Source organism: Meriones unguiculatus, chromosome 6, assembly GCF_030254825.1.
Source record: "Meriones unguiculatus strain TT.TT164.6M chromosome 6, Bangor_MerUng_6.1, whole genome shotgun sequence".
NCBI classification, from domain to species: domain Eukaryota; kingdom Metazoa; phylum Chordata; class Mammalia; order Rodentia; family Muridae; genus Meriones; species Meriones unguiculatus.
This window is the reverse complement of record NC_083354.1, coordinates 29,202,922-29,275,010: the sequence shown is the minus strand read 5'-3', so window position 1 is coordinate 29,275,010 and position 72,089 is coordinate 29,202,922. Positions and strand designations below refer to the sequence as shown.

Here is a 72,089-nt window from a genome sequence, read left to right as displayed (position 1 = left end):
AACAAATCAAATCTGAAGATGTAGTGATTGAACAATGTCATTTTGAAGCAGTAAGAGCATGGGATATGGTAGAGGAGCCTGGCAAAAGAACCTCCTCATTTACTAAGGTAATTGAAGACCCTGAAGAAGCCTTCACCAACTTCTTACAGAGATTGGGTTCAGCTTGAAATTGAGCCAAACCAGACCCTGTGACCAGACAGGTGTTGACACAGATCATTGCTTATGAGAATGCAAATACTAAATGTAACAGAGATGTTAGACCATTAAAAGAATGAGGGGCCCAAAAGAGACAGATGTTAAGAGAGACCACTGGCATTGCCTCTCAGGAGCATCATGCCAGTATCATAGGACAAGCCATAGCTAAAAGTCTCAAAAATCAAAATGACTGGTGCTTTAATTGTGGTGAATTTGGTGACTTTGCAAAGAAATCATGAGGCTAGAAGCTTCACTCATAAGGGGAAGAAGCTGCTTCTGGCTACAATGTTCAATTGCCCGATTCACTGGAATTTGTAGGTATTGTAAGAAGGGAAAGCATTGGAGTAATGAGTGTATATCTAAATGGCATTCAGAAGGTCACCTCTTGCCACCATTAAACAGTCAGAGGGGCCTGTCAGCTCGAGGTCCCACAGCAAAATATAGGAGCTCTCCTGCTATGGTCAGCCAGGAGATGACAAGCAGGAGGAAGATCAAAATGGAAAATTGCTGATCTCACCCATGCTGAATCCAGCAGAGCTTTGGTTCTGGGCACAAATACCCTTCTTACCCTTTCAGCAAGATTTGCATGTTACAAAATAACCATTGGTGTTCATGGTCCTTTTCTTTCAGGGACAGAAATGATGATCTTGGGAAGAAGTGGATTAACGTCTCAAGGATTTATTGTGCATCCAGTTCTTGTAGATGGGGTGTGTAAGAAAGAATATACAATCATGACATGTAAAACAGGAGGTGCCATTTTCAGAAATGTTTGCATGGACTGATTCTGGAAAATAACCCTTCTTCTCAGGAGACTCCTCAGATATCTTTTGTTCCCAAATTCTGTGCAAAATGAAGATGGTGACCTTGAAGGATCCCAGTAAAATGAACTAAGGGTGACAAAGATGACTTTTTCAGCTGTTAACTGTTTTGCTACTGATAACTTCTTTCCTTTAACTTAACACAATGTGACTGCTGGGGATTGAACTCAGGTCCTCATGCTTGTGCAGCAAGCACTCTTATTTAGTGAGCCGTCTTCCCAACTGAGCTTTTAACATATTTTGTTGTAAACGAATAAATGCATAAATGGTTACAAAGCAAAAAAAAAAAAAAAAAAAAAAAACAAACAAACAAACAAACAAAAAACAGGAGGTGCCAATTAATGCAGGGGGTAGAATTGCTCACCTGTTATTATATCTTTATGTCAAGGGCAAAGTCGATCCCATAGAAAGAACAGGTGCCTTTGAGAATACTAAAAAAACATGTGCTCTGGCATCAGTGGTTAATAGTACAAATGAATGATGTTGAGATGTAAGGTTTGATAGATACAAGAGCTGACATCAAAAGTCTTGGAAACAAGAATGGCCACTTCAGAAGATTTCTACACCATTTATAGGAATTGGTAAATTGTCTCAAGTAAGACAAAGTGTTGTACAGTAGATTAAATGTGTGGGACCACAATGGCAACCTGGGAATTGAGACCTAATGTGGCTGACATACCCATACATTTGTGGGGAAGAGATCTTTTACAAGAATGGGGTACTCAAATTAATATGCCTGTAATCCCAGAGACAGCCAATGCTCAAATAAGGGGTGAAATGGTAGAGGCTTCTGTGGAAGGTATTGATATGTGTAATCAAGAACAATCACAAGCTGTGCCCACTGTCCAAGTACAGGATATCACAGGGATTGAGTTTCCAATTTTAAGAGGGGCCACTGCTGAAATACCAACAGCCTTGCCCCCAAAGTAGTTATCAAACAGACCAGTGTGGCTAGAGCAGTGGCCCATAATGAAAGAAAAGTTACAGGTTTTGCCCCCATCTTTGTTTAGGGCTACCAGCTATGTTTAGTTCCCTGATTAGTGCTAACTGCAACTTTTGTCCTTCAGCCTTTCTTATGTTCAATTTAATGCAATATGGTAGGATCAACAAGATTTGATAGCCCTTTTATGAACTGTGTTTGATTTTGATTTGATTTTAGTTCAGAAAAAAGAGATTTAAAGTTATGCTAAGGACTGCAGTTGAGTATAAGATTGAGCTTTACCTATTCTCATTGGTTATGGTTTTTTAAGATTAAGCCTAGGGTGGGTAAGTATGAAGTTTGCCTATGTATATCTACTTGAAATATAGTCCTAAAACATGCATCTAAGGAATATGCCAGAATTAGAGATTATAGCATTCTGTTTTATAGGATACAATTTAGAGCAGATGATAAAGATAGACAAAGAGTAACTCAAATATGCTGGCCCTTAAACTTGTCAGAGATCTGATGAATATGACACTTTAATATGTTTAAATTTATTGTGAGAAAAGATCCCAAAATCCAGGCAGAAGCTACTCCATGGTCTCTGAGAAGATTTGAGCACAACGACAGATGACTGGGACTCTGGATTGTGGTATGCTAACCACTGGACAAGACTTCCCCAACTAGCCCACAGCTAGGGCCCAGCCTAAACTGTAGACAAAGCTGTGGACAGCTGGAGAGTCATTGTTTCACTTAGCTGAGGACAAGGTGAGGTCAATCTCTTACTCCACAGAAATAGTCTCTCATCCTATGTTTCTGATGGCTGGACTGCCTCTGCTCATGGTGCCATGATAACACAGGAGCCAGGGACATCACCTAGGTGATGGACTAACTAGTCATCTCTGTCATTTCGGTTGGTACATGGATTGGTACATTTATTTAGCTCATAATTTATCCTTCTCAAGTCTCTGATCACACTGACGGCTAAGCTAGCTAACGGTAGCTTTGCAGCTAAAGAACAATTAGATCCACTGTTAGTTCATTGGTCAGTTCATTAGCTAGTTAGAACGAGTAGGGACTAGATCATTTATTTAGAAAGGCAAACAGGTTTGCCTTGCTCACAGGCTTCATGTTAGTTGTCTATGTATTGTGGTGAATAGCTGGATAGAAAGATATGGAATTTATGTAGGGTCTGAGGATATAGGAGGTTCAGATGTGAGAATCTAGATTGTGTTGACTGATGGTCTGGAAAAATGTTTCCAAGTTGGTAAATGCAAGAAAGATTGGTAGGCCTACGTAGGTGTCTTAAAGGTAAGGTATGTGAATGTGAGTTATAAATGTATAGAAAAGTGATTTAAGACACATTAAAAATAGAAATGGGAGATATTTAAGATTTCTCCCTCCTTCTGCTATTTTCGTGATGGTCTTGCTGTAAGACTTCAAAAGTTCAGAGTTTTCACACTGATCAACAGCGTTCTGAGAAGTTGTTGAAATTTATTATCCAGTCATAAGCTTGTGATTTTAATTTCCTTTGGTTGTCCTCCGAGATAGACTTAAAGGTGCATCTCATCGTGCTAAAAACATCTGTGTAATGTGTATTTCTGATCCAAAAGCATAGTGTTTACTATGGTATTTCTCATATCTGACATTTCTGAGGTAGACTTTGACATAGTATTTAGGAATATCTTAAGCCTATTCTTTCTAGTTGCTTTGTTAAGGAAAGTCCAAGCATCCACTTTTAGCATCAAAACCATTAACGTATTTCTGCCTAACTTTCCAGTGTGACATGGAAGTGGGTGGCTAAAAGTAGATGCTGAGTGTACAAAAAGTGGCTGAGCCTCATTGGTGGCTGATTACCAACATCTGTGCCCACAGAGAAATTGTTAGTTTCAGACCATGGACACACTTTGTTTATAATGGTTACAAAACAAATAGCTAAGAAGAACTGATACTCATTCTGTTGGATCCAGTTTTTCCTGCTACTCTCAGAATGTTCTTATATTAGATTTGCTGATATTTTACTTTTCTGAGGTTTTTAAAAAAATATATTTCTTTTGCAAACTAAAAATTCATATGAGTTTCAGGAAATCAAAAAGTCATGAGACCTTGATCTGCCATAGTTCAAATGGACCACAGATGAGTCTTCCCCTTAGTCGTGGGATTCCTCACTTTTCCCATTTAATAGAAAAAAAAATAACTTCTGACTCTAATCTGAATTTGTCCCAGCTGATTTTTACCTGATTGACTCTATTCTGTAAAAAGCAACTGACTGCCAGCTGAAAACTGAACTTGCTGGAAGCTGAAGTAATTCAGTCAAGCCAAAGTGATGGCTCTATGTCTCTTCATATGGATCAGCTAACTAGATTCTTCCCAGTACTGCTCCATTGCCCAGCCTTTGACTGATATTTCAGCTTTCCTAGCCCCTGATGGCAATCCTATTGTCAGCACTGAAGCAACTTCAGAAGGAAAGTCTTCAGTCCAAAATCCCACCTAACAGACTGAAATGCAAAGTCAAAAGGGGTTCCCTGGCATTAGCTATTATCTTGGAAACGTGCTTAGCTGGAGCAGGAACTAGTATTGCAGCTTTTAGAGACACTAGAGAGAAAAGATTCCAGAGGATGGTTTAAATCCTGGCATAATAGTTCTCCTTGGCTTCCTTCCTCTATATCCACACTGAAGGGGCACCCTACTCACTTTGATTTTTATCTTTGGGCCTTGTATTTTAAATCACTTGAAGGCTTTAATAAAGTAATGTTTGGGAGCAAGGCAGTAATGGTACTGAGATCCCATTGTGGAAAGGTAAATCTGAAGGACTCCAGGGGTCATATCTGGAAGACTGAAGATTGGGTCTTCAAATGATAATGGTGAGGGGAGAATGAGAGACCAGAGAATTAAGAGTCAGTGGGTATTGTTTTAAAGTTTAAAGCTCCAGCCACCTGGGTAAAACAAAACAAAACAAACAAACAAACAAAAAAAAACAAGTAGATTTAATGCATTTCCCCCCTCCCACTAATACAGTTGCTAGGAAACCAGCCCAAATGACTAGGCCACAACTGTTTGTGGTCTTGGAGCCTAAAGTGGACCCATCATTTCAAAAGTCAATTTCCCTTACCCAATCATGTAATGCCAAAGCATGTAAGTACCTGCATGTAGTTTTGCCCTATAAAAATCTTGTTCCCTTAGATCGTGGTGCCGCATTTCTAACCTGTTTCCACAGGGGGTTTGTGTCCAGTGTTCAAACACATATACAATTAAAAATCCTCATGTATTTTCAGTGGAGTCTATTCCTGGTCTTTAGGGGTTTGAGAACTGGGCACAACATGCTTACCTCCTGGGATTTACCACCATCCAAACAACTATGACTTTCTGCTCCCAACCTCACACAGTGGCTTACATGTAGTGCTCAGTGAAGGGTTGTCATCCAATCATCCATAATGTCTTCCCCAGGCCAGAGCTCAGGCTGAGCCAGGCCTGAAACCCCTGTGAAGCTCACAAACAAAAACTGAACTGGGTTAACAGGCTGGGCTACAGCTGCTGCTTCTGCCATGGTAGCTGTGGAAACAGAGGAATAGGAGGAGGGGCCCTGCTGTCACCTTCAGGTTAGGCAATGTGACAAGAACACACCAACCCTGCCTAGTGTACTCCTCACCCCTCACCCTAGTGCCAAGCACCAAAGACAATAGCCCAGAGTGACTTCCAACTCCTTGGCTAATGACAGGTAGGTTGGGTCCATACCCAACACACTAGTGAGGCTCGATGGGGCTTTGGTATGTCTGTAGGTGTTACCACCTGACATCAAGGTGCTGTCAAGCACTTGCACTAGAGATATGGCCCGTGACAGGCTTCACCCTAGGGCAAGGATGTAGGTGCAGCTGTGCTCTGAATTTGAATCAATTATGTATGACTTGTTCATTCTCACCGCATCTCTGTGAGGACAGAGAGCAGGATCTGTGAGGGTTAAAGTCAAAAGTGTTGTGACTGGCCCAGTTTTCCATTGGAGATGGCCTACCTTGGAGGCTAATCCCCTGAATCAAATCTACTTGGTGGCCCAGTGTTGTGGCTATAAACAAGTTTTTGATTTGATCCCAGGACTGGTTCAGACTGTCCACTGAATCAAACTATTTATCTGGTGCAGGCTGAGAGGGCTGTTTCTCAGCTGCATACAATTTAAATCTGAAGACTCTGGAGATGGAATGAATGCCAGGGCCCATAGAGAGAAGAGTGCTCAGAGAAAGAAGAGTGCTGGTCATCCCCTTGCTACTCCTGGTTGCTGTGGATGCAGTTGGATGAGATAAGTTGAAGAAATCCTGAAACAAAGAGATTGGAATGCCCTAAGGAACCCAATGACCCTAACTGGCAGGAAATAGCTAAAGAGAAATCCACCCCCTCCCCATTATTGTTCCTTCTCTTCTACCTGGTGTTGGGGTGTTGGAAGAGATTAGGGTGAAGGGAGAAAGAGTCATAAGAAACCAAAATAAAATAGCATAAAAAGTTATGCTAACATACCACCTCTTGGATGCAAGTGAGAAACACCTCAAAGCTTCTGAGCAGGTGTTGTCCAGTTTGGGCAGAAGCTGGGATCTGTTTGCTAGACCCAAACAGCAATGACTATCTAGACAAACAGGCCTGAGCTAACTCTGCTGTAGTTTGTGATCTACTTCCTGTAGTCTTTGGCTACTATTCCACTTTAAAAACAAGTGCATGCAGGTTCCAGTCTTGCCTTTATAAAATGTATTAACTGAGCAATGTCTTAGCAAATTCTTTCTAAATGTTGAACTTTTACATCTTGACCCAAACTTTTTTTAATCAAAAGAAATATTTAAAACTCAAGTCAATGCTTACTTTTCTCATTAAATCTTATGATAAATGTTTGATTCATTTATATATGGCTGCTAAGCTATTTTTTAAAATGGTCCATGATATATATATATGTATATATATATAATTTATATAATGTAAACTTATTAATTCAATCAATCCTGAGGGATTGTGGTATTCTAATACTTCACGGTTCTTTTAGTTGCTAAGATGGATTATCTTGGTTGTCAACTTTACATCTGAAATCAAAACATAATTTTTTGGGAAGTCCTTTACAGAGCCTTCCTGACCAGATTGTCTAAAGCCAGATATCTCAAATGTGAGAAACTCTTTGTGGTGAGGTCTAGAAAAAAAAAAAAGGTATGGAAGAAGAAATCTTCTTTTTGGCTACTTGTCCCAGTTCTTATCTGAAAATTCATATATGTTGGTGATATCACATTCCATTGATGATATTAGGACCAATCTATTCAGTCATCTACTGTAGATTGAATACAGCTCTCCAGGAATCATGTATGCCTTCAATACCAGATTGGGAGTAGTGTTACATCCAGAGAAGTGGATTGGTTAACTATAGAACATTTATCTCCTCCAGAGTAAGACCACCATTGTTAGACTACTTGGACCATAATGTCAAATTAATTCCTGTTTAATATATATTTTTGTTGGATAAAATTTGTTGTGGACTTGGAGAAGGGCATGCATGCAGAAAGTGGGGGGGGACTGGGAAGAGGAGGTAGGGGCTTATGGGGGGATATAAAATGAATAAAGTGTAATTAACAAAAGTTAAATAAAAAAAATAAAAAAAAAACAAGTGCATGTAGCAGCGCAGGGCCTTTAATCCCAGCATAGGTTCGCAGGTAGATCTATGTGAGTTTGAGGCCAGCCTGCTCTACAAAGAAAGTCCAGAGCAGCCAGACTGTTACACAGAGAAATTGTGTCTTTAAAACAAAACAAAACAAAACAAACAAACCCAAAAAGAACAAAGTAATGAAAACCAAGTTCATGTGAGCTTGAATAAAATACTCCCCAGAAGTGATGGAGGCTAATATACAGGCTGAGATATAAGACTCCCACAGCCTTGTCCACTAAGGGCTGCTCCAAATAACAACTTTTGAAGAAAACATGTATTTGAGTCACATTTTTTTATGTCAGGGGTCCCCAGGAACATCCAACCTGGAAGTCCAGTCATGTGCACTCCTGTGTAGCTATGATGTGTGTATTGTGTCTGGTAGGGTGTCAATCCTGCTCCTACCAACTCCAATATGCAAGGACCAGAAGGCTTGAGCATCCAGTATGGATCCAAGGACTCAGCCCACAACCTAACTCAACCTTTCTCATGCATGTGTACACAATCTCCTACCACCCCCCCACCCCTGACAATCTACAGCATTTGTTTCATCAGCCTGTTGACAACTGTCTTCTTGAGAGCTGGGATCCCAGCCCAGTGCTGGACTCAATAGGGGGTGAAGAAGAAAGGACAGCCCCTTCCCTCAGGGAGCTCACAGTCTAGTTGGGGACTCAAGGTGCATATGAATACACACAGCACAGATACACACACATACAGAAGAGAGAATCACAGGACTAAACAGCACATTACACACTAGGGAGACACCATGTGTTAACTTGAGTACTCCTACAAAGGAGCCTGGGCTGGGAGCCTATCCCTGGTGAATGAGGAAGGGTTGAGGGTGGGGAAGAACATTTCAGAGCAGTACAGGGGAAGGCATGGTCCACTTACAATAGGGAAGAGACAAGCTGGGCAATTACCTGAGGGCCATGGTAAGGGCTCCTCTAAGTTAGCCAAGGAAAGCAGAAACATAGAAGCTCCTGGGGATGGGGAGCACCTCCCTTTTCTCAGATCTTTTTGAGTACTCAGTGACCCCAGAATAAGGCATAGGGGTTCAGTAAGAATCAATAACCCCAACTGCATGGGGGCTACAGACAGTAAGACTCCAGGTCAGTAATCCACAGGTTCCTACCAAGCCCAGGTAGGGAAGATCGATCTCTTTTCCTAACCAGTGTTTCACAGTAAGGTAAGAGGGAAACATTTGTGGGGTCCAATGACCTGCTCACATGTGAAGATATGAATCCTTGATCAGCAGTGGCCAAGATCCACACCCTTACCAGTACCCCTGCTCATTCAGGGACACACACAACTCCTCCACAGTTGTCTCCCACTGCCTAGACCTACAGGCACCATGTGCTGGGTTCTGTTGCCTCTCTACTCTCACTGTCCCAGATGACACCTGCCTGGAGCTGATCACCTGGCCAGCAGGTGGTTAATGGAAGCAGGATTCTTTCACTCTGGGATAGACAGAGAAAAAGATTTACCATCCATTCGGCAATTCAACCTCCCCTTGAAACTCCACAGTGTAGTAGAGCCATGACTAAGCTCCATTGTAAAATGTCACAGCCTGGCAGACACAAAAAGGAAAAAGAACCAAGCTCAGGAGCCTTGGAAATGTCTGGGGAGTGAAGCCAGGTTCCACAAATCAGGTGTACCTTTAAGACTGCGAAGAAGGGATGTATGGACTAAAAGGGGCTCAGCCTCAGCATTCTTTATCACAAACAAGAGGAGACCAGGAGGAGAGAGACACACTTGTATGGAGTAAGGACAGGATGGCACATGAAATCCCAGGGCTGAGGTCTTTAATCTGGACTCCGGAGACTCCTGAAACTGCTTGGGATTGTGAGAGCTACATGGGTATGTGTGTTCTCCAAGAAGAAGGTCCATAGCCTCCATCAGGTTGTAAAGGGACACTTGCCCCTCAAGTGTTAACTTTTCTAGTTCAGAAAGAGCATGGTGCCCTGGCTCAGGGGACAGTGTGGGAGAATCAGGCTTAGGTTTTTCTCACCTGGGTAGACCTTGTCTCCACAGAACCCATGGAGCTAGCTAGCCAAACAATGGGAAGACTTAGGCAAAGCCACAGCACTTAGTGGAACTTGGGTGCCCTCTGCTTCTGCATGCTGCCCTGCTGGGCTCTGGACTTGGAGGCGTGAGCCAGGTCTCCTCACTGAAGAGCCCTTCAGGTGCCCTTTGTACTCCTGTGCTTGACTTCAGGTAATTCTTTTTATTCATTTGTTTTTATTTTCTCTGTGTGAGTGTTTTGCCTCCATATGTGGATGTGCCATTTGCCAAGATGAAAAACTCAAGTCACAACACATGCTGGAGAGGTTGTGGAGAAAGGGGAACCCTCCTCCACTGCTGGTGGGAATGTAAACTGGTACAACCTCTTTGGAAATCTATCTGGCGCTTTCTCAGCCAATTAGGAATAGTGCTTCCTCAAGACCCAGCTATACCACTGCTAGGTATATACCCAAACTTTGCTCAAGTACACAAAAGGGATACTTGCTCAACCATGTTTATAGCAGCTTTATTTGTAATAGCCAGAATCTGGAAACAACCCATATGTCCATCAACGGAGGAATGAATACAGAAATTGTGAAATTTTTACACAATGGAATAGTACTCAGCAATCAAAAAGGAGGAAATCATGAAATTTGCAGGCAAATGGTGGGATCTAGAAAAGTTCATTCTGAGTGAAATATCCAAGAAGGAGAAAGACAAACACGGTATATACTTGCTTATATAGACCTATACGATATGATAAACATAATGAAATCTATACACATAAAAAAGATAATTAAGAGAGCGGACATGGGGTAAGATGATCAATCCTCATTTAGAAAGACAGATAGGATGTGGATTGAACGTATGACAGGAGTCTACTGAAGGCATCCGGAAGACTCTAACTAGCAGTGTTTTCAAAGCAGATACAAAGACTCATAACCAAACCTTTGGCAGAGTACAGGGAATCATATCAAAGAAGGGGAGTTAATATGATGGGAAAGGATAGGAGCTCCATAAGAACCAAATATATATGGGCACAGGGTCTTTTCTGAGACTGTCATTCAACCAAGGACCATATATGGATATAACCTAGAACCTCTGCTTGGATGTAGCCCATGGTAGCTCAGTAACCAATTGGATTCCCATAGTAAAGGGCACAAGGACTATTTCTAACAGGAACTCAATGGCTGGCTCTTTGACCTCCCCATCCCCCAAGGGAGGAGCAGTCCTGTTAGGCCACAGAGGAGGACTTTGCAGCCAGTCCTGAAGATACCTGATAAAAGAGGATCAGATGAATGGGGAGGAGGTCCCCCCCATCAGTGGACTTGGAAAGGGGCAGGGTAGAGATGAGGGAGGGAGGGTGGGAGTGGGAGGGAATGAGGGAGCAGGATACAGCTGGAATACAGAGTTAATAAAATGTAACTGATAAGAAAAAATAAAATTAAAAGAAATCAAAATATGAAATCCACTATGTAAGCAAACTGAAAGAAGGAAAACATGATCATCTTATCACATTAGATGCAGAAAAGGCCTTTTGACCAAATGCAGCACCTATTCAGGGAATAAGAATTGGGAATTTTAGGGATAAGAGGGATATACCTCAGCACAATAAACCTTCCCACATGTGTGCACATACACCCCTGTAACACTTCCTACGCGTGTGCACATACACCCCTGTAAAACTCCCCACACGTGTGCACATTCACAGTAAACCCCCCACACTTGTACACAATACCACATGCACATCACAAACCAAACTCAACTTTTAAATTAGAAAATGTATAACCTGAAGATGTAGTCAGTTGTGTTACCTGCCATGCAGGAGGCTTCAGTTTAATCCTCAACAGTGTCAACCTGTGCATAAAACAGAAATATTACAAATGTTGCCTTCTGGGATGACTTGATGACTGGATGAAATGGAGCAGTTTTCCTTTTGACATGAAGATGTTTTAAATCTTAGTCCTTTCAGTTTCAAAACTGTAACCTAAACCCAAAGATCAATCAATGATTTTAATAAGATCCTCACACTTAGATTTTCAAAATTTCCTTAGCCTGCAATGCTTTTTCTTCTTACATCTTCAAAAATCACGATTTTATTGTGCTTCTCCGAAGAAGCATGATGTCTTTCCTCACCCTCCTGGTCATATCTCATGCCTCCTCTCCCAGTGACCTTAATGAAGTGGATCACAGGCTCTCAACTCAGAGACTACCCTCATGTCAGTGAACACATATGCCTACCTGTGCACTGACAGTCAAGAGACACACATGATTTCAGTGGATGACTTTCCATTACTCACTAATATGCCATTTTAAAACACACGACTAAGGACTACATTTATCATCACACAAAATTGTTGTGATTTCAGACGAACAAGAGACCAACCAATGTGGGGAAAGTTACATTTTGGGCTAGCCTGAGCTAAATCAAATTAAACCAGCTTTTCTCCTGTGGAACTTTTGAGCACCTTCCCTTTCTGATGCTCAGTCTCAAATCAGCATTCATTATTTCACGTTTAACCAAGTGTTTCTGTGCTGTGCATTTCAAAGCACAAGTGTTCATCAAAAAACACTTCAGAATTGTTGGACTAATTCTTTAAGTAATGAGGACACATTAAATGTCATATTCTTGTTCCATTAAGTATACAACCTTGCTTTAAGCCTATCTTCAGTACCCTTTGTAAGAAATCCACTAAACTTACCTTCTACGTAAAAACAGCCAAATGGATAAATGGCTTGAGTATGTGCCTATATATCTTTTAAGTATTTTACTTGATACCTAAAATGTTTACATATTTATAGATGTGCTATTTTGAAATAAAAACACATTGTATACCCTCCATTGCATTGATTGCTGGTATCCAATATGTATAAAGAACTCAATAAACTAAACATCGACACACCAAGTAACCCAATTAAAAATGAGGTACAGATCTAAACATAGAATTAAACAGAGGAATCTCTAATGGCTGAGAAGCAGTTAATTAAATGTTCAATATCCTTAGTCATAAGGAAAATGCAAATTATAATAACTGAGATTGCATGTTAAACCCTTCAGAATAGCTAAGATCAAGAACTCAAGCCACAGCTCATACTGTTGGGGATGTAGAACACTGGGAACACGCTCCCATTGTTGGTGGGAGTGTAAACTTGTACAACCCCTTTGAAAAATCAATGTGGTAGTTTTTCAGAATTGGTAACAGTTCTATCTCACAACCCAGTTCTACCACTCCTGGACATATACCCAAAGGATGCTCCACCAAACCATAAGGACACGTGCTCAACTATGTTCAAAGCAGCTTTACCTGTAATAGCCCCAAACTGGAAACAACCTAGAAATTACTCAACCGAAGACTGAATAAAGAAAAGGTGATGCCTTTACGCAATGAATATTATTCACCTATTAAAAACAAAGTCCTCATGGAATTTGCAGATAATGAATAGAACTAGAAAAGATGATCCCAAGTGAGGTAACCCAGAAAGACAATGGGGCATATGCTCATAAGTAGATATTAGACGTCAAATATAGGATAACCATGCTACAATTGACAGACCAACAAAGCTAACTAAGTAAGAGGACCCAAGGGGGAAGCTTGAATCTCACTCAGAAGAGGAAATAGAATCAACATCAGGAGTAGATAAAGCGGGGGGGGGACTGGGTAGGGGAGGGTTGGGGAGGAGAGCAGGAGGAATTAGGTTCGGGGAGAACAGAGGAAAAGAGTACTTGGTAAGAGAACTGGAACCAGTTGGGCGGCATGCATGGGACAAGTTAGAAAACTGGAACAATGGAAGCATGCCGGAATCTGTGAGGGTGACCCTACCTAAGACTCCTGGCAATATGGATATGGAACCTGAAATGGCCATCTTCTGTAACTGCACAAGACTTCTAGTAGAGGGAAACCTATCCATGATTTGTCCTGCCTGTTAAATGTGCGGGGTAAATATGGAGTAGAAATTGAGGGAATGGCCAATTTTGAGATCCATGCTATGAGAAAGAGCCCACCTCTTGTACTATTGGTGATATTGCACTGTATTTACAGGCAAGCACCTAGCATATCTGCTTTACAAGAGTCTTGACTCAGCAACTGATGGAAACAGATGTAATGACCCACAGCCAAACATTAGGCTGAGCTTGGGGAATCCTTAAGAAGAGGAGGAGGAAGGATTAAAGAAGCCAAAGAGCTCAAAAACACTACAAGAAAACCTAGAGAATCAACTAATCTGGGCTCATAGAGTCTCACAGAGACTGAACTACCAAACAGAGAGCATGCATGGGACAGACCTAGGCCCTCTGCACATATGTAACAATCAGGCAGCTGGGACTTCATGTGAGACTCCTAACAGCACAAGGAGGGTCTGTCTCTGACTGTTGCCTGCCTTTGGATCCCTTTCCCCTAACAGGGTTGCTTTGTTTATCCACAATTGGAGAGGATGTCCTAGTCCTACTGCAACTTGATATGCCAAGGCTGGTTGATATCCATGTGAAGCCTCCCATTTTCCTTGGATAAAGGGAGGTTGGAGGGATGGGTGAGAGGTTTGGTGAGAAGGAGATACTTGGAAGAATGGAGGGAAGGAAATCTTTGAGTATGATGTAAAAATAATAAAATAATAAATGATTCTGTTGCTGTCCTCTTGGAGCTCCTGTCCTTTTCCCACTTCTTTCATAAGATTCCCTGCACTCTGCCCAAAGTTTAGCTATAGGTCTCAGCATCTCCTTTGATACCCTTCAGGGTAGAGACCTTCAGAGGCCCTCTGCAGTAGGCTCCTCTCCTGTTCCCTGTTTTCTTCTCTTCTGATGTCCATTCTCTTTGCCTTTCTTAATGAGGATTGACATCTTACCCAGATGCTCCTTCTTGATTAGATACCTCCTTCTTGATTACTTTCTGTTGTTTTGCTGATTTTAGTATGTTTATCCTATATTATATGTCTAATATCCCCTTATGTGTGAGTATAGACCCTGTTTGTCTTTCTGTTTCTGGGATACCTCATGCAAGATGATCTTTTCCAGTTCCCACCATTTGCTTGTAGATTTCATCATTTCCTTGTTTTTAATTGCTCCATAAGAAGATCAACAGAACCAAAAAATCTGGGCACAGGTTTTTTGTTTTTTTTTTTTTTTTTCTGAGACTGATACCCCAACCAAGGACCATTCAGGGCGGTAATCTTGATCCCCTGCACTAATGTACCCCATGGCAGTTTGGTGTACAAGTGGGTTCCATAGATATGGGGACAGTGAATGTCTCTGACATGAACTGATTGTCCTGCTCTTTGATCACCTCCCACTCAGGGAGTGCATCCTTATCAGGCCACAGAGCAAGACAATGCAGCCACTCCTGATGATATCTGATAGACTGGGATCAGAAGAAAGGGGAGTAAGACCTTTCCTTTTAGTGGACTGGAAAAGAGTATGGGTGGTATAGAGGGAGGGAGGGAGCAACTGGTGGGATACAAAGTGAATAAAATATAATTAATAAAAAAAGAAAATAAAATAAAACTAAGCTTACATATTTAAAAAATAAATAAATGCAGGCAGAAGAAATAAAATACTTAATTTATGCTCTAAAAAGGAACATATTGTATAATGTTCATATGTAAGTGTATCCCATCAAATATTTATCATTTTTTTTTCAGTCAATAGTTCCCAATGCACTTTAAGCAAGTTCTGCATAGTTTTTATTAATAAAACCTGGAGGCATCTGGGAAGAAACATCCTAAATTGAGAATCTTTGGGCTTTGTATTTTCAATTGCTTAATGGCTTTCATAAAGAAATGCTTGAGAGCAATACACTAATGGTGCCCAGATCCCATTGTAAAAAGTCACATCTATAGGATACAAGGGGTCATATCTGGAAGACCCAAGATTGGGTCTTCAAATGATCATGGGAAAGGGGGAAATGAGAGACCAAAAAGATTAAAAATTAGCAGGTACTATTAATTAAGGCCTGAACTATGTGGGTGGAATAGTCTAGTAATGCCCTGAGAGGAAGGACTGCCTTACTGCATTCTTTCCCCATCCACTAGAGATAACAGTTTCTAGGAAACTGGCCTATCCCCCTAGGGAGGGACACCAGGTGATTATGGTCTGGGGACCTTCCTATAGCCAATCAATTCAAAATGTAGCATTTTGACCAATAGGTGCTTGCCAGGCAGGGATTGCCCCTGCCTTCGGCATGCTGGGAGGGACCAGAATCTATATATCACCCAATTAACCTGGGCACAGCACTCTCTTCTGCAACCGCTTTGGCGGTGGGGGTGTGTGGACCCAAGCTGCAGCTTGTAATTTACAATAAAAAGAACCTCATGTATTTGCAGCAGGGTCTAGTTATTCTTGGTCTTTTGGGGCTCGTGAACTGGGCAGAACAGCTACTAGCCCACTTTAAAAGACAAGTACAAGGAGCTGAGCAGGGCCTTTAATCCTAGTACTAGGGAGGCAAGCAGATCTATGTGGGTTTAAGGCCAGCCTGCTCTACAAAGAAAGTCCAGAGCAGCAGGGCTCTTACACAGAGAAAAACCTATCTTGAAAAAACAAAACAAAAAGAAAGAAAAGAAAGAAAGAAAGAAGGAAAGAAAGAAAGAAAGGAAAGAAAGAAAGAAAGAAAGAAAGAAAGAAAGAAAGAAAGAAAGAAAGAAAGAAAGAAAGAAAGAAAGAAAGAGAACCAAGTTCATGTGACCTGGAATAAAACACTCCCCAGAAGTGATGGAGGCTAAGATATAGACTGAGGTATAAGCCAGTATCCTCCCACAGCCTTGTACTTCAAGGACTGCTCCAAATAGCAACTGTTGAAGAGAACATTTATTTGAGTCACAATTTTTTTTTTTATGTCAGGGGCTCCAGGACCAGCCAACCTGGATGTCCACTTCTCTGCACTCCTGTGTAGCCATGATGTATGTTTTGTGCGGAATGGTGTTCCTCCTGCTCCTACCAACTCCAATACGCAAGGACCAGAGGCCTTAAGCATCCATTATGGATCCAAGGAGTCAGCCCACAGCCCAACTCAACCTAGCTAACCCATGTGTACTTTCCCCTTGCACACAATCTCCACCCCCCCCCCCCCAACAACCTCCAGCATTTGTTTCATCAGCCTGTTGACAACTGTCTTCTTGAGAGCTGGATCACAGCCCTGTGCTGGACTCAATAGGGGGTGAAGAAGAAATGACAGCCCCTTGCCCTCAGGGAGCTCACAGTCTAGTTGGGGACTCAAGGTGCACATGAGTACACAAAGCACATACACACACACATACAGAAGAGACAAGCACAGGACTAAACAACACATAACATTCTAGGGAGACACTGTGTGTCAACTTGTATATTCCTACAAAAAAGCCTGGGTGGGGAGCCTAGCGCTGGTGAATAAGGGAGGGCTGAGGGTGGGGAAGAACATTTCAGAGCAGTACAGGGAAAGGAATGGTCCAGTTACAGCAGGGAAGAGACAAGCTGGGCAATTAGCTGAGGGCCTTGGTAAGGGCTCCTCTAAGTTAGCCAAGGAAAGGAGGAGCATGGAAGCTCCCAGGGATGGGCAGTGACTTCCCTTTCTCAGCTCTCTTTGAGTATGCCGTGACGCCAGAATAAGGTATAGGGGTTCAGTAAGAATCAATAACCCCAACTGAATGGGAGATACAAACAGTAAGACCACAGGTCAGGAATCCACAGGTTTCTACCAAGCCTTGATAGGGAAGAGCACTCTCTTTTCCTAACCAGCAGTTCGTTCTAGCAAAGGAGGGAAACATTTGTGGATTCCCAAGTGACCTGCTTACATGTGAAGATATGAGTGTGTTACCTTAAGCCACCACAAGATTGGATTCTAATGAGTAAAACTGTAGACCTCGTGTTTTTGTTTTGAAAGCTCTCTGTTATACAGACACAGTGCTCTCCCAGGCTAGTCTCCAAGCTCTGGTTTGCATATTTCCTCCCTCAGTAGTTGGGATCCAGTTTACTGGTGCTGCTTTCTGTTAGGAAGGACTGTCCTCAGCACATGGAGGAGATGGGTGCTGTGTCTCCTGCAGCATGGGTACAAGCTTCTTGGCATGTCATTTCTCATGGACATCTCTTTGTCATTGTTTCACTCTTGGGTTTTTATTTTTTTGTCCTAATGGAGGTTTTTGGCTTGTTTTCTTTGTTTGGTTTGGTTTTGAGATGGGCTTTCTTTGTGTAAAAGCTCTGGCTGTACTGGAACTAGCTGTGAATTCAGAGATCCACCTGCCTCTAGCTCCCTAGTGCTGGGATTAAAGGCCTGTGCCGCCACCACCTGGCGTTAGTGGGATTTTAACAGTAGGTTTTTTCTTGTTGTTTTTAAGATATTAACAGTAGTTAAAATAATATTTTTTGGGCAGACTGTATTTGGGTGGAAGTCAGGCAGATGTCCTGCCTCAAATTTTTTCTTTCAGTGGCCTTGAAAATGGTGTGTGTGTGTGTGTGTGTGTGTGTGTTGTGAGAAAACTGAATCTTTTTTTGTCTCATGCATAGCTTCATAATGGAACAAAGATACGCTTGGTAACTTTTTTTGATCTTTGTTAAATTTGTTGGTCTTTTATTATGGTTTCCTTTCTTCCAGTGCTAGATTTTCAGAAAATTAAGTAGAAGGCATCCCCTGGGGTGTGGGAAAGATTCAATTAATATCCACTATTTTCTGTGTAGAGTCAATCCCTGGATTTCATTGTTTTCTAACTGGATTTTTCCATTTCCAGATAATTCCTCCACCCCCTCCCATATCTCCAGATTGTCTGGATGACACTGATGCTCTGGGCAGTATGCTAATCTCTTGTTACATGAGCGGCTATCATACTGGCTACTATATGGTAAGGATTCCCTGGGAATGTCCTGACATGTTCTGTGAAGGTGTACACTGCTGAGCTTTGCACCTAAAGCCAGCTCTTGAATGACTACAAATGTGGCTTGTTCTATAGAGCCTAAATATTTAAGGCAGCTTTTAAGACTATCTTAAAGTTTAAAAATTGACATGTTTCATCAGCCCTCCTGAATATGATTGTAGTTAATTTCAAAGGTCTGGTTTTGTTGTTTGTTTGTTTGTGTTTTTCCAAGACGTGGTTTATCTGTGGGTATTGGGATCACATCCTTGGCCTTTCGCATGCTTCCCAAGCTCTACCACTGAGCTGTACCTCAGCCTGGCCATTTTTTGCAGTTCAGTGTTTAAATCTTGTTTAAATCTTACCTTCCATTGTATATAAATACATAAGTGTTATGTTATCCATTCTACAACAACAGTTGTTGTTTTGTCTTGGTTTTTGTTTTGTTTTTGAGACAGTTTCTCTTTCTAGCCTTGGCTGTCCTGGTCTTTGAAGACCTCAAACTCACAGTGATCCACCAGCCTCTGCCTCCCTGAGTAAAGGCATGTGCCACCACACCTGGCTACTCTAGTCTACTATTAATGACTACCTTGTCAATTTGGGACTGTAAAAATGTTTCTGGGATAGAGAGATGTCATTGCAATCAAGAGCATTGGCTGCTTTTCTAGAAGACCCAATTTCGATTCCTGGTACCCACATAGCTGCTCCTAATGTGTATAACTCAAGTTTTGCTAGATCTCATGTCCTCTTCTAGCCTGCACAGGTACTCTTTGTATGCAAGCAAAATACCCATACATATAAAATAAAAATTTTTTAAATTTAAAAAATATGTTGCTATGAATATGCTATTTTTCTAGCACCAAACTTTTCCCAGTCTCCTGGGTTTTTGTTGTTGTTTGTTTGTCTTTGCATAGCGTCTTTCTGTATAGCGCAGCTTTGTACTAGCCCAGACTAGCTTTCATATCACAGTCCTCTTGCTTTGTCTACTAAGCACTTGCTCTTTAGGCATACATCACTAAGTTGAGCTTAAGGGTTATTTTTTTGCTTCATTCTGTTCTGTTTTTTTTTTTTTTTTAAAGAGAGACCAGGCTAGCCTTGGACTCACAGAGATCTGCCTGCTTCTATCTCCTGGTGCTGGAATTAAAGGCCTGGGCTACCACTCCCTACGTGAGGCAGAGTTTACTGTAGCCCAGGCTGGCTTTGGACTCACTGTGTAGCTGAAGATGACTTTGAACTCCCAGTCCTACTTCCTCAGCCTCCTGATGCTGGCTCGCAAAGCTGTATCACCAGGCTGGGCATCAAACTTGGCCTGAAATGTTTATGCACACTTTTATCTAGTGTGTTCCCTGTTCTTTTAACTTTTTATTTGCATTCTTTACAGGGTTTCAGACAAAATAAAAAGGAAGGATAGAGCTCACCCACAAATTAAGCAGTAAGTCTGTTATTTTCTTGTATAACTCTTAAAGTTTGTGGGAAATGAGTGTTTTGAACATTTATAAATTAATGTTTATGTAAACTATAGGAAAAGTTTTTGTTTTGGGTTTTTTGGATTTGCACATGTGCGTGTGTCCCTGTGTGTTGGGGGTGAGGTTGGTTCATGCTGACAGAAGTGGGTGTTGAATCCCCTGGAACTTAAGTTACATGTGGTTGTCAGCTGCTTGTCATGGTGTTGGAATGGAACTCAGTCTAGAGAAACAGCGAGTGCTCTTAACTTTTGTGTCCTCTCCAGCCCCACTAACGTCTGCCAAAAATTAGATTAAATATTGAATTATCCCCACATGATCAAATTCTCATGGTGTCAAAGTGTCATCTTCCAAATACTTGCTGGATGGTTTGGTTATGTTGACAAAACAAAGAGTCTTAGGCTGGCCTTGAACTCCAAGCTGCCTGCCTCAGTATCCATAGTGCAAGGATTATACTTTGCACCACTGTACTTGGCTTACCATCTGGTGTAGAGTGTGAAGATAATTGCAGTATCATTGCCCAGTCAGGCTTGGGTGCTTGTGTGTGCGTGATGGGTGAGGGGTGTGATAGGGATTAAAGCGAGGTCCTCACACAAAAGTAGTAAGCAAATATTCTGCCACCAGATCCATATGTACTTTTAAGGTTAAACTTTTTGTGTGTGTGGAGGTTTTGTGTACATGTATGTTTATGTTCCATGTGCATGGCTGGTGCCCTTGAGGCTAGAAGAGGGCTTGGATCCCATGAAACTTGTTCTAAATGGGTGGTTCTAACTTGCCTGGGTCTTCCAAGAATAAGAGTAAATGCTGTTAACCACTGAGCCATCTCTCCAGACCCACCTGCTCTTTTGATAAGTAATACAGTGTGCAGTAGACTGTATTATCTTACCATTTTAGAGGATTAGTCCATGATCATCATGGCAGAAAGAAGACAGGTAGGTTTTGTTTTGTTTTTTGTTTTTTGTTTCTGTTTGTTTGTCCTTCTTTGTTTTTGTTTTTTGTTCGTTGAGACAGTGTTTCTCTGTGTGTAGCTCTGGTTGTCCTGGAACTTGATTTGTAGACCTTGAACTCCCAGAGATTCGCCTGCCTCTACCTCCCAACAGGTGTTTTTAACAAAATCTCCATCATTTGGTTTTACCAATGAAGGCTTGGGAGCCAGATGTTGTGGTGAAAGCCTGCTAGATCAGAAAGAGAAAACGGCCAGCTGATTTTCCTTCTCAGCAGACATCTCTCAAGGGTCTCAAACAACCTCCTTTAAACTAAATGTCCTTCCCTTCTACTTCCTGTGCATCTCTATCCATCCACCTGACTACTTCTTAATCTCTGGGTTTTTTTCTTAATAATCCTATGATCACTTCCTATCAACTGGTTGCTTGCTCCACCTCTTTACTGTGGTTGACCTTATTTAATTCTGTTCACAGTGTTCAAGCAGAAAGCTCTTGGATTAAAGTTGTGTGGCAAGGCTAAGCCACACCACACCACTAGAAACAGGTTTTTCTAGTAAATAACAGAATTTCGGGGTTCACAGTGTAAGCAATTATCCTGCAAAAAACAGGCATGGCCCTGGAATGGTACCTGTTTATATATATATATAATTCTTGTAACTTTCTGGAGGCCCTAAACATTTTAATTCATTTTTAACTTTAGAGACACTTAACATTATAATCCAAGTAACTAATTTCTAGCTTTACTACATGGAAATACATATTCATAAAAAAGTATTCACCTAAAAATCTGAGCACAGGAGTCTTTCCTGAGACTGATACTCCAACCAAGGACCATGCATGGAGATAACCTAGAACCCCTGCACAGATGTAGCCCATGGCAGTTCAGTATCCAAGTGGGTTCCATAGTAATAGGAACAGGGACTGTCTCTGACATGAACTGATTGGCCTGCTCTTTAATTACCTCTCCCTGCAGGGGGAGTAGCCTTACCACGCCACAGAAGAAGACAGTGCAGCCACTCCTGATGAGAACTAATTGACTCGGATCAGAAGGAAGGAGAGGAAGACCTCCCCTATCAGTGGATTTGGGAAAGGGTATGCGTGCAGAGGGGGGAAGAAAGGAGGGATTGGGATGAGAGGGAACCACAAGGGGGATACAAAGTAAATAAAGTATAATTAATGAAGAATAAAATAAAATATATATATATCAAATTAAAAGTAACTTAAATTACAAAATTCATCATTTTCATGTACTTTCATTTCCTCTGACAGAAACATGGTTTGGAAAATTAGAAAACAAAACAAACAAACAAACATACAAAAAAACAGTTCTATTAGTATTACCTAAAGCTTTTATGTTATTTTTAACATCACTGGGAATTGTTATTCATTGATCTCACACTTCAAGAAATTTGCCAAAATTAACCACAAAATGTGTCAGTTGAAGCTGATATTAAAAGAAGAAAAAATACTCATTATGCTGTTGCAGTCACTGTTTTTAGTTTGTTTGCTTGTTGTTTTTTTGTTTTTGTTTTTGTTTTTTTCCTGGTTTTATGACACAGGGTTTCTCTGTGTAGTCTTGTCTGTCCTGGAACTCACTTTGTTGGCCAGGCTAGCCTCAAACTCACAGAGATCTGCCTGCCTCTGTCTCCCAAGTGCTGGGAATAAAGGCCTGTGCTATCATGCCTGGCTCAGTCACTACTTTTTAATGAGGAAAAATAAAAAAGATTTGATAATTTGTAGTATGTTTAAATACTAGTAGGAAAGATCAAATATAGTACTTCTTAATTTTTAAACCAATATTATGTTTATATTAGCATATTTTATTCTTTGCCTTCTTTTTAAAAATATGATCTGGGACTGACAAGATTGTTTTGGAGGCCAAAGGCCTGATGGTCTGAAATCAGTCCCCAGGGTGGAAGAAAAGAACCAGCTCTTACTGGTTGTCTCTGACTTCCACACTTGTATACATAAGTGCCCATGCAGTTTCTTTTTCTGTATTTTATAACTGACTAGACTTTTCTTTCAAATTCAGGTTCAGCTCTCTCCCTAGGAGATGGTACGTTGATGTCCCTGGTCCACAAGAACAGAAGTGTCACCGTCATCTTTGTGGACTCTTGTTTGAGTGACGTCATCAGCATTTTCCCATTCTGGGGTCCACACCTGAATCACCAGTGGAGCGTGTTTAGAGCATAAATGGATTGAGGAGCGAACGGGGAGATGTAATGCATGGAAGGCAATCTGCCGAAACTGTCTGAGCACAGCTGTAGACTGTAACTTTCCTAGTGTGTCAAGATTTTTATTAATGCCTTTAAAAACAAATAAAAGTCCTTTTTTAAAAAGTCTTGACTTTATAACTATTTTCCTTTGGGATATATACAGTGAAATTGAGTCTATTTAAAGATACAGAAAGAAAACTATCCAGACTTATTACTTGGGTAAAAGGTAATTGCAGAAAGTAGAACAAATTGGTAATCCAAGATAGGGGGACAATAGCTAACTCAAGTCGCAGGGGCTATCCTGACCAGGCAGGAATGAGGGTGTGTTTTGGTTGTGTGTGTGTGTGTGTGTGTATGTGTGTGTGTGTGTATGTGTTTTCTGTGGCCCAAATATAAGGTCAGAGAACTACTTGTGAAGTCTTCTCTTTTTCTATGTAGGTGCTAGGGATTAAACTGAGGTCATCTGGTGCCTGGTGTGTTGGAGGTTGGTCTGATGCTTGTGTTTTGATGCTAATTACTGGCCCTCAAGATCTGGATAAACCTATCCTTGTTGTGTTGTGCTGCCTAAGACATTACACCTGATTGGTTGATTAAAGGCCTAAAACCTGGACAGGGCAGAATGGGGTAGGTGTGGCTAAGGTTCCCAGGCTTTGGGAAGAGAAAAATCATGGGAAGAACACAGAAAGACAGGAAGAGAGGAGGAAGGAGGATACCAATATGGGTTAGGGTGGAGAAGGAACCACGTTGGCCAGGAGGAAGGACTCCGGATGGTCAGATGGAGAAAACACCAAGATCAAAAATATAAGCCATGCATTTATAAGATTATGGGTGGAAGGTAGCTCAGATAGGAATGGTTAAGTCAGATGGCATTTGATGGGGGCTGGGAAGTGGGTGGTGAGGATATTGAGACAGCGTAGGTGAAATATCTGCCTGGCCCAATGTGAGGAAATAAAATCTGACAGGTGCCTGTGTCTTATTAATTGTGGTAGTGGGTTAAATAATACTGCCTCGATAATTATAGGGCTAATAATAAACATCATGTGGCCCAAACCCCATTTTAGTTACTACAACACAGGCGCCCTTTCCTGCTGAGCCACCTTGCCAGCTCTGTTCTTCATTGAAACAGTCTTATTTTCAGCCTGGCTTGCTTGTGATTCACAAGCCTCCCAAATGCTGGCTTCCCAGGCAGGTGTTACCACACCCTAACTGAGTTCTGTCTTGTAGAAGCCATGCTGTTCTCTCTGCACCTCCCTTTCTCTGTCTGTCCTTCTAGTGTCCCTCTCTCTCCATGATGTTCCTTAATCATGTCTACTTCCTGACCCAGTTGCCCATGCCATTCTCTTCCCATCATGGCCTTGTTGTTCCAGGTACCACCTCCATTATATTCTTATGGTAAGGATTAATGTTTAAGCACTCAGGCTTCTCCCTGGTTTACTCACTTTTGGAGGTTAAATATGATCAGCATTTTATGCTGAAGATGGAGCCCATTGGTAGAGCACACATGCAAGGCACTGCATGTGATCTCCACTACTTTAAAAACAGAATATGGCAAATGCTATCCTTTGCTAAGTCTTGGCTAGGTACACTAAATTAACTAAGCTCCCTCTGTGCCTAGCATGTTAGCTGTCAATTCAGCATGATTAAATTAATGAATTGTCAATACCTAGTAAGTAGCTTTGCAAAATATGTTCTGTGACTTGAGGTTGTAGAAGAGAACATTACCTTTCTTAACTACTAGCTATTATAGATTCAGCATAACTTAGTTAATTGGGAGTTTAAATTTAATTATTAACATTTCCATTAAACCTAACCAGACGTTGGATAATAACACTAATTTTAACTCCCTTTAGCACCTAATACATTTATTTGAACTGAGGTCATTTATTCAAGCAAATACTCAACATTGTTTAAATGCTGGGAGTTGCTCTTGGTGAAGGATGCATTGAATGTTGGTATAATGTAGTTCCAGCTACTTGGAAAGCTGAGGTAGAATTTATCGTTTGGGACCAGCCTGGCCAACATAGTGAGATCACATCTCATACATTAAAGCAGAGAGAGCAAGGCAGTGGAGATGCTCGGGTGAGTAAAAGCATGGATAATGGTTAGGTAACGGCAGGAGGATCACCAGTGTACTGGCCATCAGCCCAACTCCACACCCAGGCTCTCGAGGGAGTAATACAGGACAAAGACAAAGGGCACGTGGAAATGGCCATATGTGTGCCCATATGTACATGTGCGGTCTCACCTCTCACAAAGTGGAAAGAAGCCTATTGAGGAGTAGTTAGAAAGATTTGTTTTGGCTCACAGTTCTGGAGCTTCAGGGGTGATGATTTTGTCTAGTGTGCTGAGCTTGAATCAGGCATAATATTGCAATAAGCAACGAGCATGACTAGTGCATATATTGTGTGTATGTGTTCATATTTGGATTCTCAGAAAACCACCACGATTCAGCGGGAGCTTCATATGTTTTCATTTGTTTATATTTCATGTGCATCAGTGTTTTACCTGCATGTCTGTCTGTGTGAGGGTGTCAGGTTCCCTGGAACAGGAGTTACAGACAGTTGCGAGCCACCAACTGGGAATGAACCCCAGTCCTCCGAAGGAGCAGCTAGTGCTCCCAACTGCTGGAGTGTCATCTTGATGACTTAATCCTAAATACCTTCAATACCTAAATACCTCCAGCTGCAAACACAGTAGGTTAAGTTCCCACTCCGAGTAGTTCACAGTGGGGGGTTGCATTTTAACACATGAACATTTGAGGAATACTCAAAACATTTCTAACCCATGGCATGAGAGAACATCCCAGGAAAAGAAAAAGACAACAAACGGCAAAGGCCCTTGTATAAAAAATGCACACACCTTGAGTCCCAGCACTGGGGAGGCAGAGGCAGGCAGATCTCTGTGAGTTCGCGGCCAGCCTGGTCTATGGAGCAGGTTCCAGGCCAGCCAGGTCTACACAGAAAAACCCTGTCTCAAAAAAATAAGAATGTGTGTGGAATATTGAAGGACCAGTAAGGAGTGGAAGGAAGGCAAGATTAAGGAGATGGGAATAAGCAGGGCCCAAGGGTCAGGCTATTGTGAAGACAGTTCCACAGCATTTTCCTTGAACTGTGAGCCCCGTAGAGAAGAGTGAGTCAGAGGCAATGCATGATCTGACCTCCACGAGGAACCTCTGGCTGCATGATGATGCACCACAGACTTCACAGAAGTGGGCTACTCATGTGGAACCCACAGTATTTTGTAAGTGAATTGTCAGGATTTGTCAGATTATATGTGGTGTAAGAGAAGAGCTAAGGATAACTTCATGGGTTTCACAAAGAAAGTGGAGAAATAAAGCGGGAGTTTTAAGAGATGAAAATGTGCAATAAGAGTACTTTGGTGAAGGGGAGTTAGCTTTGGAGATGTGATATTTCAATGCCTTTTGGAGTCATATCAATAGAGTCTCAGGCTAGAGGTGGAGATGGAGGAGACAGTGTAGACCTGGAACTCAAAGCCATTCAGCTGGATGAGGTGGTCCAGGAAGTGCACTTAACAGAGACAAAGTCAGAAGAACTCAGACCCCCACATCCCCTGTGGTCAGAGAGGGGAAACAGCAGAGGGCTCAGCTGCAGCTCTCTGAGGAGGAAAGCAGGAGTGATGCCTCAGGGAAGGTGGAGCAGGTGCTTCCTGAGGTCAGTGAGGAACCCCAATAGTAGCTCAGCTGCTAGTAACAGGATAAGATTCGGACTGCAACGAATGTATCAGTGTGTAGGTCTGTGTGATGCTAAAACAGCTGTTGTGGTGAACTGGGAGTTAAAAGCTTGGGGGAGAGGACATAACTGTAGTGGAAGTTTTGGTTTCTTTCAAAACTCAGTTATATAAACATGATTTTGTTTTAACCCCAGGTGTGGGATACCGGGCTGCTTTAGTTTGTCCACAGCTGTTAACTATGATTGTCTCATGCTCTAAGAAGGGCGTCATCTTTGCCAGCTGCAGATAGTTTAATTCTGAGGACTCTGAGAGGGTATTAATATCAGAGCCCAGAGAGAGATGAGGCTTCGAGAAAGAAGGGGGCAGCTGCTGCCCACTGCTGCTCCTGGTTTGTCCTGCTGCTGCATGTGCTGCACTGCTGGATATTCTGACTACAGAGATTGGACATGCCCCAACAAGTTAAGTCTAAAGAGGTCTACCTCCTCTTTCCCCTCTAACATTTTTCTCTTACCTAGTGCTGGGGAGTTTGAAGGAAGGTAGAGGTATAAGAACCCAAATAAAGTAGATAGCATGAAAAAACAAAAACAAAAACAAAAACAAAAACAAAAACAACCCACCACTGCTTGTGAAGTACCCTTCCAGAGAAAGCTGTTTTCTAGACTTGTTTTCTTTGGTGCTTAATAAAATATTTAATATCTATTTTCATGACTTCACAGTTATTTCTTATTACTTGTTTCACTTGCGCTCGATGTAAACTATGCTTTGATGTAAAATTGATTTTCTGTTTTTTTTTTTATTAACTTAAAAATAAAGCAGATGTTCTAAGAAGAGACAGTGTTCAGAAAGGCAGCCCATTGGATGGGTTCAGGGAGTTGGTATATGGATTATGTGATCAGAAACACACATTTCAGTAGCTTTCTTCTTTCCTTGTAAGTGCTGAGGAATAAACCAGAACCATTGAATTCTTATTAGAACTCTTTCTTTAAAGGCTTTTGTTTTTGTTTTATGGCTATGGGTGTTTTTTTTCTCTGTGTGTGTGTGTGTGTGTGTGTGTGTGTGTATACCATGTGCATATGTTTGCTTGGTATTCAGAGAGGCCAGAAAAGAACATTGGATGCCCTGGAACTGGAGTTACAGATAGATGATTGTGAGCTGCCATGCGGGTCCTGGAAATTGAGCCTGGGTCCTCTGCAAGAACCATCTTCCTAGCCCCTGTTTCTTTTGACTTTGCAGTACTATGGGCCTTAAGAACGCCAGACCACAGAGCAGCATCCCTAGCACTTCCTCAATTTTGTTTTGAGACAGTGTCTCTCTAGATGGCCCAGGCTGGCCTGGAACTTCTGCCTCAGCCTACAGAGTAGCTGCGTTACACTCGTGTGCTACTGTACACAGCTTACCTAGGTTTTCCCCATCTGTGCTACTGCATATAATGAGTTCAAGCAGTTACCATGTCATTGCCTATTTCCCAATTCAGCATTCCTGCAGTACAGGCTTCCTGATCTGGACACTGGTCCCTTCAAAGCTGCATGCAGTGTTGTCAGCAGAGGGTGCTGCTGAGACACCGAGGGAGCCAGGGCTTCTGCTAGTTCTGGAGAGGTAGGGAGGACTTTCTTACACTAGTACATTCAGTGACTGCTTTGCAGTCCTCATCTTAAGCGTCCTGTTACCAGCAGCTGAGCTACTAACGGGGTTCCTCACTGGCCTCAGGAAACACCTGCTCCGTCTTCCCTGTGCCGGCTCCATCCGCAGACATCCGGGGCAGCACACATGGCTGGCTGTGCGTTCTGAGGCCTCTTGCACCAAATACAGCCCAGCAGATCCCAGGCTGCAGCTCCAGGGTCCCAGCAAGTTCTGGTGTCATGGCTTTGTCCTGCAAGGCATTGCTCTAAACAGCAGGGTTTCTCAGCCTACAGTGAAGAGCTTGAGTGTGGTCAGAGTTACTCCTTTCAAGCCAGTTTCTGTTCATCCCAGTCCTCATAGCTCAGGACTGCATCGCACTTTCCTCAGACTTCCCTATGGTAATGGCGTCATGATTTCGGTTTTCAGTGGACTCTGATATAACATGTAAAATCTTTCTGATTACAAAAGTCTTGACATATCAGATAAGCAGAGAGATCAGATCCCCCAGAGGGAGGGTGTGCTATTGCCCCTCCCAGATGTAGTGAATAGGAGAAGGTTTCCATCAGATTACGCATTGTTTGCTGCTATTCTATTACATGTTTTAAGTATCCTTTGTATGCCTCTTTACCAGCAGTTCTCAACCTTCCCAGTGCTGTGACCCTTCAGTACAGTTCCTCATGTTGTGGTGACCCCCAATCATAAAATCATTTTTATTGCTACTTCATAACTGTAATTTTGTTACTGTTATGAATCATAAATATTTATGTTTTCTGATACTCTTGAGTAACTTCTGTGAAGGGGTTGTTTGACCTCCAAGGGGTCAGTACCCACAGGCTGAGAACTGCTGTTCACAGAAAAATGTTTTTGCTACAATGCAGCTTGTCCTTATGATTATATACAGCTTAAACTCATGAGAACTTTACTCAGTACTTTTTTTTTCTTGTCTACCAGAGTATAAATTGTCTGATGCTCTGAGTAAAATTGGCCAGTAAATGAGACTTTAGTCTACCTTATTTATTGGTTCTCTTCTTCCAGGTTCACTGCCTCTAGAGAGGTGAAAGTTATGAAATGACAAATAATTATCACAATCAAGTTTAAAATACCCAGAAATTCAGGGTATAAGATTAAAACCTGAAGAGATTATACCCTGAACAGAGTGGATTTCCAGAAAAGTTATAAAGCTATCATAACATATGTAACTCCCCAGAGCCTCTAGAACAAAAGCATCTCTAAGCCCATATTTTCCCTTGTGTTGTCAAATGAGAGATGGCATAAGCTAGCATGGCCACACCAAGGCTGGTGAACACACAAAAGCCCTGCAAAGACCAGAGCATCTCCTGGAAAGAGGCAGCTGCATCCTGTGGTGAAGTTGACTCGTGCTTCATCATGTGTGGGACTAATTCAATACTAAAACTGTTTCTAACCTCCATCAAATACTCCTTCCATGCTGTGCTTTTTACATAGATCAGTGTTCTTTCCCCAGCCCCTCCCTTCCGGTTGACCTTGGAAATGGAGGGTTTCTGTATGAATGTGACTGAAGCTCTAATCTTTAAACATGACTATGTAAGGACTGCCAAGGTACTGTTCATCATAGCTCAATGTAGGCATGCAGGCTTTCAAACAGTTACCAGCCTGGCCATTCTTGTATATGCAATAGTTATTAAACAGTTTGATTTTGATTTAAGTCTAAAGTAAGGACTAGTTATGTAACCCAGGGTGAATTCAACCTCTTGATCTCCCTGCCTCAGTCTCCTAAATGCTGGGATTATCCCATAGTCAGTTAAAGTAAAATGTATTCAAATATTGGGTTTGTAGAACTGTCGGTAGCCTTTAGCTGCATCCTTTACTTCTGAATGACAGGAGAGAATGGCACTATCCATTTCCAGTGAATGATCAAGCATTTGCACTGAGGGTGTCTTTCTTTCATAGCATTCATCACTTTCATGTCCTCTTCATCCAGGAGCCAGCTGAGCATCCTGAGCCTGGTGAGTCTGGGCAGTCTCATCACACACTGACTCAGCGCCTTGACAGTGGTGGCCTGCACTTGGATTCGTTCTGGGATATGCCTGGAAATGTTCAGCTCTTGCAAGTTTGGCAGGTTGTTGAGGGCTTGAAAGAAGTGTCTATATCCTTCCTCTGTAATTTTGTGATTCATTGAAAGGTCTAAGTTCTCAAGGTTTTGGAAGCCTCTGCTAGTTGCTCCCTTGGCTGGAAAGATAGCAGACAAAATGCTATGAAGACACAATGCTATGTAAGAAGACACAATGCTATGAAGACTTGAGTAAAGCTTACAAAGTTATTTGTAACTAACCTCACACCTACCACCAATGAAAATTGCTAATCATATTTTTTTCCAAGACCAGGTCCCACTACACAGCCCTGCGTGTCCTAGAACTCACTTATTTAGCTGAGACCGGTCTAGAACTCACATCTGCCTTCTTCTGCCTTTTGACAGCTGGGATTAAAGGAAATACCACAATGTTTGGCTTTAAATGTGTTTTAAAGATATTTCTTTGAAAGCCCTGAACAGCTGCCAAGTTGATAGGGAACCACCTGGCCAAACTGCAAGGAAGAAGAAGAAACCAGAAGTCAAGAACAGAGCATTTTAGCTGTCTGGGCAATGAGGACTTCTGTTCTGGTTTCAAAGGATGACATACACCAAGGCGGGGCACATAGGAAGAGGTTATAGTACAAGGGACTGAGAAATTGTGGCAACAGTGCCTCCCCTTTTGCAGAGAAGGGTAGGTGCTATTCCAAAAAGCTTATCTTTTCCCTGTGTGCCCAAATGACTTCCTGGTTCCTTAGAGCTCTGGAGGAAATTGGGGTGGGCCAGAGTAAGTTCTCAACCCAAGTCTATGACTGGAAGTGGGGTTTTTGCTAGCAGTATTTTTTGCTTCAGTTTTAATTGTCACAACCGTGTCCCCTAATTTGGGCAAGTGTTAGGTTTGATTTCACCAAGAATCATGCTATAGCTTGACTTTAAAGACAGAAGCCCTCATGTGTCAGCTGTGCCCTAAGTAGGGCTGTTCAGTGATAGTTGGGATATTTCTCATTGCTTTGAATGATGGACTTTTCTCAAGAGGGAGAAGGTCAGAGGTTATTGCTTAAAAATTTAAGATTCTGGGTCTGAGACCTAATGTAAGAGAAAGGAGTGAGGCAAAATATTGATTTATAATAAACAGAGATGAATGAGGCTATACAAAGCTGGGCCCAGCAGCAAATGCCTGTATTCCCCATGCTCTGGAAGGCAGGGGCAGGCAGATCACTGTGAGTTCGAGACCAGCCTGGTCTACAAAGCGAGTCCAGGAGAGCCAAGGCTACACAGAGAAACCCTGTGTTGGAAAACACAAAAAACAATACAAAACAAAACAAAACAAGCAAACAAAAAAACAGAGAAAGAAAGAAGCCATCCAAGCTAATGTTACCCAGATTTCCTCTGAAGGGGAGAGAAATGAAACTCTTAAGAAAATCATAAATTACTACCCTCCCTCCTTGTTTTTGAGACAAAGTCTTATGTGTACATGTAATATACACACTGTATAGGTGGGCATGATGCCTGCGAAAGCCAGAAGAAGGCATCGGTTGTCTTTATCATATTACATCATTTCCCTTGAGGCAGAGGTTTGTCCCTATACCTGAGCCTTGCATTTACTCAACTAGGCTAAAAGCCAGCAGTCTCCAGAGTCCTAAATCTGGTTCTCATGGTTATAGAGCAATCACTCTTAATCTCGGAGCTATTTCTCCAGCCCCAACCTGATGTCTTAATTCTCCTCCTCAGCCTGTGAGTGCTGCAATTCTAAGGCTGTACTACCACCATGCCTGGCTAAATTACCTTTATTTTATTCTATTCTATTTATTCATTTTTTAGACAGGCTCTTACTATGTGGCTCTGGCTGGCCTGGAACTCACAGAGCAGACCAGGCTGGTCTTCATTTTACAGAGAGTGATCTGCCTTCCTTATGCCTTCGGGGAGAGCTGGGATTTTAGGCACATGCCAACACACCTGGTTAAATCACCACTTTAAATATTGTTTGTAGAGTAACAGTACTGAGAAGTGATAAGATGAAACCCAGTGTTTGCAACGAACCCATGATGCCCACTCTAGGAAAACCTTTCCTGTCCTGTCTGCTCTCTTTTTTAGGAGCTAACTCCTGCCTCTTGCTCCAGACACTTCTGTGCTTATTGTTAAAAGTTCTTCAAATGGACCCGGCTCTAGGACACAAGTAATTTTATTATTCAAAATGCCAAACTCTTGTCCGGCTCTATAGTGCAGACTTCCTATACATATTGTAATCACTCAAGCAATAAGTAGAGTATACTGCCAGGTTTGTGAAGCACCAAGTGTCATAAAGAAGACTCGACTAGATTGTGGTGCAGTGGCAGAGCACTGGCCCAGGACGCATGAGTGACGCACTGGGTTCAATCCCCAACACAGACTGAATAGCTTCTATAGCTCCCAAAGGACGCTGATGACCTTCCCAGTTTAACCAGGATGAACCTAAATCTGCAAAAAGGCATGAGAAGCAGCAGCATGACAGATGAAACGAGGAAGTAGGTTGGACAGTTTACACACACTTTTTGTATACACTTGCAGCAGGCAGCTCCAGTGATGTTAGTGGCTTTTACACTCACCAATTTCCAGCACACTGTCGTCATCCAAGTTGTCATGAAAGGCAAGAACTCGGAGACGCTGAAGCTGCAGACACTGCTGGACAATCAGTCTGGCCACTTGGTGAATCCCGTCCCCAGTGGGAAGAAGCAGTTCCTCCAAGTTCCTGAGAGAACCCAGGGCCAGTGCTGTGGGAGACACAGCAAGTCATCCTCCATTACTATTCCACCATGAGCAGCTGTGACCCAGGTATTCTGTACTCTAGGAGACCCCACCGCTAATAGGTCCTACGCATCATGGTCTTCTCCAAGATCAAGAGAAGGGGTCAGCACACAGCTGCTCCCTGCTGCTCTCTGCATCTTCCCCAACCTGTCTCTTCACCCAAGTCCAGGCTGTCTCCTCATTTCCACTTTCTCTCCTGCAGCCAAGCTTCCTCTGGCATCAGGTCACTCACTCTTCTGATTCGATCCCCTTTTTATCATCCCTCCTCCTGCCATCACTCCAGTGATTTCACACCGAGGAGACCCACACTAAACACTAAAAGCATGGTACACTACTGTGAAAGCCTTCCTTTCCAAGTTCACTCTTACTTAGCAGGATAATCTGTAGATCACATGATCATTAAGTCTACTCCTGAGGACCCACAGAAACTATTTTGAAAACTTTCTGGCATGGACCAATATTCCAGATTCATCTTTGGCTTTTCCTGTTCCGGTTCTTGAATGAACGATGTATCCACAGACTCTGATTCTTTAAGGAAAGAGTACTTAGAAAGCAACTCCAGAGATTTGGGCAATCGACACAATGACACAGTGCTTGCTTAGCATGCTTGGGACCCTGGGTTCCATACCTGTGCCACCAACATGCACACACATCCACAGGCACAAACATGCCAAATAACTGAGCCTTCTTTTCACTCCATCGTTTCTGTAAAATCACAGCAAGATGGGTAGCTAGCAGCTCTGCTGGGCCACCTATGAAACCTCAGGAAGTTTCTTGTCATATCTGCTTAAACCAGCAAAGCTGGGTGTAAAAAATATGCCCTGATGGTAGTTTCATTAGTATGCACAGGGTGTGAGCCTCATTTAGTTGGGTTAAATGATTTATTTTGGCTTTTAAAAGACAAAGTCTCACCCTATAGCTCAGGCTGGCCTGGAACTCATAATCTCCTGTCTCATCCTCCCAGGAGCTGTGATCAGGGGCACTTAGAACCACTCCCACGTTCTAAGTGGTCTTTCTCAAAGTGGTTATTTAAGATCTACCCAAGAACTATCCTAGCTCTGTGACCAGAAAACAAAACTGTTTAAAATGGAAAAGAAATGAGCACACCCCACAGTAGAAAAGCTAGCCCCGGACACTAATAATGATACTCTGCTATGCTTTCAGTTAGGAGCCCAACTTGATGGTCCTCTGGAAGGATTCAGCCAACAGCAGATCAAGACAGATGCTGGGACTTGCAGCCAAGCATGGGCGGAACTCTAGGGGTCTTGAGGAAATATTGGGGGAAAGATGGAAGGACCTGGAGGGAACAGGAACCTCATAGGAAGACCAACAGAGATAACTAACCCAGTCACATGGGGGTTTTCAGAGATTGAGACATCAACTAAGGAGCATGCATGGTGTGGACCTAGGGCCCTGCACACTTGCAGCCAGTGGGCGGCTTGGTCTTCACGTGGGTCACCTGGTGAATGGAGGGGGTGCTCTTTTTAATATAGACTCTATTGCCTGCTTTTGGATCACTTCCCCCTGGTAGGGCTGCCTTGCCTGGCCTCCGGGGATGAAGATAAGAGCAGACCTGATGTGACTTAATGTGCTGGGGAAGGTTAATACAGGAGGGAGGGGGGCTCCCCTTTTCCTGGGGGAAGGAAAAGGGGAAGGGGAAAGGAGGGGAAAGAGAGGACTGGGAGGTGGGGAGGGAGGGTGACCCTCAGAATGTAAAGTAAATAAACTAATATGAAATTAAAAAAAGAAAAAGAAAAGAAATGAGCAGCTGAACACTGGAAAAGTACTTTCTGGAAAAGACAGTCGCTGTGACAGTCCTAAGAGATACCTGTATGTAGACACCTAGATGTCTATATATGTATATAGATCCTTGTGTGTTTACGGAATAACAAACTATGAGTTTGCACACATATTTCCAATTTGTGGTTCTTTCTTTTTGACATTTGAAAAACAACTTAAATTACATTTGGCAGCGGCCAAGCCTCTTCTGGGAATGGTGCGTGAGTGTGATGCTGGCGGCTCTCCTTATTACAAGGCCTGAGGACTTGGGTCTCCACATGACAAGGACCTGTGAGGATATTAGTGCAGAATCTCCTGGCCTTTTCCGAGGGAATGCTTGGTTCACTTTTGCCTTGCATTTGCAAGGCTCAGATCAGGCTGTGATTGATTCTGGTTTGTCTCTGAGGATTGTGGGAGTTTGTTAATGATCATGTGGTTGAGCCAACGTGAGGGCCTGGTCTAGGTACATCAGCTATTGTCTGGATGTTCTCTCCACATAGAAACTTGGTTCTGACAACAATTTGCCCACCAACCTGTTCCAAACAATAGCTATGTGATTATCAAAAAGTTAGGAAGGTCTTGATGGATCTCTAGTTCCAAGACGAAATAGGAACACTCAGAGGCAGGCCAAGCAAGGGTGAGAAATTGATTCAGGTTGCTAATTTGCAGAGAGCCCTGGGCATTAAAGGAATTAAATATCCTGATTAGGGTATGAGAAGATGCCAGTTGCCAATAATTAAATCAGAATTTCCTGTGTTGTAATCTATCATCTCTTTATACTGCAACCACAATTGCTGCCAACCATGGTCACTTGGTTAAGTACCAGTGTGTTGGGTTAGATAGTAACTGCTTGCTGAAGCTGTTTCCTCTTTCTTGACACAGTTCATGGGTTGGCAGGAAACTGTGGAGATTGAGGAGGAGAAGGAAGGAAAAAGTACAGTGTGCACATTATTGCTATACATAGGAAGGTCTTAAAACAGACTGTGCATGAGAAAATGAATATAAAACCTTTTCAGCTGTTAAAAAATGGATGTATAAGTAAGGGTGGCCTGAGCTGTCTCAGTGTCAGAGTGTGTGAACTGCATCCCTTGATGCAAGTCTTCATTCACCGACTGCACACTTCCTCCTTCAGGTTCTGAACCCGCTGGCGCTGCACTCCAGCATGTACCTATATGTATTTTGTGTGTGTGTGTACATACTTGAGAGTGCATATGTGCATGTACTTTGGCATACATGTAGCATAATATGGGTTTAGGGGTTTAGAGATCAGAGGACAGCTTTTGGAAGTAGGCTCTTTTCCTTTCCATCATTTGGGCCCCAGAGATCCAACTCAGGTCATCAGCCTTGGTGCCAGGCCTTTTACTTGCTGAGCCAACTCCAGCCTTTTTCCTGAAAAAGCTATAATTTTGGCTGACCTCTGTGAGGGAAATCCTGAAATTCACTTTGTGACTGTGTGTATGTGTGTGCACTCATCTTTAAAAAAGGAAATATAATCCACTCCATTAAGGCTTCATTAACAAGCTGGGCACAGGAATTCAAAGCGTTGCTTCCTTAGACTGACCAGCATTCTGCTTTAATACTTGTAATTTTCTTTTCCAGCAGTGGGGAAACTTGATGCTCGCAGTGTGAGTTTTACACAGTCAACCTGAGACAGTAGCCTTGAGAGTGCCTGATGTTGTCCCTGCTGCTTTACCAGCACCTCCAAGGCCAAAGCAAACACACGAGGCAGCTGCCTCTGCAGAAGGGAAGAGGAAGGGGGGGGGGGGTCACCTCTCCTACAAAAGTCTGGGAAGCACTGTGAAGACAGAGCTCTCCACCCCGTATTGCCATTGCCTCCATTTTCCCCATTAGTGCTTCCCATGAAACCATATTATTTTTCTAAACTTTCTTTTGTTTGTTTGTTTTTCAAGACAGGGCTTCCCTATGTAGCCCTGGCTGTCCAGGAACTCACTCTGTAGAATACTTGGCCTCTAACTCAGAAATCCACGTGCCTCTCCCTCCCAAGTGGTGGAATTAAAGGGATGCATCACCACCACCTGGCCTTCTAACATTTTTTTAACTAAAAAAAAAAAGTATATAAATTGTCTATACTCATCATTGTGCTCAGTATGGTTTATCACAGATTAGTTTTCTTAACATAAATAGAAGTTTTTGTGTAGATTCTGAAACCTTTGAAACAGAACAGGTAGAGCACATCTAGAATGGGTGTCCAACAATAGAGGTACACAGTGCCACCATGACCAACTTCTATCCTAAGGTGTCAGTGAGTCTGAGAGTATTGTATTTAATGAGTTTAAGCATGAGGATGCATGAGAGCAATAGTATCTGGCGGTGAGACTGAGTATCACCATGGTGTCCTCCAAAGGACCAACATGGCTGGAGCATGACCTATAAGCACATTCCACAAACCACAGGTTCAATTTTTTTTTAAAGTGTCTGAGCTAAACATATCCAGACATTTCCCCCTCTTCCTTACTTTAAGAACAACACACTCTGAAAGGCTCTGCCCTGCAGACTATCAAAGCAGATGCTGAGACTTATGGCCAAACTTTGGGCAGAGTGCATGGAATCTTATGAAAGAAGTGGGAAAGAGTAAAATCTGGAGAGGACAGGAACTCCACAAGGAGAGCAACAGAACCAGAAAATCTGAACACAGATTTTCAAGTACCATGCATGGAGATAACCTAGAACCCCTGCAGAGATGTAGCCCATGGCAGTTCAGTGTCCAAGTGGGTTCCATAGTAATGGGAACAGGGACTGCTTCTGACATGAACTGATTGGCCTGATCTTTGATCACCTCCCCCTGAGTGGGAAGCAGCCTTACCAGGCCACAGAGGAAGACAATGCAGCCAGTCCTGATGAGACCTAACAGACTAGGATCAGAAGGAAGAAAAAGAAACCCTCCCCTACCAGTGAACTTGGGGAGGGGCATGCTTGGAGAAGGGGAAGTAAGGGAGAAATTTGGAGGGGAGGAGAGAGGGAACTAGAGGGAGGATACAAAGTAAATAAAGTGTAATTAAAAATAAAATAAAATTAAAATTAAAAAAAAGAAAAACACAATGTAACATTTTTTTTTTTACATGGCATTAGGCATTGTAAGCAATGGAAAAGTTACTTAAAGTATATGAATGTGTGTGGGGTCATGGGAAAACACTGCACCATTTTGTATCATAGAGTAGAGGATGTTCTAGTGTTTACAGCAGCAGCAGCTCCTGGACCTAACTGTCATGGAAGTAAAGGGACAACTGTACACACCTTGATTTGTTGTGAGTTCACTACAGGAGGAGGAAGAGGAGGAGAAGTAGGAAGAGGGGGAGGAAAATAATAAATTAAGAAACGCTTCTATAAACTTACCAAACTTTTCTGATTTTTTCTTATCTGAAAATTTTTGGCAATTAAGATCTAATGTCTTCAGAGAAACAAAATTTGGCAATATGTTGACTATGAAAGGAAAAATAAAATTTAGTTGGGTCAAACACATTACCTATGACTCAGAGCAGTACTGTTGAGATAAGAAGTATCTAAAAAGTGATGAAAGGTGATATAATATTCAGAATTACTATGACTAAGTAGAAGACACTGCTCTGAAAATGAAAGATTTAAATTGTAAACAGATGCACTTCACTGTTGTGAAAGCCTCACTGATGATCAGGTGTGGTTACAGTTCCCACGACACCATTGCATTTTAATCCTAGAGTATTGAATAACTGTGCACAGGAGCATCTGAAGTCAAAGTTGTACAGTCCTTACCAAATGGTGTGGTTTCAAAGCATCGTCCAGAAAACTCAATCTCTCTGAGTTTCTTGCAGGAAGCAAGTGCAGCCATGAGAGACTCACAATTCAAAAGGAAATCACATTTCAGATGGAAGACATGAAGATTTGGAGAGTTCTGAATCAATTTAACTGTAAAATATGAAAGATTTTCAGAAATTAGAGGCTGAATGTTTCTATCAGAATTGGACCCCCAATCTATCAGTTCCAGCCACAGTGATTAAACAGGCAATGACACAACATTCATAACGTAGTGACTCAGTGGCAAGTATCTAGAGCTCAGACTATATTTGTTGGGCTCTGTTGTGTTTAATTGACACAGTCATATGAAAGAATAGCTTTCTATAAGGAACTGAATGAAAGTTTTCCAGCGACATATGAATTCTGTTGCTGGGGTTATGCCCCATGTTAGGTGCCAGCAGTGGTTCTCCCTCCAGGGGAACTGTTGACCACAATGAAAGCAGGAGGAGCAAAAGGTGAGATGCAGGCCTTTGAAGGCCGCTAGAATGATGGAAAATACCTTCTGGGAACCACTTCAGGGAGACAGTTCAATTTTAATTCAAGAGAACAATTTTATACTCCTTGGGGAGTTGGTGAGGGCTCTCGGGATACGTGTACATAATTGGCACTTCAAGGATTCTTGATTTGCATTAAACAGGATGCTCCTATCATAAGAACGGGAACACAGTACCTAATTATCATATGGGCACAGGGAGGGGAGAGCAACTGTGCCAACAGCCATATATCAGATATGGTTAGAGGTATCTATGCCTAAAGATACTTTCCAGATGAGGTCAGGCAGAGAGTAGGAGGCCCTGCTGGGAAAAGGAAGTCCTTCATCTAGTGCCAAACTCAGAATGGCTATCTGGACTGGGAAGATTGCAACCTCAAACAGCAGGGTCCTACCAACAGGAGAGGAAGTGTTAGGAGTGTAAAGCTCAGGCTGTGCAGTCAAACCTTCTGTTTGGAGACACATTTCCTTAGCCCTGAGCCATCACTGGCCTCATTTCCCCAGCTGACAATCAGCAATAATCTTCATACCTTCTCTCACACAGGGGCTGTGAAGACTGAGTCAGCGGTTGTGAAGGGCTGAGAACAGTTCCCCACATGTTAAAGACTCGGGTAACAAATAAATCTCTGCCCTCTTAAGGAGGAAGAGCGCTGTTCCCACACCTTCCCATGGACACAGTTCACACTGTGAAGCCCAGGGAAGGTTTAACTAATGATTAGTTAACGGTTCTACCAATTACCAGCCAACTAGCTTTTCCAGCTGAGACATGAGCTGGAAATCCAAGCACCATCCTTACCTAGTCTGGAGAGGTCAGACTCCTTAGAAGTTTGGATGGATAACTTCTCCATGTGGTGGAGGTTTGGGAACTCTCCAGGAAGGACTGAAAGCACATCTGCTTTGTCATCTAGTCTCACAGACAGTTCTTTCAGGCCTGGGAACTTGTTCAAGTTAGCAAAGAGTTGATCTGGAAAGCAGCACATAGTTTTGATCACTCAAGGTCCCCATTGGAAGTTCTCAAGTGTGCTGTGACCTTCAGCCATTTTCCTGCTTTCAAGATGAAGTTTCTCAGACTTCCTAACACCAGTCTAGGAAGCACATCCAGGAAGATATTGTCAGCTACAGTATCTGCTGATCATAAACTACAGGGAAAGCCCCATACTGGTCTCTAAACTTACGAAATAAATAAAGCTTCTCTCCATCCAACAGCATGGGAATGTCTGACTTTGCACATGTGAAAAGGGTGTAGTTGGACTCTCACTTCCAATTCATGAAAGCTAACTCAAAGTGAACTAATGACAACTATAACAACTAACACTAGAACTCTTAGAAGAGAACAAGTAATTTTCACAACCTTGGGTTTCACCATGGATCCTTAAATATGACTACTGACTTACTAGAATATATTTACGATGAAGCAGATGACAGGGAAAAATAAGACTAAATGAGATTTGCACCTTGTGGGTGGGGAAGTATAATGAAGAAGCCACCATGAAACACAGCGGGGAATTTCCTCAGCAGGTTAAACACAAAGAAGGTGTGGTGGCTCACAGATGTGACCTCAGTGGTTGGGAGACTGAAAAAAGGGGGTTACCATAGCTCAAGGCTAGCCTGTGTTGTATGGTAAGTCCCAGGGAAGCCTAGCCTGTAGAAGGGATCTGTCTCAGAACACTGAGCCTCTGTCTCAAATGCCATATGAGCAGGAAATTCCTAAACAAGAGGGGTGTATGGCACAGGAATATGGCTCAGTGAGAAAAAGGACTTGTACCAAGCCTGCCAACCTCATTTTGATCCCTAAGAGCCACAGGGTGGATGGAAGGGAAAAATGGCTTTCCTGAGGTTGTCTCTGCTCCCCTATATGCATGCTCTGACACGGTTCCGTGTCCATGCACACATCTGCAAACACACACACACACACACACACACACACACACAGTAAAAAACAAAAAAAAACATTCAGATATAGACAAGAAAAGCATTCCTAAGCATGTAACACACAGCTAAAGACAAGAACTAGACTAGTTATGATTATGAAATTTAAAAAAAAAACAACGAACATTTACAGGACTATCAAAACTTCTAAGTAATGATAAACAAATTTAATGAAAGTCAGGTGAAGCCTGTACTGAAAATAACCAAATATTACCTAATGTTAAACACAACTAATAGGAGATATTTTTCCTAGTTGGTTTCTGTCAACTTGCAACAGGCTAGAGTTATTAGGGAAGAGGATCCTAAATTTGGAAAAAATCCCCTAAATTAATGATTGATGAGCAAGGGGCCAACTCAGTGGGGATGGTGGTGCTGCTCTGGGCAGGTGGTCACGAGTTGAAGAAGAAGGCAGATATGTAAGCAGCCATGGAAAGGAAGCCAGAGTCCTCCCTGGTCTCTCCTGTTCCTGCCTCCAGGTTCCTGCTTTCATTCCCTCTGCGACATCCTTCAGGGGTGAACTGTGCTAGCCTGGAGGTGTAAGATGTGATAAACCCTTTCTTCCCCCAAGTCACTTCTGGTCAGAATCTTTTATTACAGCAACAGAAACAGAAGTAAGACTATATTGTTCCTACTTTTTAATTCCTTTTCTGGAGAAGCTAACCCCCCCTCCTCCTTCTCACACCCAGAATGCAGATATCTCTTCAGCAACATTGCACACACAGTCCAACATTGACTAATAACAAGCAGTTCAAGTGCCCTTACAACCTCTCAAGCAATGAAACACGGAAGCTATTTTTGAATTATGTGAAACCCATTCTGTCATTCAGGACCTTCCAATGATCTATGCACTGCCCCAAACAGTGAAAGCATTTAAACTTCTCCTATAAAGGAACATTTATGAAGAGATGAAACTGAAGTTTCATTCATCTAAAACTAAGGATGAGAAAATGGAGGCATAAAGTTATTATGTAATTTGAATGCTGATTTCTGTACACCCCGCCCCCCATATCTGGTTGCAACCCTTGTTCTGAGAATCTCCTGTTTCCATGTTGGGTAAACACTGCTCCCCAGTTGTCCCCTAGTATGTCAATAACGTAAATTACACAACAATACTGAGCAGTCATTATTCTTAACCCTCTAGGCTAGTCTGGCTTCTTCCCTGTGTAAATCATTGACATACTTGCACTTTATGGTATTCTCTGCTCCAGCTGCTCTCTCTTCATGTCTCTTGGACCTCTGCCCATGGCTGGAAATTCCCCACTTCATCCTCTAACTCTTCCCCTCCTGGAGGGCAAGAAGTCCAGCCTTATTCTCTCCTCCACTCAGCTCTTGGCTGTAAGCTGCTTGTAATTTCTCTTTTCTCATAGGCCATGGTTCTATTCGAATAGGTTGGTTAGTCAGCCTTAGCAGGAAGGCCATTGGTGTTGTGTCAGCAGGGTCTCCTCCATATGACCTTGGAGAATCCGCTCGTGCTGTGTTCTGTTTATGGACAACTTGGACAGTTTTACTACCTTTGTCAGGAACATCCCTGATTTTATGGCTTGTCCCTGCAGTTGGAGGAATGGCAATCCATACTTCTTACTGTTGCAATAGATCCCTCCCCCATAAATTCATGGCTGCATCAGTCATATACGGCCTTAATTTTCCCATTGGGATTTCTGGCCCTACACATTTAAGACATTTTAGGCTTTGTTTTACCTGCGACAGTGACACAATTCCCAGGAGCTGTGTAGATACATTTTTAAGTGGCCAAATTGGATACCAGGAGTCTTGGAAAATTATTGTTACATATGCTCCAGGAGACACAAATCCTTCCACCTCAATGATATCTAACTGTAATTCTAATTTTGGCCTTTTATCATTTATAGCATTTGCCAAAATATCTGTATTTTCATCTTTAGTGCCTCTTGTTTTATCCCCTAGGAGCATCTTTATCTCCTTTAAATGATATTATCTAAGTTTTTAGTAGCACTGTTTGTCCTATTAGGCCTTGAATTTTCTTTTTTTTTTTTTTTTTTTTTTTAGAATAATCCTCTTTTGGTGGGCAGGAAACTAATGGTTCATGGTGTTTTTTCTGTCAGACCTTGAGTGAAGTCCCTTAGTCAGTTTTCTGAAATTAAGGAATTGCCTTGGATAACCTGCATTCAGGAGCCATATAACCATTCCTTACCATCTTTAACAATATCAGTTCCTCTTGTCCTATTTCATTAATGCATAAGTGAAGCCTCATCTTTCCACCATGCCAGCCATTGAAATTAAGAGCTAGGCTCTAGAATGGCTGTCATCAAATCTCTCCAGTCTTTTAGGGTTATGCAATTCCGTGTGGCCCAGTTATTAAGTATTTGTTCAACGCATGGTGAGTGTAAGCCACAACTTGTTTTTCCTCCTTAAAAATCTTGAGCCTCTATAGATTTCCATCTGAATTCTTCATCATGAGACACGAGGAGAGAGCAGCTGGAGCAGAAAATGCCATAAGTGCAAGTATATTCGGTATTTACATGGGGAGGAAGCCAGATTAGCCTAGAGGATTAACAGTAGAGTAACTTCTCAGTACTGTGCTATAAGCTGCTTTATTAGCCTATCAGGCAACAACTGGGGAGCACTGTTTACACAATACTGAGGTGGGAGATTCTCAGAACAAAGACTGCAACCAGATGTGGGGAGTACAGAAATCAGAACTTGAATTACACATTAACCTTATGCCTACAAGGAAACAGAATTAGCCAGACTGCTTGTGAAAGCACACTGAGGGATACCTGGTAACTGGTTCGTCCCTGAGACCTCAAAAGACAGCAGGGCAGGCAGGGTGAGAAGCAGCTCCTGTTCTGCTGTGCTGAGCTCCAGCCTGCACACGGATCACTTGGTGACAGAGGTCTTATTCAGCTCCAGAGCAGGGTGGATGCTTTCAAGAAAACCACTGCTGTTGGACAAGCAGAGCTCAATATTCTGTGAAGCTGAGACTTCCATTAGGACCCGGAGCAGTGCTTGGTCTGCTGGGCCCATGTTGGCCACTGCAACTTCCAACCTACGGATCTTGTGTGGCTTGAGCGACAGTTTCCAATAGCCAGTACTGATATTTGGTGGGGCCTGGTGTCGGATATCCTCATAGTTCCTCACGATCTCTTCTTTTTCAGCCAAATCTTTCTTGCATTCATTCACGGGTTGAAAGGCAGATGCATAGTCCTGATCTACAGTTGGTGGCTGTAATGTTTCCAAACTTTTTTCTATTAATGACAAATATATTTGCTGTACCCACTTATTTCCATTTATTGAGACCTCAATACTCTTCAATAATAACAGGCTTTCTGGGTGCTCCCAAAAGTACTGTAAATTCAATACTTTTAAAGTCAGTGTTCTTCCCTGAAGAAATCGCAAAATCAATGGAGAACATGCAGAAACTGTGTTGCTTTCATAAGCAAAGTTTAAAGCAATTCTCACTAAATACTCTGAAATTAATGAAGAGAAAAGTTTAGAAGATAACTGCCACAATCCTCTAATGGAGTCCATCCATAGTGAAGCTTCCGGGTGGAGCTTCATGTAGTCCTCATCATCAGACATGTTCTCCAGCGACTCTTTCTCATCCACCAACTGAAGCAAATGAGACACAACTTCCTGACCTGCCTTTGATGAAGGGTGGCTGGAGACATATTTCAAAAAGTTGTTGTAGGTGGTCAGAGCCTTCAAGGGCGAGTTAATTTGTCTCAAATAATGAATTCCCAGATCTTGGTCTCCCTGCCTGTCTGAACCCAGGAGTTCAGTGAGCCTCATGGCAGCAAGAAATTCTTGGAAGAGAGGACTTAAAAACCGGTAGACTGGTCTCAGCCTCTGGGCGGTGAATTTGCTCATCAAGCAGGTGGTCAGGTCTTCATCTTCATCCAGTCCAGCCTCTGTGAGGTCATCATTGTTGAACTCAAAGCATGAAGAAAAACGCCCCCTCAAGGCCAGCTGCCCACATGAGGACACAGTGGCCTTGAGGGCCTCAGCTGCAGCTTTGTACTTTAAGAACAGATACTTCATATAGGACTTGAAAACGGCCACATCATGAAAGGGCTGGTCAGAAGGATTTTGAAACCAGTCAGTACAGACGGCTGCCATGAAGAGAGGAGTTTTGTGAATTCCTCTCAGATGTTCATTCTTTCCAAAGTAATTGAAAAACCTTTGTACACGGATTATATTATGTGAAAAGAACTTCCATAATACAGAGACAGTATTATAGAAAGGAAACTCTTTGATCTCTAGAATTTTATCCAGACATGGACAGATGGACCTGGCCCTGTTTGTATGGACAGCAATCAATAAGCAGGTTAGTGACAAGTAGTTTTTTGTAATCAGTGTCTCTAGGGCTTGGGGGAGCGAGTCCACCCCATTATAGTCATCCAACAGGAACAGAACCTGGTGTTTTAACTGCTGGATGCTGCTGCTCAGGCATGCTTCACTAACACAGCCACCTGCCTCTAGGAGTTGGGCACAGATGATGCTGGCCAGACCCTGGTCTGGTCTGGTGGAACTAAGGGAGAGGTAGAAGACCAGCTGGAACCTATTCAACAGGGGACAGCACCCTGATGCCCAGAGAAAAGCTATTTTCTTCAGGAAGATTGTCTTCCCACTGCCAGCTTCCCCCTCCACACACATGACCGAGCTGAGATTGGCGAAGACCTCGGAGATTGTCAGGGCCCCTTGCACTGGCCTGCTGATGTGCTTTGAAACGATGGACACATAACAGCCAAGCAAGTGGTCAGTGCCTTGGCTGGAGCACACCTCTGGCAACTTCATGTGGCGGAAAGTGGCTTTGGTGTAGGCACCTCGCAGCTGCTCACTCAAACTCTTTGCCTCTTGAAACCACTGGGCTTACCTCAGAGCCAAGCCTGTGGAGAGAAGGGAGGCAGAGGAAGTTGTATCTTTACATCTCTTTGATTGCTTTGTTTGTCTGCTAAGAGTGGATTAGGACTCTCTTCTCCTTCCCATGACCCCCCTCCATACCCTAAGACCCTCTCAGATCTTTCCATAGCATCAGAATGTGGGGTACTATGTCTAAGGCCTCTCATTTGACAGGGACTTGGATATCCTGGCACCCTAATTTCCCTTTAGGATCTCAGGAGACCAGCCTGCTGCATGATGCCTTAACACTGGCTGCTTTGGATCTGGCATGAGGACTGCTGTTGGTAGTCCTGCATTCACTCTCAAGATGCCATGGGAGCACTGACTCTCTCACCCACAACTCCCTTCACCTCAGTGCTCTCCTCTAGGAGCTCCTCAGACAATTAGAAATATGCTTTCCTGTCCAATGTACAAATACACAGAATCCCATGTGCTTTCATATTCCTACCAGCCTCGGTGGGATGAACTGGGTCCTCCTGATTGCTTTCACTTGTGATTTCCTTTGAAAGAGAAATCCTTTATTAAATCATAACTGGGTCTTGATTTAAGAGTGGGCATTGTATTATTACTGAGGATCTTCTAAACATCTTCTAAACCTAGCCTGCTCAATTCTGATAAAAGGAAGGCATAGTCCAGGTATGAAAGAATAAATTTCACATGTGTGCAGTAGTCATGTTCCTAGATGGTACATCCATTTTACACACATCTTCTGTATGGGTGAGGACTTTGTGAGTTATCAGAACTGTAATGTCTAGGACAAGAAGAGTCCTGCAAAGTTCATCTAGCATTCCTCCCTGTTTAGTCATTAGTAACTACATGTTTAATACCATACACAGGGATGGATGCAGACGGATTATTAAACACACACTTTTTTTTTTGAGACAGTGTCAGGTAGTGTAGTTGGTCTGGAATTCCCTATGTGGCCAAGGGTAACGTTGAAGTATTTGTCTGCCTTTCTCCATTTCCCAACTACTGGTATTATAGGCATGAGCCTACACACACCCTTGGCTTTGATACCTTTTTTTTTCCTTTTCTTGAACTCCAAACGTCTTACTATACCTCATTTTACTCAGAGCTAAAGACATTTTTATGGAACGTCATATGGTTTTAGGGAACCATATGATATCTGAGTTACATCCTCTGCACTTACAATGTCAGCCCCACATCTGACAAAGGGCTGATATCCAAAATTTATAAAGAAGTCAAGAAACTAAACATCAACAAACCAAATAACACAATTAAAATATGGAGTATGGATCTAAACAAAGAAATCTTGACAGAGGAATCTCTAATGGCTGGGAAGCACTTAAAGTTCAACATCCTTAGCCATCAGGGAAATATAAATAAGAACGACTCTGAGATTTCATCTTACACCCTTGAGAATGGCTAAGACCAAAAACTCAAGGCACAGCTCATGCTGGTGAGGACGTGGAGCAAGGGAAACATTTCTCCACTGCTGGTGGGAATGCAAACTTATAGAGTCACTTTGAAAATCAATCTAGCAGTTTCTCAGAAAACTGGGAATAGATCTACCTCAAGACTCAGCTATACCACACCTGGACATATACCCAAGGATGCTTCATCCTACCACAAGGACACTTTCTCAAGCATGTTCATTGCCTCTTTATTCATAATAGCCAACTGGAAACAACCTAGATGCCTTTTAATGGAAGAATGGCTAAAGAAAATGTGGGATATTTGCATGATGGAGTATTATTAAAAACAATGACAGAATGACATTTGCAGGCAAATGGATGGAACTAGAAAAGACCATCCTGGTATGATAACCCAGAATGATAAACATGGTATGTTCTCACTTATAAATGGATATTAGTTGTGATGTAAAGGATAACCATGATACAATCCACAGACCCAAAGAAACTAAGTAACAAGGAGGGCTCAAGTGGGGTTGTGTGACTCTCACGGAGAAGGAGAAATAGAATAGGCATTGTGGGTGGATGGTAGGAGGAGACTGGGTCAGGGCAGAGGTAGGGATGGGGACAGGAGGGATCAGGTGTATAGAGGATGGAGAAAGTACTGGGAGAGTCAACTGCAATAGGGGGTCTCTCTGGGACAAGCTAGAAACCTAAGGCAATAGAACCTCCCAAGAATCTCTGAGGGTGACCGTAGCTAAGACTCCTAGCAATGGGGAACATGGAGCCTGAACCAGCCATCTCCTCTAACCAGGCAAGACATCCAATGGAGAGATTGGGACACCAACCCAGCCACAAAATCTTCGACCTACAATTTGTCCGACTTACAAGGGGTAAAGATGGAGTAGAAATTGAGGGAGTACCCCACAATGACTGGTCCAGCTTAAGACCCATTCCATGAGAGGGAGCCTACCACTGTCATGATTAATAATATTCTGTTATACTTGTGGACAGGAGCCTAGTATAACTGTCATCAAAGAGGCTTCACCTAGCAACTGACGGAAACAGATGCAAGACCCACAGCCAAACACTGGGTGAAACCTGGGGAACCCTGCAAGAAGAAGGGGAAGAAGGATTGTGGGAACCAGAGGGGTCAAAGACACCACAAGGAAACCTACAGAATCAACTAAACTAGTCCCATGGGGGCTCACAGAGACTGAACCACCAACCAGGCAGCATGCATGGGACTGATCTAGGTCCACTACATGTACGTAACAGTTGTGTAGCTTAGTCTTCCTGTAGGATTCCTAACAGCAGGAGAAAGGGATGTCTCTGACTATGTTGCCTGCCTTTGGACTCCTTTCCCCTATTTGGGCTGCCTTGTCTAGCCTCAACAGAAGAAAATGTGCCTACTATAACTTGATATGCCAAGGCGATTGATATCCACAGGAGGCCTCCCATTTTCTGAAGAAGAAGAGGAGTGGATAGGGGTGTGGGGGAAGGGCTGGGAGAAGAAGAGGAATGAAAAACTGCAGTCAGGATCTAATTAATTATTTGAAATAAAAATTCCAAATACAAGAGATTTATCAAGGGAACCCAAAATTGCTCTGCTGTTTTGTTTTCCTTTATTTTTCTCTATTGTAATCAGCTTAAACGTTTTACATAACTATAGCTCCTCCGTTGAGACCTACTGTAGTTCTTAGCATAACTTTAGCTCTTCTGTTAACAAATGCTGTCTCCTTTAGCATATCAGAAGCCATTTTACTTCCAAGTATCCATTTTGATCATAAGGTAAAACTGAGTTCAAGTTCTCAGGCCTACCTGCCTGAGACCAGGGTCCACTGAGTCAGAGAAGGGGCGGGGCTCATTACCATGGCTTCCAGAAGTGCATGGTGGCTCTTAGGGGCTGGAATCACTTCTGCAGAGGACTTCAGGTTTTGAAGAAATATGCAACTATGCAGAGAAGGTAAAAGTCATAAAATAGTTCCATGAGATAAGGATTTGTATTTGCTTTTTTTAAAAAAGCATGAAGATCAGGACCAGGTCTGAGGACTGGCTTTAGCTCCGAGGTTTCTTTGGCAAAGAGACGGTTCTGTCAACCCACACCAGCCACTTATGTAAAGAGTGAGTGTCTAGTTCAAGACTCCAGCGGGTCTTGAACTAGACACTGGAGCGCAAATGTGTTGCAGGTGGCATGACAGGTGGGAGGCGTTCCCGTGTACCCAGACACTACCAGAAGAGCCCACCAATTGAGTTTCACAGCACCAATGTTATAATAACAAATCCTCCCCAGCATGTTTGGTATAAGGAAGGAAGTCGGTCGTGGAAGGGGGAGGGTTAAGAAAGAAGGGATGAGGGGTGCCCCAGAAAGAAACAGAGGGAGGGAGAAAAAGCAAGAAAGTCAGTGGACTTGGGGAGGGACATGGGAGGAGATTAGGGAGGTAGGAAAGGATTGGGAGAGGAAGAGGGAAGGGGCTACAGCGGGCATACAAAGTGAATAAACTGTAATTTATAAAAATATAAATAAAAAGGAAAGCCAGAGAGAGAGAGAGCAGTAATGGGCGGGTCGTTTATATCTGGAGCATGCCTGGCTTGCACCTGGCAGAGGCAGGTGATGACATCAGAGGTTGCTAAGCAACCTAGTCTAACATTAAGCATGAAGCAGAAAGCGAGGATTTTCAGTGATTCTGTCAGTCTTGTATCCTGAATAACCTTCAGTCTCTGGGTTCCAATAAAAATGCATGTGGTTTGTAAAGTAATGGTGAGGGTATTCAGGGAATGTGGTGGGGTGAGAACAGTTAGTGCCTGTCCGTGAAACCAGCTGAAATAGTCTTAAAGAATAGAAAATAGTAACACAACACTGTGGGTGCAGAGGCAAGAGGATAACTAGGGCACACTGGATGCTAGCAGGTTCAGAGAGAGACCCTGCTTCAAGGGAACAAGAGGGTGACATAAAGGAGAGGATACTCCCTGTCTCCCTTTGGCCCTATGTAGAACACACAGTGCACACATAAACACACATTACCTAAGTGAACAAGGTAAAAATAAATAAAAGTTTAAAGACTAACTAATGACAAAACTCTAGAGTCATGGAAAAAGAACAACAAAGGACATTATAAAATACTAAACAAAGTGTACAATTAAGAATTTAGTTAACAGTAGTTTTTAACCATATCAACTCTTGTCAAACTGTCAGAAACAAACCCACAAGATCCAAGTGTGCCAACTACATGAAATTCACATTAAGATAAAAGCTTAGATAAACAATAAAATTTGTGTGATAGCCAGAGCTTGGAGATGGCACTGTTGGCAAATGCTTGCTGGGCAAACATGGAGACTGGGCTCAGATCTCCAGCACCTGTGTAACAGCGAGGCAATAGGGACAGTGTAATCTTAGTGCCTGAGAAGGAGAGACAGGAAGATCATAGGGGCTCACTAGCCAGCCAGTAAGTCTCATTGGCCAGCTCCAGGTTTAGTGAGAGACCTGTCTCACAAAATAAGTTGGACAGAACTACAGACCTATTTCTGAATACACAGAACATGTTGCTTTCAGGATAGAGAGGAATCAAGCTGGAACTGACTCAGAATTTCCTCCCTGCTGTCTCCCTGTCACAGTACTGGAAGAGGCTTTACAGTCTGCTGGGGGAGGAGGGCCACCTGCATTCTACAACATCACCATCATGCGCCAGACAAGATGAGGCCAACTGCTTTTGAATTGGGCTTGAGGCTGCTTCACAGATGCACTAAATGTGGTCAAGCTGGGTTTGGTGGTGCAGGCCTGTAAATCTCAGCACTTGGGTCTCAAAGACAGGTGGATCTCTGGGTCAAAGGCCAGACTGATCTACATAGCAAGGTCAGAACAGAAAGGTCAACACAGTGAGACCGTATTTCAAAAAGACAAAATGAAAGAAAACAAAAACCTAAACTAAACCCGGTCAAAAGCACAATGCCCAGAAAGTATATAAAGGTCTTAGCAGAGCAGGGTCGACTAATGCAATCTGGCTTAATGGACATCCTGTGAAATTGTCTTCTAAATATTTATGTTCCTATAAAAAGAATGATGCTGCTTTGAACCTTGGCTAGATAAGCTTTTCACTGCAGTACAGAAAATAATTGATGATCGAGTTCTCAGCTCTGAATGAGGCATCTATATCAACCTCACACAGAGGCTCTGGAGACATCTGGGAAAGAGTGTTTGAACTGCTGTGAAATGCCGCCTGCTGAGCATTATTGACCATCACATTCATGAAACCTCATCTGTGGTTACCTGAATAAGATCACACAAGATCAAGCCAACTTTATCCCAGAACCAGGAGCCTGACTGGCACCTGTTGCCACCTGGGCCATTTTTTTTCCCTTTTACTGAGTTTGGTCATTTGCTTGCTCAGCTGAGGTTCTCCCTGTGTTGCTGTCATTCATCCATTAGTGCTGATCAAAGTGCAGAGCTTTCTGAGCCACGGTTTGGAAGCCTGTTCTTTTTTAAAAAGTATTTTATTCTTTGGAAATCACAGAAATGTGTGCAAAGTATGTGAATTATATCAACCCCCAGTGCCTTTCTTCAGTTTCCCCAGATTCCTACTAAAGTCAGGTCGGCTTCCAGCTTTGTATCCTCTTTTAACTGAATTCAATTAGTGCTGCTCATGTGTGAGTGGACACAGGGCCATCCAGCAGAGGTCGGGAAACCTCAAGGCCCACGGGCTGAAGAAGACTGACTCCAGCAGAAACAAGTGTCAACAGCTCCCCTCCTGCAGGTGGGGTTTGGCTTGGCTGGATTTGGGGCAGGCTTGTATGGATAGGCAAGCACAGCAACTGTGAGTTCCTGAGGGAAGGACCCTGCTGTGCACAAAACAAGACAAAGTCCTCTACAGCCTCCTCTTGGGCCCCTCTTCTGCAAAGGCCCTTGAGTGTTCCCTCAGGAATGAACACAACCTGTCATTTACTGTCTGCACTTTGACCTTGTTGTAAGTCTCTGGAATTCTGTTCTTGTTAAGGTCTGAATTTATGTTTATTCCAGACTCCCATTAGCAACTAAGAGCCCTGGGGTATCCTAGAGAGACACTTGGATGAAAGGATATGGTTGTGATTGCCAATGATCATTTTATATCTTGTCATTGTCTATCTAAACAAGATCTGGGTGTGGTGGAGCATGCTTGTCATCCAGCACTTGGGATGTGGAGGCAGTAGGATGAGTTTAAGGCCATCTTCCCTAAACACTGAGTTAGAGGTCATCCTGGGTTATCTGACACTGTGCCACAAAGACCTCTCTCCAGCTGCCCTTCCCCAACACAAAGAGTCACTAAGCCAGGTTATGATAGCACATGCCTGCTCTTCTGGTATCCATGAGATGGAGGCAAGAACATGGGAGTTCAAGGGAAATCTGAGCTATACTGAAAATCAAGATCCACTACACAGTGAAATATTTTCTTAAATTGCCTTTTTTTTTTTAACAGAGGTTCTCTGTGTAGCCATGACTGTGCTAGGACTCTCTCTGTAGACATAATAGAACATTGTGTCAAACAATATAAGGGTTGGAGCTATAGCTCAGTAGCAATGTACTGCTCGCTTTTCGGTTCATCCTAGGGGGAAATATGGGTAAACCAAGAGTTTCTGGAGATTGTCACTGGTTTAGTGTGTAGTTAGCAATCATGACACTCTGGATTCAATCTTTCTCTATCCCTCTCCTTTTATGTCTGTCTGTCTGTCTCTCCAACAGACATACAGACACACACACAGCAAATATAGAGCTAAGACAAAAAAGAAACAAAAGACAACCAAAGAACAGCAGGCAAAGCTGAAGGTTTATGTAGATGTGTGTGTGTGTGTGTGTGTGTGTGTGTGTGTGTGATTGTGCATGTGTTTGGTAAAAGGACAGTGAACTGAAAATCAAGACTGTTTGCCCCTGAATGAGGAGGACAGCATCAACCAGGACAAGGGACTGGTACGGTGGCCTCTAAGGCACTGAGAGACCTTGACTTCTTGACTTTAGTGCTCAGCTCCTAGGCTTTATTGTTGTCCTTTCAACCAGATACGTAATTACAGTAGATACACATTACATATGCTAGTTTGTAATTATAACAAAACAAAACTTCATTGACACATTATAAAACAAGTTTTAAATATAACTAGATTTCTTCCCTACTTACCATCCCAGGGACTGAGAAGATAGCCCCTGCAGTCTCCACAATTTTCTGCATATTACTTCCAAATTAAAAAAAAGAAAAAGTAGAACCTGAAAATGTCTCAGTGGGAGAACAGTCACTACTCCTGAAGAGGACTCAGGTTTGTTTCCCAACACCCATATCAGGCAGTTCACAGCCTCCTGTAACTCAGTTCTAGGATATTTGATGCCCTCTTTCTGACCTCTGTGGGCATCAGGTATGCAAGTAGTACACAGATATACATACAGACAAAACACCCATGCACATAAAGTCAAATACTAAAAAAAATAAAATAAAATAAAAAAAATAAAGTCAAATACTTTAAAAAGTAAGAGAAAAAGAAAAAAGTGACCACTGCTGTCACTAGTCTTCTACCTTCAAAATTAAATGGAAATATTCTATGTATGTATGATTTATTTATTTATTTAAGTTGAATAAATGTTTTAATATGTAGCCCTGGGCTGCTCCAAAACATGATTTTAGAAGGAAGAGGATTAAGTGGAGACAGAGGGAGATAAGAGAAGGTAAATGGAAGGATGGTGGTGACATGATTGTCATACACTGTAATATATACACTTTTGTGTGTAAAGGTCATAAATGTACATATATTAAAATGTCATTATTTTATATAATTAACATACACTAACAAAACATTTTTAAAGAATACTTTAAGGACTTGGGATGTTATTTCCATTCTATCTCAAGACCAGATAGTTATTTAAAACTTTACATTTTAAAGTGTAATAATTAGATTTAAATAAATCTAGAACACTTTGAGGTATGCATTGGCTGCACACCAAACACACCTGAGGAGCTGAACATAGACTGCATAGCATTTCTAAGGTAGCATGAGCTACATAGAGAAATATGTGTGCATATTGACTCAACCTAAATTAAGATTTAACTATGATGTCTAGTTAGACAGAGAGACTCTCATGTGAGGAAAGAAATGAAGATACATGGATGTATTCTTTGCAGTGGGAACCAGAGAGTGAGCAGACACTACCCACAGATAACAAACCTGGACAGTGAGGGAATAACAGATGAAGTGAGTTCAAAGTCAAAAGAATTCACTTTGCTCACTTTGAGAAAAACTTGGCGTGGTCTGCTAATGGGTGGTCACCTTCCTCCCACTTCTCCATACATCCTCCACAGGAAAAACACCGGACAAGGTCCTTTTTGCCTAGGAAAAGGAGATGGGGTCAGCTCAACAGCACATACACCTGTCAACTCACAAATTCGACTCCAGATTTCACTGGTGAAATCCTGCTTGCTCCTCCAGTTGGATTATGTGGCAATACCATGCACAGGAGGCAAGAGTTCACACAGGACTCTTGGTCCTTCCGTGGTCTGGTCAGCAACAGTCAGCAACAGTCGCTGAAGGTTCCTGTGCACGGTGTGCTTTGATGAAACCTGTCCCAAACCATCATCCTGAAATATTTGCCATCAGGAACTGGAGTAGGAGCTCCGTGAGAGCAGAGATTTCTGTCTGTTCTGGACAATGAGGACACACGGGACATTCACAGACATAGACAATCAACAAGCAATTGCTTATGGAAGAAATCGGAAGAATATACTTGTAGCTGGGGCAGGATGGAAGAGCAAACTTAGGAACCTGTATGCAAGGCAGGTTATGAAGAATCCCTGTCTCTGCTCACATTATTGCCAGCTCTCCTCCCCTAGAAATAGGAGCACTTCATCGGTGAAACTCAGGCAAGGCTGGCAAGAGAAGACAATGCAGTAAGACTGGGTGGTGAGTTTTGTGACAGTGGAATAAGCCTGTAGGATGAAGTGACCTCAGGATCCCCAAGCCCAGAGGCTGAACACCGAGGGAATTATGGAAAACTGAAGGTCTTATGAGGCCCCAAAGATATCTATGACAAATGAAGATAAAGAAAAGTGCAAGTTCAGGATTAGACTACTTGTCAGAAACAAAATTCTGACTTGGGTGCTAAAGAGATGCTCAGCATAAAGAGCACTGGCTGCTCTTGCAAAGGAGTCAGGTTTGTTTCCAGCACGACATGCTGGCTCTCGGCAACTATATCTCCAGTTCCAGGATCCAACACCCTGGCTAGCCTCTGAGGGCACCAGGCAGGCCTGTGACACCCATACTTACATTCAGGCAACACTCACACATAGAAATGTAAAATTAAAGGGTAAAATCCCGACTGACCTGTGTAGAAAAGGCCTGCTTTGACGAGAGCTTCAACAGCCACAGGTGACTCGTGGGGCCAGTCCTTAAAAGTGTCCTTCCTCACTTCTTGATTAGCAAAGACGCTGTCATTGCAGTAAGCTTGGAGAAAAGATGTGGGTGAGAAGAGCAGGCTTTGATAACAAAGTTCAAGTGAGTTGTGTGTATAGGTGGGATGATCTTATGATGTGTACTTGTGTCAGCCTAATTAGGGGTGGTTAGAAGAGCAGGAAGAAATAAGAGATACAAGAAAGACCATGTTAGAACTGCTGGGCAAAGACTGGGGTATTCTATTCATTCTATTCATTTCTGTGCATGGTCAGTGTGTTAAAATGTAACTTAAGACTGTCCCCTGGTCATCTAGCATTGGGATAGAGCAATATTGAGAGGAGATTCCTATTTCCAGAATCATTGTGAAGATTTGAGAAAGGTCATTTCCCCTGTGGCTCCCTTAAAAACATTTGTTATGACAGCTTGCTCTTTGAGATGACCACATGTATGGGAGGGGTCTCCATTAGACTTTTTACCTCACCCTGGTCTCTGGACACTGGTACATGTCTTCTCCATGCTGTGAGCATGTGAAAATTAAATTCCCATTACCTTGGTCTGACAAGTTTTTCAAGATGAAAGCCTGCCCGTGTTCACATTTCATCCTAGGATTAGGATTTTTTTCCCTTTGCTTTAAGTATTTCATTGGCACAGAGAATACTATACTTTAATTTAATTAAGAAAAAATCTTAGAGTTTAGAAACATTTTGTATTTTACTTTTGACTTCGTTAAGCCCTGAGATCATAGGGAATAGGTTATACTGTTTCCTCAGTGCTCACCAGTGTGCTTTCTGGTTGTGTACTCTGAAGAGCAGGTTGGCACTTCAGACTTTCCTTAGTTTCCTTCTTTATCTCATCATTTTCTTTCACTACATCAGGAAACTGTCTCAAGACTTACAATTCGGAGTGTTTCATGTGTGTGCAAGTCATTTTGCATATATGGACTCACATCTGTGGAAGTCTGAGGACAACCTTCCCTGTTTCTCTTTTAACCTGCTCATTTAACAATGACAGGAGTGCGCTGGGCAGCACTGTAGACTCTTCATTTTGCTAAGGCAGCATTCATGAGCAAGCCTTCTTCTGAGAAACCCATTTCCTATGTCCACAATGTCACCCTTCTTGTAGACTCTTGCTCATGTGGCCAAAGACACAGCTCTGCGTTCCCAAGACCTAGAGAACACTGCTTCTCCTTTTCTCCATAGTGTTTGCTATTTTAACAACTTATTGGAAAATGGTGTTTTCAGTCAGAAGGATGCCGTGTGTGTGCTTGTAAGTATGTATGTATGTATGTATGTGTAGCCAGACATTTGAGTACTTTATTGGGTTCTTTTATCTACCACTGTTCTGCCCCCTTCTTCCACCCTTCCAAACCCCCAACACTAGGTAAAAGAGAAAGAAGGTTACAGGGGAAAGGGGGCTTCAATACTGTTAGAATACTTCCTGCTGGTTAGGGGCATCGATTTCCTTGGAGCAATATTCAATTTCTTCTACTCATCTCTGCACACAACCACGTGACAGAGAGCAACCAACCCCAAAAGCACCAGCCAACAACTACCAGCAGCAGCTGCAGCAGCCAGCGCCTCTACCATAGCAGGAGGAGCAGCAGCCACAGCCCTGCTGACAGCTCTAGCATTTCTATACTCACTCAAAAGTCCCCAGAATTCCAAAAGTCTTACACATGCAGAAACTACCTGCAGTTGGCCAAATCACACCCAAGCCAAAGTAGGAGGCAAATCAGAGTCAGCTTCTGGGGACAATCTAAGGCAGCCCCAGATCTCACATCTACGATTAAAATGAAAACATATTCCTATAACTGTCTGTGTTTTTAAAGAAACCAAAATCCTCACTACATGTATGTGTGAGTGTTTTGCCTACATGTTTGTATGTCTACCACATGTGTGCCTGGAGACCTCTCTGGTGGCCAGAGAGGAAGTCAGATTCCTGTGAGAGGGGGTTGCAGATTGTTGTAAACTGCTACCACTTTAAACTGAACCTGAGTCCTCGGCAAGAACAACAAATATTCTTAACATCTGAGACATCCCTTCACCTCCTGCTTATTTGGGGGGTGGGACACAATGCGTTGCCATGTAGGCTAAGCTAAGCCATCCTTAAACTCATCCTATTTCTGCCTCAGCTTTCTTAGTGCTTGGATCACAGGCATGGAGCTCTACACTTGGCACCAACCTCATGCAGCCCATACTGGCCTCTAACCTGTTACTGTAGTCCTACCTGGGCAGAAGTGTCTCCTTCCACCTTCCAAGAGCAGGAATTCCAGGGATGAGCAGCCTCAGGCGACCATGGAATTCTTACTGTATTATGATTGTTTTCATGCTGTCCACTATCCCTTCTCCCCACGTACCTGACCTCTGCTGGGGCTGAACTCAGGGCCTATCCTACTTGCTATACAGATGTTCCCCAACTCAGCGAGATTCCTAACACTCAGGTTTTGTTTTCCTGTGGGTGCTGGGATGGAACCTAAGGACTTGCTCATGCTAGGCAAGGGAGCAACACACTCAGGCCTCTTGTCTCATTCTAATGTGGGTATTCCTTAACTTCTTAACAGCACACAGAGCCATTTAAGAAAGCAAAACAACCAAAGTCATTCTCTATTACAGAAATCACTTATGAAAATAATTTTTAAAGAACGATGATGAGGGCTAGAGAGATGGCTCAGTGGTTAAGAGCACTTACTGCTGTTCCAAGAGTTCTGAGTTCAACTCCTAAGACCCACAGTCAGGCAGCTCACATCACAAATGCCTGTTACTCTGTCTCCAAGGGATCTGACACTCTTGTTTATCTTCCAAAAGCACTTGTATACACGTGGCACACACAACACACACACACACACACACACACACACACACACACACACATTTGAGCATGAGAGAGAGAGAGAGAATGAGAACACAAAAAAAGAAACAAGCAAAGCCATTGGAATGTGCTTGAGGTATTACCTGATACCATGGGTAATTCTCTTCTGACCCAGGAATTCATAAAATGTTCTCCCTGGGGAAAGAAATTCAAGTTACTGCCTGATTGGCTGACTTACAGGATATACCTCTATCTGTGGCCTACAACTTAAGGTCTTCCCAAACTGAAGTGAATTTTCATTCGAGCAGCAGAATTTGAGCAAAGCAGTCCTTTAATTTTGGTTTGATTTCTATTGATCTTGTAAACTTTTATGCAGTGCCAAACATCAGTGAAATGGAAGCTTCTCAGGGTCACTCTTACCACAGACCCTGCTCAACCACAGAACTGCAGTTACACACAGAGGTGTATTTTGACTCATGAGGAACTGAGACATGGGAAGGGAGCCTTGCTCAGAAGAACCTCTCCAATCATGCAGATCTCCCTCTGAGAAAACTGCACCCCAACTGTCAGCCCATGCCCTCTGCAGGGGTTGCCTCTCAGTAAGTCAGACAATACAGTCTCCTTTGGCTTCAGTTTGAGGTGGGTTCCCACTGCTTGCCACTAGGAAGTCCTTACTAATTATAGAGTGTGAATGACCAGGTTCAGGAGCCAGCTTTGAGTGCCCAGCCTCTGCCATGTACTAGATCAGAAGATTGGGTCAGACATCCAGATGGAGGATGCAGGAGGTAGCTAGAGTAGTGGCCTCACTCAGAGGGAAGATGAAGGAGGCAGCTGAAGTAACCCAAAGCCAGCCTGGAAACTGTTTAAGTGGTTCCAGCTTCACAAGACAAGAGTTTTGTTTCCTCTCTTCAGAGAGAGGGAGGACAATGAGAAGAGAAAGGAACAAAAACAGAATATTTGGGAAAACAAACAAACAAACAACAACAACAAAACATCACCCTGACGTATCACATCTCGGAAAGAGTTGACATTTTAAATTACCATAACATGAACAAATCCCTCGTAGCTCTAAATATACTGGGCAATTTCCTCTGACGATTTCTCGCTTTGAAGAAATTCACATCTACAATTAAAAAATATGGTTAAAAGAACTCCCAGTATTGTGATGAAGACCGTCTATATCACAAGAAATATTTGCTAAAAACCCATCAAACTGTTGAATTTGATGCTTTAATAAAACTGTCCATTTTTTCCTGAAGTGTTACTCATGAGAATTAACATTGTGTTAGAAACATGTAAATCATATTAATGACAAAATGCCATTATTTAAAATTCCAACCTTGTGCTGCTTTAGTTTTTCATCAACTTGACATATAAGCTAGAGTCATCCAGGAAGAGGGACCCTCCGCTGAGAAAACACCTCCATCACACCGGCTTGTCAACAAGTCTGTGGGGCATTTTCTTGATTAATGATTGATGTTGGAGGGTCCAGTCTGCTGTGGGCAGAGCCACCCAAGGCAAGTGGTCCTGGGAGGCCTAAGAAAGGAAGCTGGATATGAGCCTGGGAGTAAGGGTACAAGCAGGGTGTCCCTTCATAGTGTCTGTCTGTTCCTGCTTGTGTTCCTGCTCTGACACCCCTCAGTGTGGGTTGTAATCTGGACATGTAAGACAAGTAAACCCTTTTCTCCCGGGGCTGCTTTTGGTCATGGTGTTTATCAAAGCAAAAGAAAGCAGAGCAGGACAATCTTCATATTATTTTAACTTTTAGTTCAAGGCAGGGTCTCCCTGTGTTGCGATGGTGATGCCAAACTCTGACCTCAGGCCGTGCTCCCACCTCAGCCTCAACAGTAGCCTGCGCTATAGGCACGCACTGCTATACCCCGCTGCTCTCTTCTTGAAACACATATGAGGTAAATCAAAGAGGTTGATTCATAGCAAGCAGAGAGTGGAACACACACTCATACTCTAAATCAATGTAAAAATTTACCAACGATGAAGGGAGCGGGGCGTTTGAATACTAGCTAAGATATTTAATGTTATTCCACTTTATTGTTCATCTTTGTAGGAGACATAACAATTCTGTGGCTCTTTTTTTAATCACTATTTAAATTATATGCTAAAGGAATAAGAAATAAAACCATGTGTTAGCTGGATTTTGCTTTGACATAACCCGATCATGACCATTCCATGGGGATGGCAGGAAAGAGGTAGATGAAATAGGATCAGGCCAGCTGCTGACAGGTGCTCATTTTATACACTTCTCTGATTTCTTTGAGACTTTCATAATGAAAATTTGAAAACTAGTTAGAAGAATACATCTGTATGTAACGGAAACAAAACATCAGATGCCAAAATCATACCACTAAACACATTATCACAAATAATTAAAGCACACGTCTTTCCTAAGCCCCATCCACTTCCCAGGGGCATATATTCTTTGTTCTCTGGAAGTTAACTACCCATCAGCTGTTCCCAGGGTATGTGATCCTTATATGGCTCTCGCTGGCCATTCCAGGCAGGCTTCTCGTCTCCTGCTCCTCCTGACTTCGTCAGCTGCTGGGAGGCAGCCCCCCAGGCAGAAGGAGAACCACAGTTATGAGATTACAGGTGTGTGCCACCATATCCATTGAGAGAGAATTTTCATTTGGTGCATATTTCTCTGAATATGGGAAACCACTTGTAATATTTTAAAGACTGTTCTCGTCTTTTCCATCAATACATCGTTTCCATTCCTGTGCAGATTGACTCATTTGGTAGTTAAGGTAAATCATGAAACTGCTCGACCTGACATATTGTAGTGTTGGGGACAATAAAACAACAGTAGTACTTGCAGAAGACCTGGGCTCAGCACCGGCACCCACTTTGGGCAGCCACCTGTAACTGCAGCGGTAAGGAAGTCTGACACATCTGTCCTTGAGGGTGCCTGCACTAATGCACATCCTCAATGTCCCAAATATTAAAACTGAAGTAAACAATTGGGTCTGGGGATTGTCTCAGCAGGTAAAGTACCTTAGCTTAGGCATGACGCCCTGAGTTAGAATGTGTGTTGCCCATATAAAAGCAGGGACCAGGCCACCATGTCACTAATCCTAACCCCAGAGAGATGTGGACAGATGGATCCCATGTGGCTTGTCTCAAAAGATAAGGTGAAGAATGATGAGAAGGTGGGCTAGGTTAGCATGTGACCTCCACAGGAATGCACAAGGGCACATATGTACACTACACACCAACACACCACACGTATTAACACAGTCTACATGCACCAACATACTACACAGGAAATATGAAAATGAAAAGATAAAAAGCAAAATAACACAAAAGAGAAAAGGGCCATTTAAGTTGATGTGATTCAAGCTTTTCACTATGTGACCAGATTTCCTTGCTTGAAAATTTCTAGGGTGACCCCATATTGAACAGGAGAAAGATCAGAACTCATGTGGTACTCCAACAAGGTTGTTCTTTTATCTCCAGTTTTATTTTGCTAAATATCAAGCAACAGAAACAGAAATAAAACCTGAAATCTTTAAGAAACAAGCGTTTGAAACTTACTTGGGGAACCACTTGGCATGCTCCTTCCAGGGATGGTCTCCTTCTTCCCAGTTTCCCAGGCATCCACTGCAGGAGAAGCACTGCACAGTGTCCCTTTCACCTACAGATGCAGGGAAGCGATGGCACCAGGTGTGTCTTGGAGCTGATTATACTGAACCAGAGCAACACAGACCCCAGCATGCTTGCTCTTCCATGTCCTCTCTGGCTGAATCCCTGGCCACATCCCACTGCCCTAAATGACCCCCTTCTAAGCTCTGGACCTACATTTCCCAGCCATGGCCATCCTCCATAGACTTAGCCCTCAACATGCCAGTTTCTTACACATAGAGGCTGCTCTTTAGCTTTCAGGACCAACGTGATGGAGAAGTAGGCAAAAGCTAGAAGTACCTGGAATAATGCTGTCAGAAGGTCTAAGAGTTAGCTTTGCCATGTCACCTCTATGGAAATAAAGGCACAGTTCTCTAATTCTCTGAGCCTCAGTGAACTCAACTATCAAACACGGGGAAAGGGCAAACTGAGTGAATTAGAATTAGTGTTCAATCCTTGTATAACATAAGCAGGTACTCAGCACCCACAGATCCTGTTGTAATTGTCATCCACATCTGTCCTAACACCTGTGTGTGGCTGAGGCATTTCAAATTGTAGTCTTCTTGAAGATAGTTTGCCTCATGGATGAGAGTTAAATAAGTAAAAACAAACCCTTCCAAAACTATAGAAATTAAATTAATCAAGGAAACATATAAATAGTAATATTTGTGAAATGAGAAGAAAGTGGATTTAAGCTATCTCATAATCCATTTTCAGGTCCTTATGAATGGAGCTAGTGTTTTCTGGAGTCTTCTTATTCTGTTTTCCAGTGCTGGGACTAAACCAATGGCCTTTCACATCCTCAGTTGGGCCTCAAGTAATGAGCTACACCTCAACCTTCAGTTAATATATTTCTAGGCCCACATTTACAGAAATGTGTCCATATTTACAGAAAACCTTTTATTTTATACCTATTTGGCAAGTTAATAATGCTACACTAAAGTAAATTATAACGGAAGTAAAATTATTAAAGTTTAATGAACTAGATCTTTAATATAACAATTAACAAATAAGGAATGATTAAGAAGAAGTAGTAAAAGAAGGAGGAGGAAGAAGAGAAGGAGGAGAAAGATAGAGGAACAAGAACAACAATAAGAAGAATGTGGATGAGGAGAAGAAAAGAAAACAGAAGGAGGAGAAAAAGGAGGAGGAGACAAAGAAGGAGGAGAACAAGGAGAAAAAAAAGAGGAGGAAGAAGAGAAAAATAAAAACAACAAGAAGAACAAGAAGATGAAGAAGTTGAAGACCAAGAACAACAGGGATAAGAACAAGAAGAAAAAGGAGAACAATAAGAAGACCAAATCCAAGAAGAACAAGAACAAGAACAGAAGAGAAAGAGTAAAAAGGAAGAAGAGAAGGAGGAAAAGAAAAGAAAGGTTGGGGTATTGGGTATCATATTGGGACTGAAAAGGGACCCAGCCTTGTGCACTGAGAAACCAATGGGCTGTCAACTTTACCTGTGAGAGACAACCAACATAGGACTCAGTACTCCAAGTGTAGAGGCACCAGCCTCAAGCACAAGCAACTACTGGGTTCTCAACTCTGTCTTGCAAATCAGCTGCTGTTGCTCTTTTGAAATGGGAAGAACTAATAAATTCTTGTGTGTTTGTGGGTGTAAAAAAAAATCCTTTAGACTGGATGTTTCTCCTTTCTGCTTCCTGTGAGTCTCTCTGCCTGTCCTCCAACTTCCTCTCACTCTTTACGGTTTTTTTTCCTATGTTCATATCTACTGATTGCTTGCTCCTCCTCTTGACCTATGGTTGACATTGTTTAATCTTGTTCATAGAAAGCTCTTGGATTAAAGGTGTGTGCCAGGGCTGAGCCATACCGCACAGGGAACAGGTTTTGACAATATACATCTCGGGGGTCACACTGTGATCAAATATCCTGCAGCAGAGTACCACTGCTCTTGCCTAGCATCTGCAAGCTTCTGTGTTTCATTCCCAAAACTCCTGCAAGAAAGAAAGAAGAGAAGGAAGGAAGGAAGCCAAAACTAGTTGTAGTTTCATGCAAAATTAAAATTATATGAGTTCTGGAGGTAAACCTATAGTGAATCTAGGATACTTTGCCTTGACAATGACTTTTTGGATATTAACACAATCCTAAAGCCACAACCCACAAAATAAATAATCGATTAGATGAAGTTCATTAGAATTAAAAATGTGTGCTTTTGAAAAGATGTTGTTAAGAAGACGAGTGACAAGCGACAGACTGGCAGGAAATCTTTTCAAAACATCTAATAAAATAAATGCCTGTCACCCAAATTCACAATAATATCCTAACATAACACTAAGGAAATTGCCACCCAAATGAATAAAATAGTCTGAAGTTTTGCCTTATCAAACACTAACAGAAAATAAGCAAATGAAAGCCTGATAGGTCTGGTCTATGACACGTGACCTCAGAGAACTGACTGTTTAAAACAGAGACATCATTACACAGCAATGAGACATCGAAAATGCACACATGGCCAGCACTGTTAGGGTCCAGAAATTGCTGAAAGGATAACCCCAGATTTGATTAGCATGCAAACACAAAAGGCCTTTATTCTTCAGAGATCCAGCCTGCTGGATCATCACAACATGGTAGAGGCCAAGAGGGGAGTTGAAGGTTCCTTTTAAAGCCAGATAGGGGAATTCCTACTATGGCTATGTAATCTCCACTGGGATTGGCTGGTGCCTATGAAGAATACATGATTTTGGTCAGGGCTTGGCCCATGCCTGTGAAGGCTATGTGATTCTAATCAGGGCTTAGGGACTTCTCAGACCAGTAGCCAAGCAACCTTATCTTCCCAGGCCAATTGTCCTGGCCAAGCCACTTTCTTGGTATTTCCTGAACTGAAGTTTCTTTTTTCGAGGAACGGAAAACTCAGGCCTGTTCTATCTCAGCCAGAAAGTGAAGTCTGTCATCGAGTTAGTTTGGTCAGGCTTATTAAACAAAGGTAGAATACCAAGTTTAAAATAGTTCTTAGTACAGTGAGATAATAAGGTGTAGCTGTATTCCAAGATTTCTTTAAAGACAAAACATTCCATATATCACAGATGAGCACCCTTGATCTGCAAGTGTATCATACATAGTCTTATAAACATAATAAGCACAGTCATGCCCATAAACGTAAGAGTATGCATGGCAACCGTTGACAACAGTAGCTCAGTCCAGCTAAATACTTTGCTTCTCCACACTAGTTGTAGCCCTAGACTGATTAAAGGAAGCTTGACTGTGTGAGTACTCCTTTACTCTACATTTCTTTGCCATCAACAAAGAGGAAGCTTTTGTTCCATCCAAGTAAGTTTGATGTGTTCTTCTGTAAGTCATGCAAGACAAATGACAAAAGATAGACAAAAGCACGTTTCAAGGAGGCATTTTTAAAACCCTTAAAGGAATGAAACCAAGCATGCCGGGTAGGCAACCATGAGCCTTTCCTGTGCTGGGTGCTTGGGCAACAAGTATCTGTTGATGGACGTTTATGTGAATTCAAAATAGAAGCTAGGATAGAGGGAAATAAGGGTGGGGGCATTTTGAAGACGACCTTTTATTTGACACATCAATAAAATAATCTTATTTTTCACCAAAAAAAAAAAAGAAAAGAAAGGTTGGAAAGATGGTTCAGAGTCCTTCCTCTTGATTAGTTTGGAAACTAAATTTTTACAGAAACACCTCACAAAATGAGACCCAGTTACCTGTAAAGACAAAGCCAGCTGCGGAGAGTACACGTGGCGAGGTCCCATGGGCATAAAAAGGCCACTTCTCAAAGGACTCCAGCCTGGCCTCCTCTTCTTGGTACTGTGCTTTGCCGCCTCTCAGCGTCTTCTCTGGACTCTTCACCCTTATGTCATACTTGCCAATGTTACCGACATCTTTGCCCAACAGGAACTCACATTCTGGACAAAATTTCTTGTGGATTTCTATAGGAAGGTTCTTGAGTCTGGTGCTAAAGAGGATTAAGCTACAGCAAAAGTACTGCACCCCAAGTTTCACCCCGGTATGGTAAAACCCAGCAGCTGCCATGTCCTGAGACGTCCATGATTTGAATGACTCATAGGTAACAAAAGTCTTTAATCTACTGGCTTCACTGCACATCTGTGAGTTAAAACCTTTCTTCATCTTCATTCGTTCTTTGTGCTCTTCTTCATGCTGTCTCTTTAAGATCCGAAGTGCGTCCACACCGAGAAGAGCAGAGAACTCAGAGGCCAAATCATCATCAAACTCATAAATTCTCTCCTCGCAGGCTTCTCCCTGGGATGTCATTTTCTAAATGAGACAGGAACAGATGATTTTGGTGTCTGCAATACCTTTATTATAAAGGGTTGTGTCTCTGAGCCAGGAAGATGGCTCAGTGGGTAAAGAGGCTTGCCACAGGCCCAATGATTTCAGTTTGTTCCCCAGGACCCACATGGTAGGTAGAAGACCAGCAACTTTTGTATGTTGCTATCTGATCTCCACTTGTGAAAGACAGAAGTTGCTTGAGAAACTATGAAACATCAATATTCACTCACTCAATCAACAAATATTTGCTAAGCACTTACCTGTGTGTCAAGCAATAGGCTAGGCCTTGAGGACTGGCAGTGAACTAGACACAGAGAGCTGGCTCCATTCATGGAGCCTTTCAAGTGTCCTTCAGTTTGACTGTTTGCTTGTTTTTCTTAGACAGAATCTTGCACTTAAGGGTGAAGCCGACAAGCATAGTAGAGCATTTGGTCTGGTACCCTATTTGGTTTTGTAATAATGTGCTTGGTGTTCCTAAGTCCTTCACCTGTACACACTCTTTGCACACCCCTCCTTCAAGACACAGCTTGTAGCCTCATCTCTGGACAACAGTATAGATTTCCCTGTCCCTAACAGTAATCAACTTTAGTCAGTCTCTAGTCAAGTACATTCCCAATGTATTGGGATAGGAGGATTGGAAATGCTGATCAAACTGACCTGGATTTGGGTGCAGATGCAGGCAGGCAAAACTGTGTCTTTAATGTTTAAGGAGAATCCTCTATTTTCTATCTTAGGCACATATATACTTAAAATCACACACATTCTATGACATACATGTGACATGCGCAATGACCAAGGACTTGGATAATTCAAATCCGCCAGTCAAAACAGAGGGCCCTTACTTAGCAACCAGCCTTTCCATATCCTGAGCCCCATAAAAGAAATCCCTAAACAATGATGAGACTCCCTAAACACTCTCACTCAAGTGGTCAACTATCAGTCTTGAAGGTAAAAGTCTGTGCCACTGTTTCCTTCCAGCTAAGGTTATTTTGTTCTTGTGCAAATCCATGGGACCCTTTATCTCTTGGAATGATAAACCCAGTGTCTCAGCCTCTTGGATGCTGAGATATGTGTCACCATGCCCAGCTCCACCTCTGAAGTATAAAGACAATGACATAGGTTTACCACGTATGTTAAAGAAAAAATATGCACAATTATGTAGCCTGAGAGTGACAATCTGATAATATCATTCAGTTAAAATTATTCTTGAATATTTTATTTTTAAGTATGTGTGTATATATTTCAGAAAAGGTGTTGGGCCCCCATAAACTGCAGTTACTGGTAGTTGTGAGTGGCTTGGCCTCCGGGTCGTGAGCCAAATTTGGCTCCATTGCAAGGGTAAATCCATTCAACTGTAAGGCCATCTCTCCAGCCTCCAAACACATTGTTTTTGTCATGTTTGCTCTCCAGTCTTAGTGCTTCATATGATCTCCGGATGCTCCCTGTTTCAGGCATGGATTTGAGTCTGGGAGGCAGCTGCTGGGGTTCATAGGTTCTTAAAACTCTTTACAATGGGTTGTAGAGAGCATGTGGATAGTGATAGGGTGAAGAGTCCTTATTAAAGGAGAGATACTGATGAGCTCAGAATCAAACCAGACCTGGGCTATGACCTGGTGCCAAGAGAGGATGGAAGTGGCTAAGCATGACATCTGATATGAAATTTGCATAGAACCTTACTGCCTTGATGATTTTACAAAGCTAGCTCTTCATGAACATGCTCCCTTTGTTAATGAAGCCCAGGTGGGGAAGGGCTTCCAGCCTTACACCTTTCTTGTTAATTTCTGGAACCTCTTTCTTCACCCAGTTCCCTATTCTTCCGACTCACAATTATTGAAATGACTACAATAGACTATACAGACTATTTTACAGTGTAAAATTGACAAATATTTGCAATGTATTGAATTTTGGCTATGTGTGCTTGTAGGAACGAGCCCAAGGCCTTGGCTCTGCTAATCAGTACCCACCACTGAGCAGCAGGCCCAGCCAGCACTGTCATCTGTTTTTGGTTTTGTTTTTGTTTGAGACAGAGTTTCACAGTATAGTCTTCACCATCCTGGAACTCACTCTGTAGACCAAGCTGGCCTCAAACTTACAGAGATCTGCCTGCCTCTGCTTCCTGAATGCTAGGATTACAGGCATGTGCCACCACCATCCTGCTGGTTTTGTTTACATTTTTGACACAGGGGCTCACTGTATATCCCAAACTAATCTGGAACACAATATAGAGACCAGGTTAGCATCAAATGTGTGGCTATCTTCCTTTTTCTCCATCTGTAGTGCTGAGCTAACAGGCCTGCATCACCATACATGTTCTTCCACCATACTTCTCATGAGACTAGAGGATACAAGCTACTCAGGCAGTCTGAGCTCAAGTAACTGGAAAACAAGAAGTTTCCTTGACTGGAAGCCAGAAGTAGCCAGACTGACTTGACACCAAATGTAAAACGATTCCAGGGTCTCAACACTTGAGATGCCAATGCTAGGTAGCCAAATAGAGACTAGCAGCCTTTGATGGAACTGATGGAGCCCTCCCTTACAGCTGGATTTGGACACCACTTTCCATCGCAAAGCTGTTTCCTCTTGGATAAAGGAATGAAATCTGAGTTCTACTTCTGGCCCGAGTTAGAGATATGACATTCTCCACTGTTCCAAAGATTGCAATGTTGCTTATTACTGTGTTCTCCTTTAAGAGTAAATCTAGCTAAGCCTATGAATCACCTGGCTGGGAGTTCACACCAGAGTCACTAGAAGACAAGGTAAAGAAATGGGAGGAATACTTATCCCCTAAGAAAGAAGATACACTTCTCAGAAGCCCTCACCCCTATGTAGTGGCTTCCACAGCTAAGCCTCTCCACTTTTCTGAATTCTAAGTTAAAAGTATTAACTTTTCCTCTGCTTTCTATCTCTTTTTCACATACTGATCCAAAATCTATGCATGCTTTTCTTGACACTCTGGACTCCCTTCCTCTGCAGACTCCCTACACACTCTCTGTCCAGATGGTTACTGACCTTGATTGTCAAACCTGCCTGTTTTCTTGGACCCATCTCCAAAGGTATGGCCTCCCCCCCCATCTCTTTCCTGCTGGCAGTTACCAAGATTTACAGCTTGTCCTACTTGTTTTTGATCAGACACTAATAAAATGGTCCTCAAGTTTCCTTCTGATTCCTTTTAATTTGTTGTTACAAGACTCATAATCCTTAAAACGAATTCTCGTTTCCTTGGCAACACTTCATGTATGAGTATGTGTGTGTGAATGTGAATGTCTATGAGTGTATGAGAAGTGTGAGTGTATATGTGTGTGTGGTGTAAGTGCACACATGCCTCAGAGCTCTTTGGAAGTCAGAGGACTTTTAGAGGTTGTTTCAATTCCTTTCATCTTCCCTCTCTAGTGGAATACAGGGATCAACACAAGCCATTAGGCTCGTAAGATATGTACTTTTACTCACTGAGCCATCCATCTTGCTCCCCAACTCTTCCATTTTTAAAAATATGTTCATACATAATTGTTTAATTACTCCCCAAATGTGGATCATTTAAGCCATTGTCCTTCTTCATACATAAAGATGAATTCAATATTCAATATTCTTGTAATGATATTAATAAATATTTCCAACATTTAAAAAATTTCCCCAGAGTAAATTCCTGAAATAAGAATAGCTGGGTCAACCACATGCATCCTCTTAAGGATTTTGGTGTCTGTCAGGCACTGGCTTTGCTAATGGTCTTCTGAGTTCCTTTTACCTTCAATATGGTCAGGGTCCTGCTTCTTCTCCGGTGGTTTCTTGCAATGGGATTTCACATATCAAAACTCCATGTCTCTCTGTAATAGGAATTAAAATCTGCTTATGAACTGAGAACTGATTTCCCAAGAGAAAAGAGTGGTCAGGAGTCTTCATGGATTCCTAGCCCAGCATCCTAGTGGCCATGTGGGTGACCATCAAGAGGCTGTCCTAGGCACAAATAAGTATCTGACACTTCTTTAAACATGAGTTCTGAGACTCCACCACAACCTTTTGGACAATGACTATTTGAAGTCATTGAAGTCATTGAAGAATCTGCTTTCATTCAAACCACACATCTAACTCCTCCCCAACATCCACTCCATTCAAGGAGGAAGTTACAAAATTCTCAAACATATGTGATTTCTCAAGGAGCTCAGCCAATATTTGTGCCCCCCATTCTTTATCTTGTATCTAGAAAATTAACTTAGTAGGTTGGGTTTCTTAAGATAAATGCAAGTAAATCCTAGGAATTTATGTTAGATCTTGTTTTTCTCAGTTTAACCAGCTAGGCTGGTTAACTGGCACTATCAGTTCAACTTCAGATTGTTGGAATCATATGTACAATGAAACATGGCTGCTCAGCTAAATTAAATTGAAGCCTTACCAATAGAATGTATCAAAGAGAAGAGAGAATATTAGGACTATTCTTATATTGGATATTAGAATATTAGATAAAGTAGAGGAACTGGACCACTCAAGGAAATAATGCGTAAACTCTCTAAAACTACATGAAAGGAACATGCAGGAACTTTGGAACATCGTGAAAAGACCAAAATCTTCTAATTATAGGCACAGAAGAAGGAGAAGAATCCAAGGCCAGTGGCTGTGCCAACTAGTTTTACGACAACTTGACACAATCTATAGGCATCTGGGAAGAGAGAACCTCAACTGATAAATTGCCTGCATAAAATCAGGATGTAAGACATTTTCTTAATTATTGATGGACAGGACCAGCCTATTTTGGGTGGTGCCATCCCTGGGACGGGAGTTCTGTAAAAAAACATGCTGAGCAAGCTGTGTGGAGCAAGCCTGTAAGTAGCACCCATCCATGGCTTTTGTATCAACTTCTGCCTCCGGGTTCCTGTCTTGTTTGGGTTCCTGTCCTGACTTCCTTCAATGGTGGAATAAAATGGGAAAGTGTAATCCAAATAAACCCTTTTCTTCCCAACTTGCTTTTTAGTCATGATGCTTCATCGCAATAATAGAGAGCGTAAGTAAGACACCATTTTAAACTACTGTATGCAGCATAACTATCTCTCATAGCTGAAGGACAAAGAAAAACTTTTCAAAGTATAAACAGGATAAAAGAATTCTTTTCCAGTAAACCAGACCAACAGAGGAGCAATTCTTTGAACTGAAAATAAGCATAGCCAAGCAACTGAAGAAAGTAAACTTTTATAATAATTGAAATAATAATAAAAAAAGGATTAACACCGTAAACAGCAAAACGACAGCAATGAACATACACTTTCAATAACAACTTTAACTTTAATATTAATGGCCCTAACTCACTGGTTAGTATTTTTGTCAACTTAATACAAGCTAGAGTCATGTGGGCAGAATGAGCCTCAATTGATAAAATGCCTTCACCAGAGAACATTATAGAGAATATCAGCCAATCGAAACCGAGAGAGCACATGATCTTGGGTGCACAAGCACAACTGATACATCTACAACATGACTTGTGCCCTTAAAGCTCAGGGAATATCTTGGAAGAGGAGTTCAAGAGATTTTAAGATACAAAGGACCAGGAAGTCTGCTGTGAGACTGTGTCTCCTAAAAATG

At 42.4% G+C, this 72,089-nt stretch overlaps 1 pseudogene; it reads right to left on the bottom strand.

The window, feature by feature from the left end:
* Positions 1–30,182: 30,182 nt before the first annotated feature.
* On the bottom strand, positions 30,183–66,503 carry LOC132654907 (baculoviral IAP repeat-containing protein 1b-like; annotated as a pseudogene).
* Positions 66,504–72,089: the final 5,586 nt, after the last annotated feature.